Here is a 72,089-nt window from a genome sequence, read left to right as displayed (position 1 = left end):
TTCGGGACTTGTCCGTTTCCTGCGGCGACCAACTGATTCGCGACCTTTCGACGTCAAGGATGCCCACGGGAGACGAGGAACAGACTCCCCTGATTCCGGCAATTACTCTGGAGGGGTCCCAGTCCGTATCTCCTCGGCCTGATCAAGTAAAGCCAAAGGCGACCACTGCCACTCCAAGGGCAGAAGGTCAAGAGGCACTCGACACTGCCCCCAGTACCTCATCCAGATCCACTCGGTCGGTAGCCAAGATGGCTCAATCCGCACTCGATATCGCCCTCCGCAAGTTAATTTCCACAACGGACCGTGTGAGCCATTTCGAGGCTGACATCAACACTCCGAGCGCCCCTGAAACCGATCGATTTTCCCCCGCCATGTGCAAGGTTCATCGGGATCAGATTCGGGCCCTGTGGGATAAGGTGGAGCAGAGCTATGAAAACTGCTCCGACCTACTTTCCGTGTCCGCTGACAGCGCTGCCACCTCAGATGTGCTTGAATCCAAGTACAGTTATTGCTATTCCGTTTATTCGAGGTGTGTGGTCCTGTTACAAGAAATAATCGAAAAGGCCGCCGCCCAGTCCACTCCGGCTTCCGCCCCTATGCCCACACCCCCGTCCATGGGTTGTCGATTGCCACCAGTGGACACAGAAATTTTCGCTGGCGATTATCTGCGGTGGCCCACCTTCAGAGACCTTTTCACCGCGATATATATTCACAACTCGCGCCTCACACCGGTGGAAAAGTTGTTCCACTTGTTATCCAAAACAAGTGGCGATGCGCACGCCATCGTATCCAAAGCCCCTCTGACAAATGATGGCTTCATCTCCGCGTGGCAAAGCCTCACCGACCGCTTCGAGAATCGGCGGTTACTTGTCAACAGCCAGTTGAAAATCCTTTTCAACATTCAGGCTGTCCCCCAAGAGTCCGGAGCAGCTCTAAAAGAACTGCAAAGCACCGTCCAAAGTTGTCTGACAGCCTTAGAGATGTCCTCCATTCAAATCGAGGCGTGGGATTGTCTCTTAGTGTATATGGTTTCCTTAAAGCTTCCCAAAATCACACTTTCGATGTGGGAGCAATCCATACACAACAAGGCTGAAATTCCGACCTGGAACGAGTTAGATTCGTTCCTGACCGAGCGGCATCGCACTCTGGAAGCGATCGACGACATCAGGCCTAGCAATTCAGGGCAAGTTCCGCCAAGACCGACGGCTGCGAGCGCCCCAGTGCGCAGGCTGAATTCCTACGAGGCCAGAGTGGCTCCGGCCCCAAGAGGGTGCGATCTCTGTTCGAGGGAGAGCCATCCGATTAGCGTGTGCCCACGGTTCCTCGAGATGGACGTAAATAGTCGCTCCGACTATATCAGAAGAAAGCAGTTTTGCCTGAATTGCTTTGCAAGAGGGCACCAGCAACGGGATTGCACTAGTGCCCATAGCTGCTTTACGTGCCGCAGTCGTCACCACACCCTTCTGCACCGCGATAATCCCTCCGCGACCGCACCAAGTCCGACGGCGCCACCCAGGCCTCGATCGGCGCCTACTCCACAGGGCACGAGCGCCGCTCAAGATCACACTGATGTGCAAGTGTGCTTCGCTTCCGGCTCAAGAGCCGTTCTACTGGGCACAGCCCTCATTAACATTTGCCATTTAGGCCGCGATTTCCAAGCGCGAGCCTTAATCGACTCTGGTTCCGAGGCAACCTTCATCACGGAGAGGTTGTTCCGTCAAATTAGCCCACCATTTACGCCAGTTCAGACCAGAGTGTCTGGGCTCAACGAGACAGTTGCCGCCCAATCCACCAAGCTCTGCACTCTCGCCATCCGAGCGCCTTCCAGACCCGGGCTGCAGCTGGAAACTGCAGCTTATGTTCTTCCGCAGTTAGCCGGGAAGCTCCCCTCGTATCCGATTCCACGAGACCTACTGAAGGAACTTCCTGACGTCCCGCTGGCTGATCCAACGTTCTCCGAGAGCTCCGAAATCGACGTCCTGATTGGAGCTGACATTCTTCCGTCCGTGCTTCTAGGCGGCTCCAAGAATAACATTTTCGGCTCTCTCCTGGCGCAAGAGACGATTTTCGGATGGGTGCTCTCAGGCCCAGTGTCTTCAGAGGCCACGAGCGGCGTGTCTGTGTTCTCGACACGAATTTCCGTCCAGTCAAACCGCTCGGTGGACAAATTCCGTCCCATTCGCAGTGCCGCTGTCTTGGAAAGCAGGCGTACCCAAAGCGCGCAGTCCTACCGTTGCCGAATCTGCAACGGGTTCCACCCTCTCAGGAGATGCCAACAGTTCCTGAAGCTCAGCGCTCATAAGAGGCTCCGTGCGGTTCTCGACAACCGCTATTGTTCAAACTGCTTGGCCCACGAACATTCTGAGGGAACCTGCCGCAGTGGTGACCAATGCAAGACGTGCAATCAGCACCACCACACACTCCTGCATAAGCATGACCATCCAGGGCATGCACCCCGTTCGCAGCAGCGGGCACCTTCATATTTCAAATTCGCACACCAACGACCATAGCGAAGGTCGTCCCTTTCCCGATGGAAGCGCCCGTCTGCCCGCAATAACCAGTCGCCTGTCACTCCGATGTTATATGTAACTGTGGTGTTGTAGCTCTATTCCGTGTTCCAAATCGCAAGGGTTCTATTACTAATTCCGATTTTTATCTCCGTCCTATTCCGCCAGTAATAGCCAACCGCATGTCTCCACATCCACGCAGCGCCATAGCGCTGGAGCGCAGATGTACTCGAGGTTCCAGTTCCTACCGATGCCGAGTCTGCAACAAGATCCATCCGCTCAAGATCCGTCGCCGATTTCTCCGACCAGCGAGGTGATTGCTGCACCTATCCGAACAGCCAATGGATCCGCGCCAGTCGCGTCAGGAGGCGCGACGGTCCCGGAGCGCCGGTGCCCGGCCTCGGAAGTCTACTGCTGCTCCTCGGACCTTGTCTCCACGGCAATCTTCAGCCGCTCCTCGGCCCTCGTCCGGCACTCCGCGGCGTACTGCAGCCGCTCCTCCATACCATCGTCCTGTACGGGTTTATTGCAACCCGAGTGATTGCAAGGGGAGGGAGAATGTTTACGCCAGGAGGCCCCTGTTCCCCCTCTGCCCACCGAGCGTCTGAGCGTCCAAAAGCTCAAGCGCTCCCAGCGTAGCAACGCTCGCCCGCTCTCGCCCTCTTGCTCTCCCGCGCTCGCTCTCCCGCAGCGCTAAGCGCTTTCGCACTCTCGAGCGCGGGCCTCGGGCTTCGTTGCCGAACACTCGGATCGGCCGCTGCCGCTCTCGCTTAGCGGAGTAAGCGGGCCGTTTGCTTAAGCTTAGAGTTAGTTCCATGTATGCAGCGAAATAAAGCTGATCTTGAATTTACCCACGACGCCCCCGCTACTTTTCATTTCGTCTCCGGAATATTTTTCGCTTGCGCCGTGGGAGTTCTTTTCATCATCATCCAGCCCATTTTCCCGAAGGAAGGAAGCGCCGCCCCCAACAGCCCCAGTTGGTCTCGCAGTGCAGTGAATCTAGCTGTTGGTAGTGGCTTCGTTAAAATATCAGCCAATTGGAAATCTGTGGAAATATACTTGACGCAGATTAGTTTGTTTTCAATTTGTTCCCTGGTAAAATGATATTTAATATCTATGTGCTTAGTTCTCTTGTGGCAAGTAGGGTTGTTGGCTATACTAATACAACCTTGGTTGTCTTCAAAAATATCTATTGGGCCATTTAATTTTAATTTAATTTCACTTATTAATGACTTTAGCCATAATGCTTCTCTAACACCCTCAAATAAGGCCATATATTCGGCTTCAGTAGATGAAGCAGCAACTGATTTTTGTTTCATAGTATTCCAGGAAATTGAACAATCTCCAAACATTTTAAATATATATCCTGTAGTACTTCTCCTATCAGTCTCATTTCCCGCCCAATCAGAATCGACATATCCTATAAGAATATTATCCACTTTAGGATTCCTTTTAAACGATAACTTTAAGTCAACAGTTCCTTTCAAATATCTTAGAACTCGTTTAAGACATTGCCATAATTCTTTGTTATTATTATTAGTATACCGACTTAAGATACTTATCGATGTACTCAAGTCCGGCCGTGTACACAACATTATGTACATTAAACAGCCAATTAAATTCCTACATGGTGCTTCACATGATTCTTCAGCTTGAAAATCTTCATAATTTAGTTTGCTTGGAAGAGGGGTACTAACTGGATTACAATCTTGCATATTGAATTTCCTTAAAACGTTTTTAATATATGCAGATTGACTGAGACAAATTTGATCATCTTTTCGATCAATTTTTATACCCAGGAAATGTCGTATTTCACATAAGTCAGTCATTTGAAATGTACTTGAAAGATAAGTTTTAAATTTAGACATACTTTCGGAATTACTGGTGGCAATTACCACATCGTCAACATATAATAGTAAATATATATTTTTAGTTATATCTCCCTTATCTAAAATATATATACATCGGTCTACATCTAGATTCTGAAATCCAAAATTTTTAAGTGCATTTTCAAAAACCTCAAACCAGCATCTTGCAGTTTGCTTAAGGCCATAAATAGCTTTATTTAGTTTGCATACTTTATTTCCATCATACTGGTTTAAACCTTTTGGAACCTTCATATAAATTTCATCCTTTAAAGTTCCGTTTAAAAATGCTGTTTTCACATCCATATGATGGATCAGTAAATTATATTGATTAGAAAATTCTAAAAGAAATCTGAAACTAGAAATTCGTGCAACAGGTGCAAAGGTCTCATCATAATCCATCATATATTCTTGGGTGAAGCCCCTCGCTACCAGTCTTGCCTTATGTTTTAGTAAGTTACCATTTTCGTCTTGCTTTAAACTAAAAACCCACTTGCAATCTACTATGTTTTTATCCATAGGCCTTTGCACTAAGCACCATGTTTTATTTACAAAATGCGAATTTAGTTCATCTTGAATAGCTTCCTCCCACAAGGCTCTGTCATCTCGAAATTTAATTTCCTCATAAGTATTGGGAATATCACTTAAACATATTTGGGTATTCATAAGACATTTTTCTAAAAATCTATATGATAATTTTGGTTTATCTTTATTTCTCTCACTGCGTCTGACTTGTTGATTTTCATTTTCTTGTATATTATCACCAGCTTCAACTACTGGATCGGTATTCTCGAGACAAGTGGAATTTTCATTTAAGTTTTCACCAGACTTAGAATCTATTGATTCATTCATTTCCTGTGATGGAAAATCTAACTCTTCATTCTCTTCAATTGGAGAATCATGACTTCTGCTAACTTCATTATGTTTTACCACAGAGTCATTTTCATTTAAAGTCATAGAGTTTTGTCCTTTTTCGTCCACCACTACATCTCTAGCTATCATAAATTTCCTCGATTCCTCATTCCACAATTTATAGCCATTTGGCTCATACCCGACAAGTATAGTCTTAATAGATTTCTCATCAAATTTTCGCTTACGCACTTTATTTAGTGCGTATACAGTCGATCCAAATACTTTCAAATACTTTAATATTGGCTTCTTTTTATGCCACATCTCATGTGGTGTTTTTCTTATATTTTCCAACGCTCTACTTGGGGACCTCTTAACTAAATAAGTTGCTGTTAAAACAGCTTCACCCCAAAAACTTTTATTAAGTTTAGTACAGTTAATCATAGAGCGAGCTTTTTCGGTGATTGTTCTAATCATCCGCTCTGCCACACCATTTAATTGTGGGGTATGAGGAACCGTTAAATGATAGCTGATACCTTTTTCTACACAAAACTCACGCATTTCATTAGAGAGGTATTCCCTGCCATTATCAATATATAGATTTACCATTTTTAAGTTGAAATGAGCCTCACTTTTTGCCACAAAGTCTTTGAATACAAAAAACACATCTGATTTATAAGTTATTAAATACGTCACGCAGTAATGTGTGAACTGATCAATAAATACTACATAGTAGTTTTTATTATCAATAGTTGAGGGCGTAATCGGACCACAAACGTCAGAATGAACTACGAACAATGGGCGATCAATATTTTCTTTGTTTTTAAATTTCTCAAATTTTAGCCTAGATTGCTTTCCGTTAATACACGCCTCACATATTTCATTTTTATTTAGCTGTACGTTTTTAATAAGTTCAACATCTTCAAACAAGCTATTTCGTTAAACTTCTAAGAATTTTCCTACACTAATATGACCTAACCTTTCATGCCACAAGCGATATTCTGCATCATTTAAACTTTTGGATGTATATACTTTTCTATTTAAATAAAATTTCACAATCGGTATATTATACTTACAATACCCTTCAAATGCCAAGTTACCGTCTTTGATTACTTTTATACCATCCGGATTAAACTCGACGGACATTCCAGCATCTAGCATCTTTTTCACGGATAGTAAATTGTGCGGGATTACCTTGCAATACAGCACATTTTGTAATGTAATGTTTTTCCCGGAACTGTTAAGACTAACTAGTCCTATCGCAGTAGCATACACATATTCTCCACGCTTTGCAATCTCAATCGCTACACTCGGATTTATATTCTCATACTCAGAAAATAAAGTTATGTCGTTTACTATGTGATCTGACGCCCCTGAATCTAATATAAAATCTACGCCGTCTGTCTGTTCACTGGAATTAGCTAATTTCATCTGTTGCCGCCATAATTTAAGTTTAATTTAATTTTTAATTTCCCTTGTATAACTATCGGTAGACTTTATCGATGCACCGATATAAATGTAAAAAATGTCATGTACGATCTCTAGAAGGGACGCGACTTTAGTTTTGGACAAGATTGAGGGAAAAAGACAAAGTTTTTAAGCTTACGCACTGCTGACGCCGCTATATATATTAACATCGATTCGGAAGCAAACAATAAATAAATATGTTTAACGCTATCCGCCTGTGTTGTTATTGTGGCCTGCTCTAAAACCAAAACTTTTCCTCGTCAAACTCTCTTTGCCAATTACATTCTTAAAAACTTTTGTGTAAATCTTGAAAACTCTTGTGCAGACGTGGCTGCTCTTTTAACCGTACATTTACGAAGCGACGATTTCCAATTAGCCATAACATTGTGAAATTGTGATCGCATCCCTACATTTAACGTTAGGTGAGCAACTCGTAATCTACAACCAGAGCAAGTCAAAGCACCCGGAATTACACATACAATTGCAATCAGAACATGCAATTTGCCGTTGCCACGTGCAAATTCACATAACCTCAAATTATGAACGAAGCGTGCAGAATTTGCAAGAAAAAGTCGTCTGGATCTCAGGAAAACTGGGTTCAGTGCGACGCGTGCAACAGCTGGTACCATTTTCACTGCGCCGGCGTTGACGACGACATCGAGGATAAAGATTGGATCTGCGCTTCGTGCCTTACCAAGGGTAGCTCAATAAACCCACAACTTCACCGCGCCACCACCCGGCGAAAACAAAATCGCGCAGCAGGAGGACGCTCTCATCGACATGGAGGAGCACATCGAAGTCCCAAGTATTCTCGACGCTAATTTAAGCGCCAACAGAAACCAAATAATGCTCGACATGTTGGAAGAAAAAAGAGCTTCCGAACAAAGATTTATCGAGGAGAAATATAAAATCCTACTTCAGATGGACGTGCTCCCCGGATCGCCACATGGGTCGCTCCAGATGACGCCTGCGTCCCCGTCAAGCTCCCAAATCGCCGCAAGACAAGCTACCAAAGGATCTCCCTCCGTTTAGCGGAGACCCTGAGGAGTGGCCAATGTTCATCAGTACTTATGAGCATAGTACTTCAGCTGCGGGATTCTCCAACGTGGAAAATATGCTTCGCCTGCAAAAGTGCCTGAAGGGCAGGGCACGCGAAATGGTCAAAGATAAGCTTTTGCTCCCTGGTCTAGTTCCGGAAGTAATGGACACGCTGAAAATGTTCTTCGGCAGACCGGAGCACATCCTTGAGAGGATGATCGATCGGGTGAGAAAGCTCCCGCCACCCAAGGAAAAATTGGAAGCCATAATAGAGTACGCGCTCGCAGTACGCAATATTTGCGCCACAATAGAAGCGTGCAAACTGGAAGCGCACCTAAACAACCCAATGCTTGTAAAAGAGTTGGTGGACAAACTTCCAAATAATCACAAGCTAAGCTGGGCGATGCAACCGCGCAACGAAACAGTTCCCTGCATTAAGGCTTTTAGTGACTGGCTCTATCAAATAGCTCAAGCTGCGTCGACAGTCGTTACACCGTTTTCTTACAGGGCAAGTTCTGTAAACACTCACAATAGCAGCGCAGATAGGAATCCTAACGCCATAAATTCCAGCCATGCAGCTGCAGTTCAGCAGCAGCCGAATCCAAAATGTATAGCATGCGAATCTACGAACCATTGGGTAACGCAGTGCGACCAATTCAAATCCAGCACCGTTGAGCAGAGATGGCAAGTTGCAAAAGCTGGAAAGGCTTGCTTCCGTTGCTTGAAGGTCCACCGAAACAGTTGTCGTCCGAAGGATTGCGGAGTGAACGGCTGTACAAGGAAGCATCATCCACTACTCCACTCGGAGAATGTTCACAACGCAGCCAACAGCACGATGAATCAACAACACGTAAGCACGCACCAAAGCGACGTAGAAGGTAGCCAGTTTTTCCGAATCGTGCCCGTAACTCTGCATTCCGCCGACAAAAAATTCGACACCTTCGCCTTTTTGGACGAAGGATCCTCTGTTACCTTAATAGAAGCAACAATTTTCGACAAGATGGGTATAAAAGGCTCACCGTCACCGATATGCTTACAATGGACTGGGGAAACCACACGATTCGAAGATACTTCCGTGCGCGCATCAATTCAGATTTCCGCGGAAAATTCAGAAAAACGATTCTGGCTCAACAATGTTCAGACCGTAAAAAACATCGCGCTGCCAAAACAAACTGTTGATATAGACCAACTGCGCAGTAAGTATAGCTACCTGAAGAACCTGCCACTAAAGTCTTATTCTGCGCAGCCAACTTTGTTAATCGGAACAAACAATTGGAAAATTGCCGTTCCTCGCAGGATATGCAAAGGCAAGTGGAACGATCCAATAGCTTCAAAATGCATGTTAGGATGGACCATCCAGGGATCATCAAACTCCGAACGCCACGTTTCCATGCACCACTGCGACTGCAATTGGCAAGAGCTTCACGATCAAGTCAAGGAGCACTTCGACCTTGAAGTAATTTCCCCTAAAAAGCTACTGTCTAGCGAGGACAAACGAGCAGTCGAAATACTGGAGCAGACGTGCCAGAACAAATCTGGAAAATATGAAGTCGGGCTCATATGGCGGAACGATCTTGAAAGGCTCCCCGAAAGTCGAGCTACTGCTCTAAAGCGTCTGCAATGCATGAGGAAAAGGATTCTGGGCGAGCCAGATCTGTACACACAAATCGACGACCAAATCAAAAATCTTCTTTTAAAAGGATACGCCAGGCAACTAACTGACGAGGAGGCTGGAAAAGAGGAAGATCGCACTTGGTACTTACCCATATTCATAGCCTTAAACCCGAATAAGCCAGGGAAAATTAGGCTGGTTTGGGACGCGGCGGCAAAGACGAATGGAATATGCCTCAACGACCTTCTGCTGAGCGGACCGGACTGTTTGAACCCTCTTATCGACGTCTTACTAGCCTTTAGAGTCGGAAAAGTCGCTGTAAGCGGCGATATTGCCGAAATGTTCCACAGAATCAACATTCGCCAAGAGGACATGCATGCTCAGCGCTTTCTCTGGCACGACGCTAGCCAGAATAAAATAAACACTTACGTAATGAGAGCCATGACCTTCGGAATTAGCTGCGCACCATTTATAGCTCACTACGTGCGCAACAAAAACGCCGAACTCCACCAACATCAATTCCCATTAGCCGTGGACGCGATTCAGCGTGCGCACTACGTCGACGACTTTATCGACAGTATGAGCGACGAGGAAAAAGCCATCGAAATATCTAACCAAGTCAAAGAGGTTCACGCCAGAGGCGGATTTGAAATTCGCAACTGGGCATCAAATTCCAGAGAAGTCCTCTCTCATCTTAAAAACGACGGAGACACCGAAAATCAGAAGCCAGTGCAGTTTAGCGCTACAGAAAAGGTTTTGGGTATGTACTGGGACCCACGTAACGACATTTTTAAGTTTGTTTGCAGATTCTCAAGACTTAAGCGAGACGTCTTTATTGATACTGCGGTCCCAACTAAGAGAGAAGTTCTCCAGGTCCTGATGTCTATCTTCGACCCCCTGGGTCTGCTATCGTGTCATACCATTGGGCTAAAAATTCTTCTGCAGAAGATCTGGCGCGCAAATATTAACTGCGATGAAGAGCTGCCAGAGTCATTGCTGGAGGACTGGAAACAGTGGAAGCTGTTACTGTCCCAAGTTGCAGCAGTCAGTATTCCAAGATGCTACTCCATGGGGATACCAGAAGCAAGCCGCATCGACCTGCATACGTTTGTGGACGCTAGCGAGCATGCTTATTCCGCTGCCTGCTATCTGCGGGTGCAGCAAAAGGACAAGGTGGACGTAATGCTGGTGGTCGCTAAAAGCAAAGTGGCGCCACTAAAACCACTGTCCATTCCACGCATGGAGCTCCAAGCAGCAGTGATGGGATCACGCCTGGCGAAAAAGGTCGTCAATGTCCGTAATCTTCAAGTCGACAGTACTACCTTCTGGTCGGACTCACGCACCGTTCTTCAATGGCTGGTTATAGATCCTCGCCACTTTCAACAGTTCGTCATGCACAGAATCGGCGAAATCCTGGAAACCACTCGAGCGGATCAATGGCGATGGATCCCGTCGAAACTCAACGTTGCGGACGGGGCCACAAAAGTCATCAACAACCCTCAGACGAACACTTGGCTTTACGAACCCGAATTCTTAAAAAACGAACCTAATTCTTGGCCAACGATTCCCTCCAAGCCAGCGGAGGTCGATACAACTGAGTTACGTAAACACATCTTTACAACTCGTAAAGCGGCCAAAGTCCAACTCGACATCGAATATTTTTCAGATTGGTGCGGCCTTTACAGAGCCGTTGCAGTCATGTTTCTGTATATCCATCGACTGCGAGCTAAATGCAACAGGACCGACATGCCAGGCGTTGTAACTACAGTTCACGTCGAAGAAGCACAGAATCTGCTATACAAAGAAGCGCAGGGACTCGAGTTCGCAGATGAGCTCAATTCATTGAAAGGTCAGAAACCAATCAGCGTAAAGAGCAGATTGACCGGATTAAACGCATATCTCGACGACAAGGAAATACTTCGCACAAAAGGAAGAGTGAACGCCATCGAAAACTCTGCGGACGCCATAATTTTGCCACCGGAGAGTCGAATAACATTTCTGCTAGTTCGATTTTATCACGAGAAATATCATCACCTCGCCCACGAAACCGTCATAAACGACATAAAATCGAAATTTTATATTTTGCGGCTCAGAGTACTCCACAAATCTGTTAGAAAGGCCTGCCAAATATGCACAAATCGTAGCGCCATGCCACAGCTTCCACAAATGGCTGCAGTTCCAAAAGCCAGGTTGGGAAGTTTTGAAAAACCGTTCACCTTCACTGGAGTTGATTATTTTGGGCCAATTCTTGTCAACGTTGGAAGGCGCAAAGAGAAGAGATGGGTTGCGCTATTCACTTGCCTGACCTTGCGTGCAGTTCACTTGGAGATCGCCCACAGTCTCGATACAAGCTCCTGTGTGATGTGCCTGACAAATCTTATGGCACTTCGCGGTACCCCGAGAGAAATTTATTCCGATAATGGCACCAATTTCAAGGCTACTGAAAAAGCAGTGCGAGAGGAGTTAATCAAAATCGACTTCGACAAAATAGCCGTAAAGTTCGACGGCATTAAATGGCGATTTAACCCTCCAGGTGCCCCCCACATGGGCGGAGCATGGGAAAGATTGGTTCGCACTACCAAGACAGTACTAAAACACATCTGTCCAAACTATTCATTCAACGACGAAAGCCTGAGAAGTGCTCTAATGGAGGCACAGTTCATCATTAACTCACGTCCGTTAACCTTCGTCAGCCTGGACTCTGAAGACGATTCCGCGCTCACTCCAAACCACCTGTTAATGGGATCGTCGAATGGCTACAAACCGATCAACCTGGAGCATTTGAATTTGAGACGTCAATGGAACGAGGTAAAACGTTTTGGAGATCGTTTCTGGCAACGTTGGGTGAAGGAGTTTACACCGATGCTCACTAGAAGAACCAAGTGGTTTGAGAAGTGCCCGCCGATATCAGTTGGAAGCATAGTCATCATCGTCGACGAGAACTTGCCCAGAAATCTTTGGCTTAAGGGACGCGTAACCAACACTATTCCGGCCAAGGATGGCCAAGTTCGTCGAGCCACTATTAAAACGCAGCATGGAATTCTCGATCGACCAGCTACCAAGATTGCGGTTCTAGATGTCGGCGAAGGAGATGGTAACTGACCGCCCTGGGATCAATTACGAAGGGGGGAATGTTGCCGCCATAATTTAAGTTTAATTTAATTTTTAATTTCCCTTGTATAACTATCGGTAGACTTTATCGATGCACCGATATAAATGTAAAAAATGTCATGTACGATCTCTAGAAGGGACGCGACTTTAGTTTTGGACAAGATCGAGGGAAAAAGACAAAGTTTTTAAGCTTACGCACTGCTGACGCCGCTATATATATTCGCATCGATTCGGAAGCAAACAATAAATAAATATGTTTAACGCTATCCGCCTGTGTTGTTATTGTGGCCTGCTCTAAAACCAAAACTTTTCCTCGTCAAACTCTCTTTGCCAATTACATCATCATAAAAGCAAAAGCACAGTCCGGCTGCGCTGCTGCCATCTGAGTCTGTCTCTCTCTAACAGCTAGGTTCGTCATGAATGCAAACGAGCGTTCTGGCTGCGTTGCTGTTGCCATCTGGGCCTGTCTCTCTCTAACATTACTCTGAGCATGAATATTCTGGTTGCCTCCTGCCTGCCTTTTTAAGAAGAAACAGTCTTTCTTCATGTGGCCTAATTTGCCACAATGAAAACACTTCAGCTTAGGCTTTATCTTATTCGGAAATTGTTTCTTCACAAATTTTAATTTTTTGTTTTTGTTTGTGCTATCCCTAGGCTCTCGATTGCCTATAGCCTGCAACACTTTTGCACTTGTGTCCTTGCCAACTCCTTTTAGTTTAATTTCATGATCAAGAAGCCGAGTCTTTACGAATGCTAATGTTAAACTGTGCTCAGAGAGAGTTTCTATCGCTGTTATTACTCCATCATAGTTAGTTGGAAGTGTTAGCAGCAAATGAGACACTTTGTCCATTTCATCTATTTTCGCTCCCGCTGCAACTAACTCAGTAACCAAATCATCAAATAAACGAAAATGGTTGACTAGCGGAGAGTCACCCTTCAATTTTAAAGCCAGTAGTTGTTTGCGTAATGAAAGTTGAGATGCCAGGCTTTTGCGCTCGTAAATATTATCCAAATTCTCAAAAATCTCCTTAGCCGAGTTCCCATTATTGGAAAAACTAAAAAAGAGTCACTCAAATATTCTATTATAAGACTCTTTGCATTTCTCTCTGCTCGCTTCACTTCCTCACTTTCATCATCACTTGGTTTCTCGTCAATTACTTTCAGCAACTCGTTTTCCTCTAATAAAGCCCTAACTCTAAACTTCCATATAGAATACTTTTCCCCGTTAAAAGGTATTATGTTTCTCTTTCCTTTTTCCATCTTCCGAGAAAAATTGCGCTTCTTAGAATTTGTGTTGCTATCCTGCTCTAACACTCGCACTGAAAATGAAAAATGTACGCCAATTTGGTGCGCCGTTATATTTATATGTTATATTTATATGTACGTTGTTCACTTTTTTTTTTATTTCACTTTTATTATTTGTTTTCCATCTTCCGAGAAAAATTGCGCTTCTTAGAATTTGTGTTGCTATCCTGCTCTAACACTCGCACTGAAAATGAAAAATGTACGCCAATTTGGTGCGCCGTTATATTTATATGTTATATTTATATGTACGTTGTTCACTTTTTTTTTTTATTTCACTTTTATTATTTGTTAACAATTATTCTTTAACAATTAAAGCATTTTACTATAGCACTTAGCTGCAAATTGTGACTGGGCCCATAACCTATGAGATTTATATAAACAGAGTTTATACAAACTCCAAGAAGCCGCCAGCCAGATTTGCCAAATAGTAAAAACACTTTAATTATAGATTTAGTTAATTAAACTTCTTTATTTTTCACAACCGCACGCTCTCGTTATCTTTAAGCAATTAATTCGGGTACGCATGAGCATACGAAAGGAAACCAAAAAGATCTTAGATAAGTGTGACCTTCTTTTTGGGATTTTAATCACTGTGACTTTTGGTATTTTCAACCGGGTCAAAATCCTAAAGTGCATGGATGACCCGACGAGAAGTTGCTGACGCAAGCGGTCTGCCAGTTGGAGGCGCTGTGGGAGGGAGCCAAGCTAGAGGTGGTGGACCAGGAGCTAATCCCATCCACTCCAAAAGCGAAGGTACTCTTCCCCATCGCAATCCAAGCGGATCGGGCGCTGAAGCTGCTGCAGCGTCAGAACCCGGACATCCCAACCGCGGACTGGAAGGTTCTGCACGTTGCGGCCCCATCACCCAAAGAGGGGGGGCAAAGTGCAGTCCTCCACATAAACAAGGAGGCAGAGGACATCCTTTATCCCAGATACGGGAAGATGGCGTGGGGCATGGGTAGCGTATACCTGCGCCTCAAAAAGCGCCACCCCGGGGATAAGGTTGCTCACACCCTGAAGGCAGATGTGGTGGAGAAGGACCTAGGTCTGGAAACCATCGTGGATGCCGACCGGGAAATGACGCTGGATGAGTCCGACGAAGGAGAGGACGGTGACCTGACCGTAGTAGTCAACCCGTCGTATGGAGGTGAGGCCAGTACCCATGACACTCAGGGTGCTGCAACTCAACCTCCATAAGAGCAAGGTCGCGTCGGCGGAACTCCTCATAGCCATGGAGCAAGGATCCGCCGACATAGCTTTCATTCAGGAGCCATGGATCGCCTCAGGCAATGCCATCGCCGGACTGAAGTCCGCAAATTACAATTCGCTCCATCCACCAACGGTTAGCAGGAATAGAACCGCCGTACTTGTACGGAAGGGTCTACACGCTAACCTTATGTCTCACTACAGCTCTGATGACCTGACTGTGGTGATGCTAGACGGGAAAAAGCGCCTTTTGGTAGCTTCCTGCTACATGGCACACGACAGGACGGCCCTACCAGAAGAACTCATGAGCTTGGTAGAAGCCAGCCCGAAGGACCAGAAACTGCTCATGGGTGCAGACACCAACGCGCACCACTGCGTATGGGGTAGCCCCGACATAAACGACAGAGGTGAGTCCCTCTTAGACTTTATACTCTCAACCAACCTGAGTACAGCAAACGTGGGGGAGGAACACACTTTTGTAGGTCCCACCTCCTCAAACGTGCTAGATCTTACTCTTGTAAGGGGACAAGGTAGTTTGGTATCAGAATGGAGAGTCCTTGAGAGACCATCCTTTTCAGATCATAAGTACATACGGTTCCAATACGCATTCGAACAATCTCCAAAACAATCAGTCTTCAGGAACCTTCGGAATACTAACTGGGGAAAGTTCAAGGAGACTATCGCGACACGGCTCGCAATCTCTCCGGGCATAGAAGAATCCGCGGATGACATAGAAATGTCCCTAGAGACCCTCTCCAAAGAACTGCTGGATGCGTCCCACGCATCATGCCCTATATCGGACACGAGAAAGAGGATCAGGCCACCCTGTTGGAATAAGGACCTTTCACTCCGACGCAATAAACTCAACGAATTCTTCAAAATCGCCAAGCAGGCGAAAGATGATATTATGAATGAGGAATACAAAGTCCTTCTGAGGGACTACAAGAAAGAAATACGCAAGGCGCAGAGAAACTCATGGAGAAACTTCTGCTCCAATATAGAGACTGCCCCGGAAACGGCTAGACTCCGGAAGCTGCTATCGAAGCAGCCAACCATACAGAGTCAGCTCAAACGCGACGACGGACAGTGGACTGAGGGCAGCGAAGAGGCCCTAACAGCACTAATGCATGCGCATTTCCCAGGATGCACTGAGGTACCCGATGCAAATAAGCACAAGGACCTAGCAACTGGAGAAGAGCATCTCCCAAAAGATCTAATATCCTCTAGTTAAATCAACTGTTCAACTATTCCCAGCCATGCTGCAGGCGACCAAGTAAGTGATCACCCCATGGCTCTACGCAATATATACAGCTTGTTTAAGCACGGGCTATATCCCTATCCAGTGGAGGACCTCTCGGATGGTCTTCCTGCCCAAAGCAGGAAAGTGCTGCTACGTGAGCCCCAAGGATTACAGACCGATAAGCCTCACCTCATTCCTACTGAAAACGCTGGAAAAGCTGCTGGACCTATACATCAGGAACGATGTCGACCAACCAGCACGCCTACACGAAGGGGAAATCAGTGGAGACGGCACTACATTCGTTGGTAGCCACCATTGAAAGAGCCCTAAACAATAAGGAGTATGCACTTGGAGTGTTCGTGGACATATCCGGGGCATTCAACAACGTTAGCACGGACGCAATAATGGATCGCCTAGAAGCGACCAACTCGTCCCCCGCTATTAACTTGTGGATAAAAAATTTTCTAAGTTGCCGGCGGGTACAATCAGATTTGGGCACCGCTTCCATGGTGAGAGGAGCGCACAGAGGCACGCCGCAAGGTTGGGTTCTGTCGCCCCTCCTATGGAATCTGGTGGTAGACGACCTAATCAAGAGATTTGAGAGGAAAGCACCAAAGATAACAGCTTATGCGGATGACATAAGCATAATTATCACGGGAGTCTGTCCATCGACCCTCAGCTCGATCATGGAAACAACGCTCAGGGAGATATGTGAGTGGGCGGAGAAGGTAGGACTCAATATCAATGCGGATAAGACGGACCTTATTCGCTTCACCAAGAGATACAAGGTGCCGCAATGGATCCCCCCGAAAATTAACAAAACCAGGCTGACCCCGAAAACACAAGTCAAATACCTCGGAATTGTACTTGACAGCAAGCTGACGTGGAAGGCCAATGTAGTAGAGAGGGTAAAAAAGGCCACCATAGCGCTATATGCATCCAAGAAGATGCTTAGCAGCACATGGGGCCTCTCACCCGCTCTAATGCATTGGGTCTACATATCGGTGGTGCGTCCGAATCTGCTGTATAGAGTCTTAGTGTGGTTGCAAGCCATGGAGAAGAAAACGTATAATAAGCTTATGGAGAGAACCCAGCGGCAGGCACTGCTCTGCATATCAGGGGCGCTAAGGTCAACCCCACCAAAGCACTCGAAACCATAATCGGTATATATCCCCTAGATATCCAAGCGCAACTGACAGCAGGAAAGGCGGCACAACGTCTGGTTGCATCAGGAAACTGGTCGCTACAAGGTTTCGGGCACAGTTCAATTGGTCGAGACATGAGCAGTACATCTGACTACATGATACACAGAACGTGCCCGGATGTAAACACAACAATATTCATGGGACCAAATGACTGGAAGTCAGGCCAGGACCATGCTCAATACCTCAATATATACACCGACGGCTCCAAGAAGGAAGGAGGAGTTGGATCGGGCATATACTGTTCAGACCCTGAAATTAGGCTGTCGTATAAGCTACCAAGCTACTGCAGTATATTCCAGGCGGAAGTATTCGCCATCAGGAAAGCAGCAGAGCTTGCGCAGAGCATAAATTGTCCACATGAGGCGGTCAATTTGTTTGTAAACAGTCAAGCAACGATAAGAGCCATGCAATTATCAGCGGTCAGTTCCAAAAATGTACTGGCAAGCAAGGAGTCACTAGATAGCCGGAGCACGACTAAGTCAGTGAAGATCTACTGGGTTCCCAGCCACCAAGGCATAGACGGTAACGAGACCGCGGACGAACTTGCAAAGGAAGGCATCGGACTGGCGAGTGAAAGAACAGAAAACGTCCCTATCTCCCTAAGAACGCTCCAAAGCGAGCTAGAAAGACGGGCTGACGCAAGCGCAAAAAGCAGGTGGAGGAGTAATTCCGCAACCTGCAGAATATCAAAAATCATGTGTAAAGATCACAACGAGAAACTCACTCACTACGTGCTGCATCTTCTGCGGAAGGACTGCAGAATGTTAGTGGGTATTCTAACAGGCCACTGCCTGTCTGCTGCACATGCAGTCAAGCTGGGTATTACCGACAACGCCAAATGCCGGAAATGTGATGAGTCCGAGGCAACCGAAACCTTGGAGCATCTCATTTGCCGGCCCGTAGGAGGGCAAGAATGAGATACCTAGGGTCTCCAGTTGTGGCATCCCTAGATGATGCCTTCAGGAGGAAGTCAGGCGAACGCCTTGCCTTTGCGAAAAACACCTTGATATTCAAGGATCTCGAAACCCGCATAAATAGTCTCTAGGTCCATCCATGAGTTTCCCCGGATAGCTATGAGCCATATTGGCCTATGTGTGGCCTCTCGAGGGTCGTCCGGACTAACCTAACCTAACCTAAACGTAAACCCATTACTCATCCTTCCTCGCTCTCTTTTGAAAATACAACAGCAGATAATGATCAGGCGATAGCCGATCTATTTGCTCAGTTTTTCCAAACCACTTACTCCAATTTAATAGACTTAAACGTAAGCTCTCATCTTTTAGATCTTCATCGTGTTAAGCCAGTTTTTTTTTACCAGGCCCCGACGGAATCCCTGACTGTGCCGAAGCCCTGTGTAATCCCCTTCTCAAATTGTTTACCTTATCCTTAGAAGCCTCCCACAACCCAGGAATCATTCGTTATTCCTCTCCACAAAAAAGGTAACAAGCTGGAGGCCAACAATTACAGAGGAATCTAAGTTGTCGGCCATCCCAAAACTGTTCGAAAATGTCATTACTCCTCATTTGCAGCACCTGTGTAGGTCAATTATTTCTCCATGTCAACATGGTTTTATTAATATCAATTACAATAAATCTTTTGGAGCTCCCTTCCCTTATTATAAAGGGCTACCGAAATAACTTTCAGACAGATGTAATACTGATTTCCGTAAAGCATATGACTCTGTTAACCATTTTCTTCGTGTTCGGAAGCTCGATTTATTGGAATTTCCGATTGATCTTCTTAATTGGATATCATGTTATCTAAATGGAAGGATGCAAAAGGTCCTCTTTAAAAATAAACTATCTAATGTTCTTAGGGTTACATCTGACGTCCCGCAAGGCAGTCATTTAGGTCCCCTTTTGTTTACATTATTTATGATCAATCTTCTCAAAGTACTGACTAACTCCAGAGTACTTATGAACGCTGACGACGTCAAACTTTGTGTGCAATATAAGGACGCTGCTTGCTGGTTAGACTTACAGACAGATCTTAACAACTTTCAAACATGGTGCCGCGTTAAATTATTAAACTTAAATTGCTCTAAATGCAAGCTAATGACATTCTCCCGTGTCGCTCCTAAACCTGCCACTTATGCTCTGAAGTGCTGCTCTTTGGAAAGAATTAATATAGTTGACGATTTGGATGTCCGTCTGAGCCCTAACCTTGACTTAATCATATTTCGAGCATGGTATGTTAAAAAATCCTTATATATTACACTTGTTCGTCCTATCTTAAAATAAGGATCTTGCGTTTAGAGCCCTCAGTAAGGCGTCAACAGTAAACGCATAGAATCGGTTCAAAAGAACTTCTTACTTTTCGCTTTACGCGGTTTAAATTGGGATGCAAAATAGGGGCTACCGACGTATACTAGTAGACTCCTACTAATTAACTTACCCTCTTTATCTAATCGTAGAACCACGCTAGCTATTACATTCATTTATAACCTAATCCGCGGTGACGTGGAAAGTGCTGACTTGCTAAATTTTCACGTACCAATAAGAAACACTAGATCATTTTTACCATTAATTTTACCCCAATGTAGAACATCCTTTGAACTTAGAGTCCTCTGTTGAAATTATGATTGTACACCATAACATCTAATGTTGATAGCCTCCCAAAACTAAAAACTTTAATCTTAACCCACTTAGAACGCATGCAAGCAACCAATCCGGCAGCACGCCAGTAGTAGTTTTCTCGCATCCTTTTGTATTTATTTCCTTCGCGCCTACTAACTGCTAACAGAACAAGCATGTGCTTGGTGTCGCAAGTTCCACTTGATATGTACTGTACATTGTGCTTCAACGTCTTGCAAATGTGGCTTCTGAGGTCGTCCTGATGGAATTGCCAGCTGGTGTCGTCCTGCTGTGCGTGGCTGCTGCTGCTGGGACTGGTTGCTGGTTGTTGGCTGGTCTCAGCACTTGCATCATTTCCAGGAATCCTGTCCGTATCTCATTCCTCAAGCTCTGGCTAATCCCGCCTGGGTCTTGCGGTACGTCTCCGAAGCCTGTGTCAGGGCGAGGGTCACGGCGTACTAGACTGTGGGATCCACGGAAGGGTCCGGGAAGCGGACCGCCTTCGTATCGGAATCCGCCTCTATCAGGTCTGCTGCGGCCCCGATTGCGTTGAACTCCAGCAATCTCGGCGGGATCGGCTCATCCGGCTGTTGCTCTGCCCGTCGCACAGTAGCGCCTCCCGAACAATTAGCGTTGCAAAAATCGAAAAAGTCATGTTCGCAAAAACGATTTTAACCATACTTATTCGACAGAAAATTTCCCAAGGATTCAGAATCTGCAATAAAATCTATTTTAAGATTTTTTTTGTAGAAGATATGAGTATTCAAAGTTGAACTTTCTTTTGTTTTTTTGCATCATACCAAAAAAAGTAGGTAAAATGGTCGACTTTCAGGTAATATGACACAAAAACCATAAAACCAATGGTCATGGTTTTTACTTTGAATTATAGATACATTCATAAACTATTAATTAACCCAAAAAAAACGGCATTTTGGATTGGGCTTGTACAGGTAAATCGCTACCTGCCAGGTGTCAATTTTTTTCACCTATTTCTGCCTAAAGTAGTCTATAACTTCTGAAGCCGATGAAAGCCACCGACTACACTATGTCTACAAGTTACGTGAATCTTTCCTGGACCAGAATTAACTTTCATCGGCTGCGTCGAGCTGCGTCTGCGAAAATGCAACGACATAAACCAAAGCTACTCATGGTGAAATATACCAAAATACCGACACAATTTCATACATTCCAAGAAATATACTAACTGTAGCGCGTGGCGGTTACACTTTGAAATAAAAAAAATTTTTTTTTTCAGTTTTCAAATTATTTTTATTTGAGCAAATACATAAAAATAAACATAAAAAATTAAATAAAAAATATTTTTTAAAAATTGTTTTCATTGAAAAAAAATTATTTTTTCACTTTGATCCCCTTTAAAAAGGCATATTTTTGGGGGTGGTACTTTATGCAATACATATATACATTTTACAAGAATTACCTGTCCAATGCCGTTTAAATTATTCGATTACCTTATTTTGTTCAAAAGATATGATTTTTGCAACGCTAAATGAGAAAAGGCGCTACTGTGCGTCGTAACGGTGGCGTCCTCAGCAACCCCGTTGAAATTCGAGGCGGTGCGTACCCAACAGCACCTTCCGCATCCATGGACCACATTTCCTCTTCCTCTTTACCCAAGCTGGTACTTGTGTCATTATATTTCCCCAATTCAATCACCTAACAGATTTATTTATGACACTACAAACAAATGTATAACAAACACCTAACTAAGGATTTACACCTCTAGGGATGTCGTATTATTTAAAAATATCGTATATATTTTTTATTGAAACAAAAAATCTAAATGATATTTGATATATTAGAAAAAAAAAATCTATAAATCAGACATTTTTGATATTTTTGTTTTATTATTATTATTTTTTTTTTAATTGCAAGCTGCATAAGCATTAACCACTAAACATTAACCCACATGCGATCTTAAATTATATTTTTAGATTTTTAGTTTATATTTATTTATTTTTAGTTTATATTCAAATCAAGCCAGAAAAAAAATGTAGGTTTCAATTGTGCTTAAATCTACAAGTTATCAGATTAGTTATAACAAAAACATTTATGCGCCAGTAGGGCACGAATTTCTGAGAGGCAGTGTAAGCTGCCAGCGCTTCCGCTCGCTGTCTCCTCTTTTCTGCCCGTCCTCCTCTCTCTTGATACTCTCCAGGATGCAAATTCACTACTCCGCGGTTCCTGTAGTCCATGTAGACATAAGTTAGTATAAAACTAGAAGTGAAACAATAAACCTGAATTTGTGAAGCTACCCCCCTACTTCTTGCGATTCAGCAGACAGCCTTCTACCAAAGAGTATCGAATTATATAGTTCTATACTCTTTGCTTCTACTCAACAGTTCCAGCGGCCACCGCCATCTCCCGAAGAGGACGACATACATTTGGGATTAACTCCGCGTTTGTTTTTTTAAATGCGATAGCAGGTTGGAGCTATTGCCACTAGTTTTTATGTTTCTATCACAAATGTTGCACTTGGCAGATCCATTTTCACTTACCGGAAAATAAATTTTAACGTCGCTCATCTTTTACATATGTTATTATTCTTGTCCCGATAAAAAGTGAAACCGCTTAAAATTATCAATAAAATGTGAAAAAATCGATGATACGTGATAATTATTCAAAAAAATATCATGATAAAAATATTTATTTTTTCGAAAAATAAACGATATGTATATTGATATTTTAATATATTTTCGACATCCCTAGTACATAACCAAGTCAGCCTGGCCAAAGGCTAGCGAAGGAAATAACCAAGCTACTGGTAGCAAAAATCCAGTTGGACCAACGCACAGTAGCGCCTTTTCTCATTTTACGTTGCAAAAATCATAACTTTTGAACAAAATAAGATAACTAAATAATTTAAACGCCATTTGATAGGTAATTGTTGTAAAATTTACATATGTATTGGAAAATCTGCCACGCCCACTCATTCGCCTTTTTAAAGGGTATCAAAGTAAAGAAATATTTTTTTCTCAATGAAGACAATTTTTAAAAAATATTTTTTATTCAATTTTTTATCTTTATTTTTATGTAATTGCTCAGATAAAAATAATTTGAAAACTGAAAAAAAAAATTTTTTTTTATTTCAACGTGTAACCGCCACGCGCTACAGTTAGTATATTTTTTGGTTAGTATGAAGCTGAGTCGGTATTTTGGTATATTTAACCCTGAGTAGTTTTGGTTTATGCTGTTGCATTTCCGGGGACGCAGCTCGACGCAGCAGATGTAAGTTGATTTTGGTCCAGAATAGATCCACAAAGGTCGTAGTTATAGTGTGTATAGTGGCTCAGCCCATCCAAAAAAGATATAGACTACTTTAGCCAGAAAAAAGTGAAAAAAATGGACACCTGGCAGGTAGCGATTTACCTGTGCAAACCCTAACCCAATTCCCCTTTTTTTTGGATTGGGTTACAGTTTATGAATGTGTCAATTATTTAATTGTCTGTGCCGGCTGGCGGCTCCTCCTTGGCAGGGGTAGAGCCGGTAGGTGATATATCCGTAGGGGGGTGGCAGTAGGGTACTGCCCGCTGATTGATTGTTGGCGGCCACTGAGATGGCGGCCACTGCGGGGTCGGGTGGTAGCTTCGACTCCTTTGCTTCTTCCGAAGAATATGGTGGGAGATACTTATCTCCGATGTCACGGCCCTTAAGGCACGATAACCAAATTCAATAATAAAATAATGTAACGGCTAAGGCCGGAGTTTTATGAACGAGCTGGAGCTCTTTATTTCAAATCCAAATTAAAACTAAAACTTAAGATTGAACAAAAGCTCATGCATAGCCGGATGCCCGTGGCAGACCGCTGACCTTGCACATTTTGCAGAAGTCATACGATCGCTGTCAGCCAATGAAAAGGAGCCACGGCTCGGAATGGTACAATGTGCTGGCTCAGCTCTAGGGCCAATAAGTCGGACCCAATTTAGGGTGGACCATGCATGAGGGAAAAATGTAATAATAATATTCATAATAATAAAAAGTGATTAATACTAGAGAATGATAAACATGATAAATGATTAATATTAATATGGTAAGTAAGAACTGGCCTGCTCAGCCTAAGCTGGGAGTTGGTTGTTAACTACTCCCCCCCTAAATTGGACGCCGTCCTCGGTGACAGCCAGTTCGTCGATGGACTTTTGTAGCTGGGCTGCCTCTCGTCTGCGCCTGCAGTGTTGTTGGAGCAGGACCAAGCCGCATAGCGTGAGGCTGACGGCAACTCCTGCGGCGAACCAAATCCTCGGGGAACCTCCATCTGACACGTCATCCCGTAGCTCCTGCATTAAACGCAGGTTATGCTCGTTCATCCGCTGTAGCAATGGCAGACTCAGTATGTGATCGTGTCCCGTGATGTTAATTAAGGGGGAGGCTGCTATACCCGGACTCATGTTCACTGAGTGGTTGAGGTTCAAATATACGGAGTCGTTGATCACCGCCTTTCTCTCAAAGGTAATGAGGTGGGTCCCTATTATGGTCGTTGTGGGACCGTCATCGATGGTAATCCTCGTCAGTTTCTCATTAATGATAATTACTCCGTCGTCCACAATTGTAAGGGGTTCCAGATTGCTGGGCCGCGTCCGGCATGTAGCCGCCCCGCCTGCATGTAACTGCCTGGCGCAGGTGTCTTGGGACGTTTTTTTGCAAAATGTGGCCAAATTGGTAGAAGTGCAATCGGAGACTGCTAGGATTCCGTCATCACATTCAGCCACGATGTTGTTTTCTATTTGTAGCATAGTATGGTAGTGTGCAACGGGGAAGAGCAGGACCTTTTTACAAATACGCTTAACTCTAGGATACTGGACTATAACGTGGACAAGAACATTATTTTGAAGAATTTTAATCTTAGATACATCCATAAGGCTAACTATGGGGACCTCTGTTAGCTGTTCGTCGAAAATAGCCTTTAGGTCATTGTGATTAAAAATGGTAGGATTGATGATATTATTTTTAGCAAGAGTGATGGTGATCATGCAATTCTGGATTTCTGATATTAACATTCTATTTCTGGCAAGGAGTGTTTCATACAAATGGCCTGAGTCGACAAGCCCGTCCCTCTTCTCCCTGAGTATTTTGTTTACTGTGTCTGTGAGTAGGTTGATGTGCTTCTGTGTCTCTGTGTTAATTATAACCTGTCTGTTATTAGCCTCGATAAGCGACGCTTGATTGGTGTTGATTCTACTTAAATCTTCCGCGTCGGGTGTACCCGCTACGACCTTAAGGACTGAGCCCAAAAAATCGAGGCTCCTGGCCATTCTATGGTGTATCTTTAGTTCCTCCAATAGGTTTTGCGCATGCTCAATGTCCACTTCCAGCAGCTTCCTCATATGGGACTGTGGGTACAGCTCTAGCATATTGATGGTGGAGTCGATAATGGTGGCAAACTCGGACAGATTTGTCGAGTGCCTGACCAAGCCGTACTGTTCCCATATTAAGACATTGCCATCTAGCACCGGGATGTATTTAGCGTGTGAGAAATCAGTGATTCTCGCGCTCGCGGTGGACAGCAGTATGATGGATATAATGTGGGAATTTAGCAAAGATTGGGTTTTAATATAAGGGCGAATGTGGCGAGTGGAGTGCCTACCTAATGTTGTCCTTATGGACCACCCTCCCCTTAATGAGAACAGATGTTCCCAGATCTGCTTCTACACGCTCTTCTGAGTAAAGCGGTGTCAATTTATTCCCTAGTCTTTTGTTGTTGCGAAGGTGTACTCTTTCGCCGACTTCGAAGACTCTGTTTTGCCTAGAAGGATTAACTCTGTCTAGGTTGAATTGCTGTGCTTTGTCAATTTTGGCTTTAATTGCCAGCTTCATCTCCTCGCTGCCTGCGTGGATGACCTCTATCGGCCTAGACTCTGTGACCGAATGTAGCGACTTGTTGTATTCTATAGTAGACCTCAATATTAGTTCCACAGTGTCCTCAATTTTTTTATCAATTTTGAGGCATCTGGCAATTTCCGCCAGGGTACTGTGAAATCTCTCAACTTGGCCATTGGAGCTACTGTGTAGCGGTGGCGCATTGACAACGTCGATGCTGTATTGGTTTTTCAGCAATGACGTGATTGTCTCCGAGTTAAAGGAGGCCTCATTGTCGCAGTATATGGTTTTGGTGTTAGAGTAAAAATTTACTAACTGAAGAATAGGTGCTCGTACATCTATTATTGCCCTGGAAATCAGGGGCTGTACAATAGCGAATTTAGAAAATTTATCGATGCAAGTTAAGAAAATTTTTTTATCGGTCGAAAAAATGTCGATATGCAACATTTCCCCAACGTATGATGGAATGGGCGTAGTTCCCAATTCCTGTTTCTTGGGATGGCGGTCGTATTTGGCTTTATTGCAGACCTTGCAATTTGCGAACACTTCGCTAGCTAATTTTGACATGTTCGGGAAGTAATAATTCCGGAGAATTTGTTTTGCGTTCTCCTGGGCCGCCCTATGGGCGCGATTGTGCTCGGTGTTAGTGATTTCCAACTGTTCATTAGCGTTGGTTATGTCACTGACAAAGGTTTTACAATGCCAGAACTTTGTCGCAGGAAATTCCTGCCTCAAGGCATGTTGGATGCGAGCCAGGGTAGGGAAATCGCAGTGAATCGCGTTCACAACGTTGGCGTTGATGATCTCTTTAACGGATTCAACAAGCAAGTCCTTGTTATTAAATTTGATGATATGACGAGTTCTATTTCCGAAGACTATGAAATCTCGCCGAAGCGGTTGGTCCGCTTCTTCCAAAATAATTTGGTTTCTAAAGCAGTTAAGAGGTCTATCTGTGGTCTCTATGGTGTACGAGAGCGAAAGCTCACTATGCACTGTAGCCGCGTCAGACTGGGCTTCAGCCTCTAAGCTATTCAGGGGTTGCCTCGATAATGCGTCAGCTACCAGGTTTTGTTTTCCGGGTGTGTAAAATACTTTCCCGTTGTTTTCATCAATGAACGCTTTCCATCGCTTGATTTTAGCGTTGGTATTTTTGTCGGATACCGCATACGTGAGAGGCTGGTGGTCTGTGAAGATCCGTACCTCATTGTTACCGTACAGGTAATTTTGGAGTTTGGCTATTGCCCATACTATCGCCAATAATTCTCTTTCGTTTGTGGCGTAGTTCAGCTCGCAGTCTTTCAGTGTGCGTGAAATCATGGTAATAGGTCTTTTATTTTGGGACAGTACCGCGCCTATTCCACTCGCTGAGGCGTCAGTGGTTAGGTCAAACGGTGATTTGAAATCAGGGTATGTCAATATGACATCTTCGGATGCCAAAATGTTACGAAGGTGGTCGAATGCATTTCGCTGGGTTTCATTAAACCTGACAGCTACTTTTTTCGACATATTCTTGCTGACCGTCCCGTTTTCCCCCTTGAGGATGGCGGTCAGGGGTCTAGCAATAGATGCAAAGTTTTTTACAAAGCTTCTGTAATAGCTCGCCAGGCCCAGGAAGGACCTGAGGCTAAACAGATTTTTTGGTTCCGGGAACTCTTTTATTGCCCTAACCTTTTCTGGGTCTGTTTTTGTCCCTCCTCTGGTAACAATGAACCCTAGGAATTCAACGCTCTCTTTAAAGAACTTTGTTTTTTCTCGTGCCACCCTCATGTTGGCATCGAGTAGGCGCTTAAGCACCGTGTCAATATGCTTGACATGTTCCGTTTCATTTTCGGAAAAGATGATAACATCGTCAACGTAGACGTAGCATATTTTGCCGATTTCTTCCCGCAGCACATCGTCGATGGCTCTTTGGAAAATACTCCCTGCGTTTTTTAGGCCCAAGGGTAGTCGGCAGAATTCGTACTTCCCACCATTAACTGAGAACGAGGTTTTCTCTCTGTCCTTTTCAGCCAGGTATATTTGGTGATACCCTGACTTCAGGTCTAGGGTAGTAAAAAATTTGGCTTTTCCCAAGTTCGCTAGAATCATGGGTATGCTCGGCATGGGGTAGCGATCGGCAACTGTTCGCTCGTTCAGCTTCCTAAAATCGATTACTAATCGCTTCTTTTTGCTGCCATTATCGTCAATCCCTTTTTTATCAACTACCCAGGCAGGGCTGTTGTATGGGGATCTGGACGGCCTGATTATGCCGTTTTGCAGCAGTTCTTTGATTTCGTTGTTTACAAAGTCTGCTGCCCCCATGGGGTAGGGGTATAACTTGGAGTAGACAGGTTCGTCACTCGTAGTTCGAATAGTAGCGATGACCGATGTGTTGAAGGTGAGCGCCTCGTTAGAGGTTGAAAACACCTTAATTCTTTTCAGAATAGTTTTTTTGAATTCGGCTTTAGCCGAACTTGGCACCACTATGTCATCGATTTTTGTGAAATTGACATTCTGACAGTCAAAAAATTTGAGCTTTTCGGTGACATTTGCGTATTTTATCACGCTGTTGCCTAGGTCCAATGCTACTCCTGCTCGCGTTAGCGAATCGAAGCCTATTATAGCATCGAACGTGCCCAATGTATCCAAAAGGAAAAATGGGACGTCTAGTCCAAAAATGCGCATTATGCACTTGTATTTGACGTCACTGGAGCCGTGAATAGAGCTCACAGTGAAGGGGGTTTCGACCGGCATTACGTTTCTTAGCTCCTTTACGGGCTTCACGTAATTTTTTGCCGCCCCGGTGTCGATGAGAATTTTTACTGATTTGCCAGCCAACTGTCGCTCGACGAACTGCAGTCGGGAACGCTCCCTAAAAAATGGAGGAGGTCGTTAAGCTCGGCGGAGTCGCTATCTTCCTCGATGGTGGCAACCTCGGTCTCAGCTGTGGTGGCATAATCCGTCGCCTCCTGTTGGGGTAGGGCTATATTGTTGACGCGTTGGCGTCTTTGGCCTGATTGACGCTGGGACGAGTTCTGCCTTTTGTAGTTGTTGTTACTTTGAGGCTTTCCCCAGCTTGTTTCTTGTCTAAATCTAGCCGTTGTAGTAGCCAGCCAGCTAGTCGGTTCCCCCTTGTCTTTCTGTGTCAGCCAGACTAGGTTCGTCGGTTGCCCGTCAGGGCTCCCTGGCCTGTGTTCACCGGGTTAAGGGTAACCTAGTGTATAAGGAGATTCGGTTTCGTGCACTTCTAGCATTGCTCTTTGCTAAGCTCGTCGGATTGTCGTGGGTTTTCCTCATCTTCCCTATATACACACTGCACTACGCGAAAGAAAAGTTTTAAGTGCACTAACTGTAATCTACAGTTCAAAACAACAAAGGATATATTCGGATTCTGGAATGCGCGGACGGACCAGTAAGCTAATCAAGAGAACACCAGGAGTAGGGGTGGCTAGCTGTTATTCGCCATCCCTTTCTGTACCCTCCCTGCCATGATAACTCGAGAGATTATGTTTGCGGTTATCCCTTAATCAAAGTTTATTATTATATTATAATTCTAATTCACATTGCGGCAGCATCAAGATTGATCCACGAAAACTAATTCAAATTACTCCAACATATTGGAAAAAGAATCAATCAATCAAAACAAAGTATCGCATAAATTCAATCATATTGGCCTAATGCCCAAAACAATAACAAAGCGTTATCCAATCGCATCTTCTTATCGTCTACAAAATCTTATTCGCTCCAAAAATTCTTATCGCTGCTTACGGTGTATTTACTCCTAATCATAATGCTACGAAAATTTACTTTAATTGTATTGTAAAAAAAAATATGTAAATATCAATCGACTAATTATATAGCGTTTCGTTATTTAAATGCACACACAAAAATGTAATATATTTTTAAAGTCAGAAATCAATATGTTTTTTTTTTTTTTTTTTTATAAGGAGAGATCTCACTTACTCACAAATCCGGTTGAAGCAGGTTCGGTGGGCCCATCGAAGACGCTGTGCTAGATTTAATCAAGAAATGTTGTTAACTTCTGACAAATATTATTTTTGTGTTGCTCAAACGGCCCTAAATTTACATTATTTGAATACAAACAGTATTATTATCAAAAAAAATTAGATCTACAATTTCAGCACATTGGCTCTGAATCCCTAAACAAAGAAAATTATCTGCAGCACACGTCAACGTTGATTGGCTGCAGCTCTGCACATGGCGATGCCTCCTTGCGGCATTCTCCTCCAGATCTCCTGTTCGATTCACCGCATACGAAGGGTTTGGCGTCTTCGCATGCCAGACGAGAGGTCTGTTCTCCTTATTTCATCCCGCTCTGGGATATGGTGCCGCACGTGGCACGTGCGCGTAAAGTGCAGGCTAGCGTCGCCTCACATTCGACTCCTCCTTCTAGTTACGGCAGCAAAACCAACGGTCAACCGATCGTCGTTGCTTCTGCAGGAGCTCGTAGCTCCTTCTCCTCCTCCTCGCGTTCCTTAGGGTAGCCTAACCCGCATGGGTACTCCGACACCACGCCTGGGATGGATTGGCTGATTGGGAACGGCAGGTCGGATTAAGGTTAAATCCGAACCTTCATGTGGCACACGGTGTCGCGGCCGAAGTGTCGCTCAAAATTTGAGGTTAAGGCCGATGGGGGGGTTGGGCGTGCTCGCTCGCAGGTCGATTCCAACCTCAAACGTGGCAGTCAGCGCGTGGCACGTCCAAAAGAGTACGGCGGTTGTCGCACTGATCTCGGCCAGCGGCCTCCAAAACGGTCTACCAGCCGGTGACCAACGCCCGAGAACAGGCGTAATGCCGCCGCTCTGGCGCTGAAGTTGCCGGCCGACGTATCTTCCGTCTCTTTCCTACACAAAAATATGCACTTAAACACTGCCTTTCATTTGCACTTTTCACGGAAATATTTACCCCTTGTGCTGGGTTCGTTTCTCCGAAACTCCTTCTGCACTGGTGAACTCCTTTTCCTTGGCCAGAAAACACTTTAAAATTTTCGGCCACGCGGTTGAAAATTTTCCACTATTATTACAACGATCAGCAGCGGTTTGCATGCGAACGTTATTAGTGCCAAAAATGAAATGAGCGAGAACTCTGACTCGAGAAGTTAGCTGTACGCAATTGCAGCGTTGCCAAACTTCACCTAACGGAGTGCTTCCAGTCGCTCTTCGCCTTTTCTGTCTTCACACGCATTCGGTGCACACGAGAAAGGGTTAGCGCTATGCCGGTAGGCTGTATGCGAGAGCAGGCCAGATAAACTTCTATCGACGCTCTCCGCTATACTCTACGTTTTGCTTGTGGGCATAGGCGAATTCAAATGTGATTTGCATTTTCGCAATGTTCACAAATTAATTTCCGTATTTCTCATATATTTTATTTTCGGTTTGCGACTGGCCACCACACCACAGTTAACTTTGCAAGAGGTTTAACTCGCAGAAGGGTTAACTGACAAAAACAAAGGTCAGTTGCAAATTCCTTATCTGTGTCATGTTCTGATATCTTTCAGGTGATATACGCCCAAGGACTTGTTCGATTCGTTAGCTAGTTCGTAATACGTCGGGCTGATTTTCTTCGTTATTGATGCTTTGACGAAAACGGGTGCTAGCTTGCTACTGAACTTCTTGCCAGCATTGCTTTGAGCAAAACTGCGAGCGAATACGGTGTCTCCCACTTTCAAATGCACGACTCGACTACGCAAATTGTATACCCTAGCATTTGCTGCATGTGATTCCGAAATCTTCTTTCTAGCTTGCTGTCTCGCTACCTGTAACATGTCGGCTGTTTTTATAGCATATCGTCAGATAATGAATTCAGATTTCGAAGCAACTCATAATCCTGTCCATTGGCTATCATGTTCTGTCCAAAACAAAGAAAATACGGGGAAAACCCTGTACTCCTATGAATACTTGATCTTAGTGATGCACTTATCGCATCGATATTTAAGTCCCAATTCGTGTGGTCCGATCCGATATAAGCTCTGATCGCGGCTAGGATCGACCTATTTACACGCTCGCTTGCATTCGCTTGCGGCGAATAAATTGCTGTACATATCTGTTTAATTCCGAACTTGGTTAGAAATGATCTGAAATACTGACATCTGTATAAACACGATTATCAGACTTCATAAAGATTGCGGAAATTAGTTTCTGGCGACTGCCTCGAACTGCTTTCCAAAAACTTCGCAGACGCTTGGTTGAACGTCTTGTTTTGCAAACGCAGGAGCAAGAACTGACTTCTCCGAAGATTCGCTGTCTTGCGGCTGCGTAATTCGCTACCCTGACATGAAATGGCTGGTAATGATTGACATTAATCGGTTTAGGTTCGTCCGGTTTGTTATTTGACTCGTCTGGGCTTATTATTACTAATGGTTCTGTCTGTGTACCACTATCAGAATTTACTGTCTCGGATGCGACGTGTGGCAAGATTTGACCGGCGCATCCATCGGATAGTTTTCCGAAGGGTTGCATTTTTGACACCTGGGCTTGAACGTATTCTTTGCTCCGCACCCGTAGCAAAAGACGGTGCGAACTTCAAGACAATCATCAAAACGATGTCCAAGTTTGTCGCAATTCCAACACTTAAGTTGCTTTCGCTGTATAGCCGCAACTTCAGCTGTTTCACTATCATCAAACTCTTCTTCTATTTGAGACACAAAAGATCGTTGCTGAAAACCACCTCTGACTGATTGAGCTTTCATTTGCCTACAAAATTGTTCGTGCGTACGGACTTCCTCCCTGAGATGAGCTAACGTGTCTATACGCAAATGCATAAGTTCATATCGTAGTGAAGGTTTCGCTTGTCGAATAAGAAGCCTCACTAACGATTCTTCTGAGATCGGCGTGCTCAAGCGAGACACAAGTTTCTCTACTTGGAATTGGTAGTCTTCAAAAGGTTCTTTTTCAGCTTGACGCCTACTGTTTATGAACTCCCAAATGTCCATGTCCGAGTCACTCTCCTTGAACTTATTCCGAAATTCTCTGCAAAATAGAATCCAGTTAAACTGAGGAAACGAACGGTGGAGTTTCCAGTACCATTCGCTCGCTTTGCCAGCGAAAAATAAATGGAGATGGTCACATAGAAGCTGACGATTCCCATTTAAATTTTGCTGTGCTAATGCCTGTATGCGATAAAGGAACTCTTCTGTCTGTAACCCGTCCTTTAATCCATCAAACTTGATGTGCCAACTCTGAATGATGCTCGGCACCTTTTCTGGCTGAACTGTAGAACCCGATCTATCGACGCGCTGAGTGTTTAGATGAATATCATGGTAAACCGTTTCTGCTGAATGAGCTTCCCTTGGTTGATCTCGTCTATCGTTCATTCTCCTATTCGGAGTTTGAGCAGAACCACCAAGCTGTAGGTTCGCTACTTGCGCTCGTATAAACTCTGAAAGTTCTTGCCTAATGACTTGTTGCTGTGCCTGCATGGCTGTCTGTACTACTCTCTCTATGTCCTCTAAATTGTCTGCCCTAGAAATATCTCTTACAGAATCTGTGTCAAGACTTTGCTCGAGGTGGTTCGCTGGATTATTGCGACCTGACCTCAGCGTCATTCCTGTTCGTTGTCCGCCGCCTCGGCGTTGACCTGTATTCCTGCCTCTTCTTCCGCCTGCTCTACCTCTGTTCGTATGCTCAATCGACACGCTGCAAGCCGGTAAATCGTTGTTGACAGTATTAGTACCTCCTAATCTACGATCCGCAGCTGACAATTCCGCTAAAAGATTGTTGTTCGACAAGGACAATTGTTGTGCTGTGCATTCTCGATTGCACATTGGACATCCATTGGAATCAATCATATGATCCCTGATACACTGATGGTGGAATGTATGACCGCAAGGAGTAGTTGCTGTTAAATCGCTTGCGCTCAATGGTTGCGTACAAATTGTACAAGATGTAATTTCGCCGCCTGCTGCGGCAGATAAATCGACGTTGCTGTGACGTACTGACATATCGCAAAAAAATACTTTGGTTATATACAAATAAATTCAATAGTTTCGTGATTGATCTTATAATGACTGCATGCTCGCTATGTGAATTAAACTCCTTATGTTTCTTGATAGCTTACAAAAAGTTAAATTTCAAAGCAAAATTAATAAAAAAAAAATATAGTTTGAGTGCTTGCTTCTCGAGTTACTTTATCTGAACCGGTCAAAGATCGAAGTACCTCCAATACTTTGCAATTCCATTGAACAGACTCCCGTAGTCTAAAAGCAAGTTTAAAGAACATTCATGGAAATGGGATATCAAGTGAACTGTTGGTTCTGGTCGACTATTCCGTAGATCACTCGAAATACAATCGCAATTCCTAGAGACCTAATTCAAATTCATCCAAATCCGCAAATAAGTTCTACTTATTGTTACTTTCAATCCTTCCAAGATTACATGAATACTTCAAACTGAGTGGTCGACCTAATCCGTAGATTACTCGAATCAAGATCGCGATTCCGGCCTCGAATTCTTAGAGATCATTACATAAACTGAAAAGACCTGAAACTAAACTTCAGCAGACACTAATACAATTATTGGTAACTACTAGAGCAAAATCGTGGAGCTGAGTTTCATTCTAGTTTCCTGCACTTAGAAATCTGGCAATCTCTAGTCGGTTTCGGTGTCTAGAAGTATCACTGTTGCTTGCCCCAAATTGGTTGTGGCATTTTCTTCTTATGTAGTCAACATACAGCGATAGGTATACGGCTATCCGCCCCACGTTTGGGCGCCATTTTCTTTCTATGTAGTAGCCAGCCAGCTAGTCGGTTCCCCCTTGTCTTTCTATGTCAGCCAGACTAGGTTCGTCGGTTGCCCGTCAGGGCTCCCTGGCCTGTGTTCACCGGGTTAAGGGTAACCTAGTGTATAAGGAGATTCGGTTTCGTGCACTTCTAGCATTGCTCTGTGCTAAGCTCGTCGGATTGTCGTGGGTTTTCCTCATCTTCCCTATATACACACTGCACTACGCGAAAGAAAAGTTTTAAGTGCACTAACTGTAATCTACAGTTCAAAACAACAAAGGATATATTCGGATTCTGGAATGCGCGGACGGACCAGTAAGCTAATCAAGAGAACACCAGGAGTAGGGGTGGCTAGCTGTTATTCGCCATCCCTTTCTGTACCCTCCCTGCCATGATAACTCGAGAGATTATGTTTGCGGTTATCCCTTAATCAAAGTTTATTATTATATTATAATTCTAATTCACATTGCGGCAGCATCAAGATTGATCCACGAAAACTAATTCAAATTACTCCAACATATTGGAAAAAGAATCAATCAATCAAAACAAAGTATCGCATAAATTCAATCATATTGGCCTAATGCCCAAAACAATAACAAAGCGTTATCCAATCGCATCTTCTTATCGTCTACAAAATCTTATTCGCTCCAAAAATTCTTATCGCTGCTTACGGTGTATTTACTCCTAATCATAATGCTACGAAAATTTACTTTAATTGTATTGTAAAAAAAAATATGTAAATATCAATCGACTAATTATATAGCGTTTCGTTATTTAAATGCACACACAAAAATGTAATATATTTTTAAAGTCAGAAATCAATATGTTTTTTTTTTTTTTTTTTTATAAGGAGAGATCTCACTTACTCACAAATCCGGTTGAAGCAGGTTCGGTGGGCCCATCGAAGACGCTGTGCTAGATTTAATCAAGAAATGTTGTTAACTTCTGACAAATATTATTTTTGTGTTGCTCAAACGGCCCTAAATTTACATTATTTGAATACAAACAGTATTATTATCAAAAAAAATTAGATCTACAATTTCAGCACATTGGCTCTGAATCCCTAAACAAAGAAAATTATCTGCAGCACACGTCAACGTTGATTGGCTGCAGCTCTGCACATGGCGATGCCTCCTTGCGGCATTCTCCTCCAGATCTCCTGTTCGATTCACCGCATACGAAGGGTTTGGCGTCTTCGCATGCCAGACGAGAGGTCTGTTCTCCTTATTTCATCCCGCTCTGGGATATGGTGCCGCACGTGGCACGTGCGCGTAAAGTGCAGGCTAGCGTCGCCTCACATTCGACTCCTCCTTCTAGTTACGGCAGCAAAACCAACGGTCAACCGATCGTCGTTGCTTCTGCAGGAGCTCGTAGCTCCTTCTCCTCCTCCTCGCGTTCCTTAGGGTAGCCTAACCCGCATGGGTACTCCGACACCACGCCTGGGATGGATTGGCTGATTGGGAACGGCAGGTCGGATTAAGGTTAAATCCGAACCTTCATGTGGCACACGGTGTCGCGGCCGAAGTGTCGCTCAAAATTTGAGGTTAAGGCCGATGGGGGGGTTGGGCGTGCTCGCTCGCAGGTCGATTCCAACCTCAAACGTGGCAGTCAGCGCGTGGCACGTCCAAAAGAGTACGGCGGTTGTCGCACTGATCTCGGCCAGCGGCCTCCAAAACGGTCTACCAGCCGGTGACCAACGCCCGAGAACAGGCGTAATGCCGCCGCTCTGGCGCTGAAGTTGCCGGCCGACGTATCTTCCGTCTCTTTCCTACACAAAAATATGCACTTAAACACTGCCTTTCATTTGCACTTTTCACGGAAATATTTACCCCTTGTGCTGGGTTCGTTTCTCCGAAACTCCTTCTGCACTGGTGAACTCCTTTTCCTTGGCCAGAAAACACTTTAAAATTTTCGGCCACGCGGTTGAAAATTTTCCACTATTATTACAACGATCAGCAGCGGTTTGCATGCGAACGTTATTAGTGCCAAAAATGAAATGAGCGAGAACTCTGACTCGAGAAGTTAGCTGTACGCAATTGCAGCGTTGCCAAACTTCACCTAACGGAGTGCTTCCAGTCGCTCTTCGCCTTTTCTGTCTTCACACGCATTCGGTGCACACGAGAAAGGGTTAGCGCTATGCCGGTAGGCTGTATGCGAGAGCAGGCCAGATAAACTTCTATCGACGCTCTCCGCTATACTCTACGTTTTGCTTGTGGGCATAGGCGAATTCAAATGTGATTTGCATTTTCGCAATGTTCACAAATTAATTTCCGTATTTCTCATATATTTTATTTTCGGTTTGCGACTGGCCACCACACCGTTGAGGGGTCTACCTCCATGGGTTGAACTTTATCCTGGTCTAGTGGCTCAGTATCCCTGTGCTTTGGCCAGGGATTGTTCTCATGAGATTTATTCTGGTTTTGTTTAGGGACTAAGTGGGGATTCTTATCCTCGCCTCTCCATTGCTTTCCCTGACTCTTACCATTACGCCTGTTGCCCTCATTGAAATGGGACTTGTCTTCTATAGCCTTCGCGTAGGATGCCGCGAACGCACTTCTCTCAATGCTGTTCTCGGCCTCTCGCGCTAACGCTAGTGCAGACGGAAGGTCTTTGGGTTGTGCTGGCAGCACAAGTGACTTGAGTGGTCTTTTAAGCCCTGCAATGAACGCATGAAGGGCGTCATCCCTAACCTCCTTATTTAGGATAGTTGCTGTGTCCGAGTTATGTGACATTACTATTTTGTTAGTGACAAGCGTGAGTTTCCTCTCGACCTCGTCATAGTATGCCATAAGGTCGGAGTCTCCTTGTCGAACCATTTCTAAATTTTGCCGTAGCACTCTCAAGGACGTTTTGTCCGCATATGTGCAATCTAGTCTGGCTATGATTGCATCGAAGTTTAGCACTGTATTGTGAGACGTGAGTAATGACCGAGCGGGTCCGCAAATTTTGTTTTTAATTATGACCACGGCCTCGTAGTGTGCCTCGCTGCCGTCGTATTTCTTAAATACCTCATAGGCATCTGATGCAGCCTGCCTCCACGAAACATACTCGTCGTGGCTTCCACTGAACGTCGGCAGAGACTTTACTATGTCCAATTTGACATCGCATCTTACTGTAGGGTCTGGTACTACTCTTTGGTAGACCTCCACCTGCGGCGCTTGCACTGACAGCGCGCTAACCTGTGTTCTAACCGCATCTAATTCTGTGGCGAAATCGGTTCTTAACCGCTGCTCCTGTTCGCTAAGAGCGGCGCTGACCGCATTTGCGACAATCGCTTGGACCAGTTCTGCGTTCATTTCTGGTTGATCTGTGTCCCTAACTTCGGGGCGGAATCCTACTTCTTCGCTACTTTCGCTATCGTCGCTATCAATTTCCTGTTTTACTTCTCTATACTCCCAACTCATTGGCAGTTACAGGGCGCGAGGTAGATACGAGGATTTGACGATTGGGCTCAAGACAAAAGGTTTCAACGGGCCACTTTGGTGATGTAAAGTCGAAAAAATTTAGCGAAAAATAATAGGTCGTCACCTAAAACACAAAGATGTTGGATTAATTTGTCCCAAGAACAAAATTAAAATATAGAACGGTGACAACAAGTATAGGTCAATTCGACTGGGTATATTATTAACACAGACACACTGGATAACTTTGGTACGAAATTCAATATAAGCACAGTGGGTAAATTTATAGCAAACACAAGGAGAAAAACGACTGGGGCCTCGGAATGCGCATAGAAACCAACCTTAACAAAGAAATAAAATATTCCTCTGCATAATTAAATCATACAAGTGTTGATTGCCTTGGCACCAGTGTGCGTTATTTGAGACGTATGTTTATTTTTTATTTTAATGCACTTAAAGAAATCTAGATCGAGCAAAATTAAATCAACACACAGAATATGGAAGTATATTGTAATTTAATATTTGGATAATTTATTCACATAAAAACTGTCAGTACGAGTGTACGTCACTTGAGTGGTATGTTTATTTTTTTATTTTGCTACGCACTCACAAAACTATGAATCAGAAATCGAGTCACTTTTTATCATTTAGTGTATTAGTGTCCTGGAAGGTCCAGAGCCAAAGGGTATATTTATGTATATGTATATTCGTATGGAATATGTGTGTTGTGTACAAGTAGACCTTGGCTATTGTCGGCGCTCAGCTACTTACATAATTCACAACTTCAGGGGTGGGATTCGAATATTATTAATAATATTAATCCGTTGGGCGCCAATTATTTAATTGTCCGTGCCGGCTGGCGGCTCCTCCTTGGCAGGGGTAGAGCCGGTAGGTGATATATCCGTAGGGGGGTGGCAGTAGGGTACTGCCCGCTGATTGATTGTTGGCGGCCACTGAGATGGCGGCCACTGCGGGGTCGGGTGGTAGCTTCGACTCCTTTGCTTCTTCCGAAGAATATGGTGGGAGATACTTATCTCCGATGTCACGGCCCTTAAGGCACGATAACCAAATTCAATAATAAAATAATGTAACGGCTAAGGCCGGAGTTTTATGAACGAGCTGGAGCTCTTTATTTCAAATCCAAATTAAAACTAAAACTTAAGATTGAACAAAAGCTCATGCATAGCCGGATGCCCGTGGCAGACCGCTGACCTTGCACATTTTGCAGAAGTCATACGATCGCTGTCAGCCAATGAAAAGGAGCCACGGCTCGGAATGGTACAATGTGCTGGCTCAGCTCTAGGGCCAATAAGTCGGACCCAATTTAGGGTGGACCATGCATGAGGGAAAAATGCAATAATAATATTGATAATAATAAAAAGTGATTAATACTAGAGAATGATAAACATGATAAATGATTAATATTAATATGGTAAGTAAGAACTGGCCTGCTCAGCCTAAGCTGGGAGTTGGTTGTTAACTTGTCTATTATTTAAAGTAAAAATCATGACGATAGGTAATATAGTTTTTGTGTAATATTACCTGAAAGTCAACAAATTGTTCCTTTTTTTTCTTTTGATGCAAAAATGGAAACAAAGTTCAACTTTGAATGCTCATATCTTCTAAAAAAAAAAATCCGATAATTGATTTTACAGCAGATTCTGAATCCATGGGAAATTTCCTGTCGAATAAGTATGGTTAAAATCGTTTTTGCGACAACGACTTTTTCGATTTTTGCAACGGCTTTTGTTCGAGAGGCGCTACTGTGCAACGATGGGTCACATTTCCACTCTTAGTTTTACGGTCGATCATGGAAGGTACGCTATTGGGCATGGACTTCCTCTGTGGCTTGTCCGCAACTCTCCAATGCGGTCGCACTTTTCTTCAACTTGAACCTCTTCTCATAGCCGACACCAAGTATGATTCAGTTCTAGCCTCTTATTTGACAAATGAGTTTCTCCAAAACCGACTGACAGTGTCGAAGCCACAGTACCAGAACCACAAATCAACGACCCATATAACGGCATGCAAGCGGTCCTGCTACGCAACGACTACATAGAGCCTTTTCGGAGCCCACATAGTGCCCCTATTGTACTCGTGGGCAAGAAATCTGGAGAAATGAGACTATTCGTTGGTTTTCGGCAACTAAATGCCCATTTTATGCCAGATGCGTACCCGCTGCCAAATATACCTCACATCTTTGCGCCATGCCAAATACATATCGACTCTCGATCTGAAGTGCGGATGTTGGCAGATTCCCATGGCCAAGACCAGTCGCGAGTGCAGTGAGGAGTCAATCGACTCCCCACAAATCGACGGCACCAACAACAGCCAAACACAATAAATCGACGCCACCAACAGCAGCCAAAACACAATCAATAGCCCGACCCAAAACAAAACAAACACACGCGAGAAAACTATGTAAATATGAAAGCGATTAGTATTTAAGTTTAGCCGGTACATCTAAGTAAACTTAAGTCTATGATATTTTTCCTTGTTTGCCATTTCCGCGGTCTCACATCACCACCAACTCCACCGACACACACACACACACCAGCGCAGCGGCAAGAAATTCACCACGAAAAGTGGTTACGTGACCAAGCGCGAGCGAGAGAGCGATCGGAGAACATCCCGCGAAAATTGGCACGCGCCAAAAACAGAGCAACAAAAACTTGTAAAAGCGCATGTCAAATTTACTTTTGCGGAAGTGGTTGAACGGAACAGAACTGAGTGTTGTTTTTTTGAGAAGGCGTTTGCCACTCAAAGACCCCAAAAACCAGTGAACAACACCCGAGACGAACATCCAGATTTCTACAAGAAGGACATGCGAGAAGACGCGCCGCAGCCACCGAGCGGAATCCAGACCACCAAGCCGTCAAGTTGACGCAGACCAGCCACGGAGATCACGCCATCAAATCCCCAGCCGTCGATTGACGCCGGACGCCAGGAAATCCCAGGAGACAAAGGAGCAATTGTGCCGGCCCAAGACCAGCGGCAGAGCACCCAACGAAATTCACGTGTGCGTGTGCGTGAGAGTAAGACGGGTGAGTGTGACAAGTGAAACCGCAACGAGTGCCCAGCGAGTTTAACCCGGTCGAAATGGACAAGTGCAAGTAGAAAATCTCGGCGGGCCTCGATGCGGTATCACCTCAGAGTAGGCTAGAAATTTTTATGGTGTAAGGCATAACCTCGCTTAACCCGCTAACTTGGTGTAAGAAAACCCTAGATATTAACATCCACACAGAGAGAAACGCCTGGAACGCAAATAAAAACAATGCTAATTAAATGAATAAATATTTCTAAAAATATTTAAAAGAATAATGATTTTAATTCCACCCATATATCTAGGAATATTTTCTGCCACGTTTCAAATCGCCCTCATTGAAAAATCCGATACTGAGAGAAATAAATCGCCCCCCCCCCCCCCAAATAAATGTCAAAATAAATACTTCTAGATTATTTCAACACACACATAAAATCCAAAAGCTGGCCCGCGTATAAAATATATGTATTTTGAAATTCGATACTTGTTCAGGGCCAGGCTCAGCCGGTCGCATACTTCAGAACGACAGCGAGTGCTGACGGAGGCACTTCCGATACACGGTTGTGACCCTTTCGGCGAGTGCCGGCTGTGATCTTACCTGGCGAATGCCTAGGTTTTAGCCCAAAGATTCTACCTTAGAAAAGTGTCCCCATAATCGATCCCCCTCTCGGTCTCCTCGTGGCGAAGGCCGTAAGCCAGACCCAATACGCGTTACCGCTGACCCCTTTCGCTCTTTCGCCAATACTGAAATAAAACCGTTTCTTACGCAATACCCCGGTGGCTGACACTCTCCATCTCACGTCAGCCCACCGTTCGTCAAAGACCTTTGACCCAATCTATATAAAATTTCTATAAAGAGATCCTGGCGTGACTGAGACCTATCCCAGCCGTCGAACTACCTTTCCGAGCACTGCATTTACAGTCCCAGGGAGGGGACTGTACCACTGTCACATTCCAGCAGGCGCGCGAATGCGTCATAGGACCCAACATGGATGATATTATTATCATCGGTCGAACTTTGAAGGAGCATGTGCAGCATCTGCAGGAAGTATTCCTACGGCTACGAAAGGCGAATCTTCGCCTCAACGCAATGAAATGTACTTTCTTTTAGCGCAGCCTGGTAATCCACACTGATCCCGACGAGACTTCGGCAGTACGGCAAGTGAGTCCGTCCACCACATGCAAGGAATTAAGAAGATGTCTTAGTACGGAGGTTTTGTACCCAACTTTGCCAGCGTAGTACAACCCATGTCTCTGTTGCTGAAGAAACGAAAAAAAGAAAGGAAGCTAACTTCGGCACGCCGAAGTTTGTATACCCTTGCAGATTGGTTTTGATATTTATATTATAAATTCTAATGCTGAAGACAGACACGAAACAGAGTTTCAGTACATTTTACCTATACTTATAATGTTTACAGTTTGACAGTTACAGTTTTACATTCCCAGTTTTACATTTTCTCTACATTTACTAATCGCGTCTATGGCAGCTATATGATATAGTTGTCTGATTTTCATAATATTTATACCAAAATTCTGAAATAATAACCGAAGCTCATATCTTCGACTAGATGAAAATACGTTGAAAAACAACGATTTTATAATTTTATTCCTATTAATTTCCCGATCGTTCCTAAGGCAGCATGAACATGGCTAGATCGACTCGGCTGTTGATGCTGATCAAGAATATATATACTTTATAGGGTCGGAAAGGTCTCCTTCACTGCGTTGCAAACTTCTGACTGAAATTATAATATCCTGCAAGGGTATAAAAAGTATATCCCGGGAGCGACCCGGAACTATGCACGTGCACCGACGCAGCTCGACGCAGCCGATGAAAGTTAATTTTGGTCCAGGAAAGATCCACGTAACTTGTAGACATAGTGTAGTCGGTGGCTTTCATCTTCTGAAACCGATGAAGACTAGACTACTTTAGGTAGTAAAAGGTGAAAAAAATGGACACCTGACAGGTAGCGATTTACCTGTACAAGCCCAAACCAAAGTGCAGTTTTTTTTGGGTTAATTAACAGTTTATGAATGTATCTATCATTTAAAGTAAAAACCATGACCATTGGTTTTATGGTTTTTGTGTTATATTACCTGAAAGTCGACCAATGTACCCATTTTTTTCTGTATGATGCAAAAATCGAAAGAAAGTTCAACTTTGAATGCTCATCTTCCATAAAAAAAATCTTAAAATAGATTTTATTGCAGATTCTGAATCCTTGGGAAATTCTGTCGAATAAGTATGGTTTAAATCGTTTTTGCGAACATGACTCTTTCGATTTTTGCAACGCTAATTGTTCGAGAGGCGCTACTGTGCGACGCTCCGATTTTTGGTAATTTTGTCGTTTCCGCTTATCTTTGCATTCGGCTATTGCAGAAACATATTCACAGACGCATTGCTTCCGAAATACAGCACCGGTCAATTAAATAGGTCCAGACAAATAAAATAATTTTTAAATTACTTTTAAATTAAAATTACAACTAACGAATTTGGTTTGAAATCCAAGTGCTCTTTCATATCCGCATAAGTCTGACCGTATATTATTCGCTGCTATCCAGATTTATTAAATTAAATCGCATATTTCCGTTTTAAAATCCATATGAATAAATAAAATTATTATATTATTTCGAAAGTAATTATTACGAGTCCGATTGGTTCCTAAATTTCCAATCCAGCTTCGACACATAAATATTTTTTAGAAATATATTTACAATAAATTTACGTTTAATATATAAGAATAACTTCTACGATGTATAAGAAATTTACTTTGATCTGTGACCGTCTGAGTCACTTCGAGTCCAGAGTCTGCAATCCAGCAGCACCCACTCCATCCAAGTATTCTTGCCAAATCCATCTCGAGCAAGTCCGAGCGCTATGGGATAAGGTCGAGACAGAAGCTTGTTCATAGCTAATTTCAGTTGGCTTCGAGGGCGCTGCAGACACCTTGCCTACTCTTAAGGCAAAATACGACTACTCCTATTTCGTTTACCAACGGTGTGCCGCCCAGCTCATGGAACAGATCGATAAGATCTCTGCTAAGGCAGCTCAAGTCCACTGCCCTGCGCCCCAAAATTCCTTTCCGTCCTTCCGCTGCCTCCGTGCGAAACGGAAGTTTTCTCGGGCGATTATCTTCGCTGGCCGACTTTCCGAGACCTTTTCACAGCGGTCTATATCGACAATCCTACGCTGACCTCTGTAGAAAAGTTGTTCTATTTAAATGCCAAGACTAGTGGTGTAGCTCATTCAATAATTTCCAATTCGCCACTCACCAGTGACGATTTCCGCTCAGCATGAAAAAACCTAACTGAGCGTTTCGAAAAAACGCGCTTGGTAAACGACAAAACTGAAAAAATTATTGAACATGGAGTCCATTGAACGCGAATCCTCGGCAGGCTTGAAGGAGCTGCAAAATACAATTCAAAATTGCCTCACATTCCTAGCTCTGTCCGGCCTTTCTACGGATAAGTAGGACTGCCTCCTGGTTTATTTGTGCTCCCCGAAGCTTCCAAAGCTGACGCTCTCGTTATGGGAGCAATCTATACCAAATAAAACAGATATTCCGACGTGGCCAAAACTCGATTCTTTCCTTACTGAGCGCCATAGAACTCTGGAAACCATAGATTCTCCCCGGCCTCCTACGACATGCCTCCGTTTGTCTAACCCGACAATGTCCAACCAGTCGCCCCAAGTACTACAATCCTGTAGTACGCGGATTGTTCACTTATCCAAAGGATGCGATTTGTGTTCCGCAGAGAACCATCCAGTGCGCATCCAGATCGTACTTCATACATTGGAAAAAAACAGTTCTGCTTAAATTGCGTTGCCAGCGGCCGTTCACTCAGTAATTGAACAAGCGCCCATAGCTGTCTTACTTGTCACGGTCGGCATCACACATTGTTGCATCCAAGCAACTCTTGTTCCAGTGTTCCGATTCCTCGTGATGACACACCACATATATCTTCACCTATCCAACGGATTTCCTCGTTCTCCACACGTGTGACCACTTCTGCCGATTCCTCCAATTACTGGGTTCCATACGACGATAGCAAGAGCAGACGTTCCCGAGGTATTTTATCCTACCAATGCCGAGTCTGCCAAGGGAACCGTCCTCTTCAGAAATGCCACCGGTTTCTTCGCCTTAGCGCTGAGAAACGGCTCCAGGCAGTCATCGAAAAGAAATAATACGTCAACTGCCTGGCCCAGGTAACAACCGATGTCAGTCGTGTGGACAGGATCACCACACTCTTCTCCATATCCACGAGTGCTATCCGTTATCTTACGCTTTCCAGAGCTAATCCTTTCTGGTACTCTTGCTGCGTATCCTCGCAAGGGGGGACAATGTTCATGCCAGTAACGAAAACCAACAAATTATATTTCATTAGCTGCAAGCAGCTAAAAACACCTCCTCAGTTACCTGACTTAAATCCGATTGAACACGAGTGGGATATTCTGGAGAAAAAGATTCGGAAGTACGCCATTTCGTCCAAGGAGTCCTTGAAAACAGCGTTGATGGCAGAGTGGGATCAAATAGGCGCTAACGAGACCAGCAACTTGGTAAAAAGCATGGGTCGACGTTTACAAGCTGTCATCAATCAAATATTAAAAATATTGGATCAAGAAATATGTTTTTTTTTTTAAATATTCTTTGATGTGTACGAATAATTTCTGTGCGTAAAATTGTGAATTTTTTCGTTTGCTTAAGAAAATATCTATTGTTTATTTTTCAACTCCTTATTTTTTTGTTAAAATGTATTCTAAGAATGTTAATCTTGCTGCCCACGCAAATCTGCCCAAAGTTCGCGGAGAAGAAGCGGGGCTTCGCTAATGAGAACAACAGGCCACAACCTGGCCCAGAATGATTCCCTATTTCCAACCTAATATCCCTACTGGAGCTCCAAGCGAAATAAAAGGGGAGTGGGTTTGATTTTTTATGGTCTTCTATCCAGCTTCTTCACCCCGATTCCGTCTAATTACTGCCTTGAGTTCCACAAATCCCGGACCCAAGGACTACGACACCGCAGAGGACAAATTACGGCGATACGTGAGTAACAAAATTACAAAAGTAAACTAAAACACTAACAACTATTAACAAGATTATCTATTATATTTTATATTTGCCGGAGACGGCGCTATTTAGAGTGCGGGTTCAAATTACCGGCGGCTGGTTCCAATGGACAGCACAGGCGACGGAAACTAAGCCAGGGTTGGTGGTGGAAAATACCGGCAGGATATGGCCACTATAGGCGGCTGGAAAAACCCAGGATTGGCGGCAGAAAAATATTAGATACTAGGTTAGGGCCGGCCGGTTGACCGGAACGGACTCACCGCGGTCCTCCAGATGGCTTGGTGGCTTATAGATACGCCTGATGGCGGCTTGCTGGCGCTCAGGCGGCCTGGTGTTAGAGCCTGATGGCGCGCAGGTGTCCTGGTGATGGAGGGGCTCTCCCAGTCCAAATTCCCGTCAGCGGCTCGGAGTCACGGCAGTACAAAAAACCCTTTCTCTAAGGTTTAAATTCCCGGTTCCCTCAGTTACCTCAGACTTTAAAAAGGGTCGGGAACGTGTTGCTGACTTGGAGCTCTCCGGAAACCATCGACGTCAACAGATGACCAACACGTCAATGAAGTGAAGGAATTAGTGTTCAAAAATGGTCGGTTGACTGTCTTACTAATATGATCGGAATATAAGGAGGATCTGTGAAAGCCATTTTGAATGACCATTTGGGCCTACAAAAAGTCGAAATCTCTTTTTGTACCAAAAAACACTCGATCTTCGTGACCATTTCGCCTAGAATTTGACGCATATGGTTCCGCAACCACCGTTTTCTCCTGATTTGGCTCCGTGTGACTTCTGGCTATTCCCAAAACTCAAGAGACCACTCCGGGAAACGCGTTTCAAGTCGATTGAGGAGATAAAAGCGGAATCGGCGAGGGCGCTCATTGCTATACCGGAGAGGGACTATTTGGCCTGTTTCGAGGATTTGAAAAAACATCGGCATGAGTGTATTTAATCGGGCGAAGATTACTTTGAAGGGGATGAAATTGATTCAGGAGAATATATAATAGCCGTATGACACTGGCGCATTAATTAGAGACTTCATTAAAGTTTTGACAGCGCTATAGCGTTTTACACAAGTGCGAGCAAGACGACTATATGGCGCTCTAATGCATTAGAATAATGCATTAGCTACTTCATTGCCGCGATAATCGATAGATCTACATAAAATACCTATACTAGATACTCGATAATAAAATACGGGTTTAATGAAGAAAATTGTAATTGAAAAATGTATTAGCCAGCTCATTGACAGTATGGTCTCACAATGAGAATTTAATTACCGATCAGGCCCGTTCCGACATTTAGAGCAGGCAGAATATTTAGAATCCTAAATTCAAAGTTTCATTCACATAGCTTTAAAACTGATGGACTAGTTTGCGTACAAACGGACGGACAGACTGACATGGCTAGATCGTCTCGGCTGTTGATGCTGATCATGAATAAAACTCATTGTGTCGGAACTGTCTCCTTCACTGCGTTGCAAACTTCTGACTGAAATTATAATACCCCGCAAGGGTATAAAAAAATGAAAATGAAGAAAACTAAAAGATAATAAGAAATAGGGAATAAGGAAAAATAAACATAAGAAATAGAACCAAAGGCGAGGGAAACGGAAAAATAAATGAACACAAAGATTGAAATAAACGGACATCCATTCCAATTGAAATCTATTACGCGCACGCCATCATCGCGAAAAGGGTTACACTGGACCAAACAGGCGATGTCCTACTAAACGGCCTAATAAGTTGCCAGAGGTGGGCACCAGAGAACTGCAGCATGCCACCGGAACTACAAGTGCACCGGCTAAACACCGGGTGTCTAAGACACCCGGGTGTTTATGGCACCCTATTTGCTGCAATAAGAAACACCCAGGTGTATTTGGCACCCGATGGTTTTTTGTTACTGCCGAAAGGGTGCGAGCGAGTGATTCAAAAAATGCTTCGGGTGATCACACACACAAGCATGGATCGGGCGCAGGTCATTTTTTGTATCCATACATTTGTTATGGGTGTCTGAAAAGGCAAGCTAAAAAAGGAAGGGTGAAAATGGGTGATCGGTTTCACTCTTCCTTTTTTAGGTTGTCTTTTCAGACACCCATAACACCCATAAAAAATGTATACATACAAAAAATGACCTGCGCCCGCCCGATTGTCGTGAGCGTGTATTTTTTTTTTTTTTACAATTACGTTTTTTTTTAATTTTTAATGGCCTTACTGATATAATAATAATAACGTATATATAAAACGTACATTAAATATTTAAGAATATATTAAAAGGAACTTCATTTTTGCTTGGCAAATTTTTAAGATTCTGTAACCTTTTTTCAAGTCTGTTTTTTAAGTCTAAATTTTTTTTTTAATGTATACTTATTATATATTATATTTTGTTGCTTTTTTGGGTCGTGGTTTTTTATTTTTTTAAATTAAAAGTTATAAATTAAAAAAGTTATGAAAAGAGAAATAAAAATTTAAATATAAAATAATAATAATAAAAATTACATAAGAAAGGATAATTATTTCGTTCTTTTACAATTTTTATAAAAAGAATGCAGAAAATTAGTCTGTCTACAGACATCCAAACTAGAATGAATCCGATCGCTAACAAGTGTTCAAAACAAATAAGGCGATCATGTCACAAATACCGGGGTGTCGTACCAAACACCCGGGTGTTTTCAAGACATCCAGGTGCGTTTGTTTCTTGCAATTCTTTTTGCATAGTTGTTTTCTTCATGTGTGTCGTCCCGACACCCAGGTCATAAATGTTTTTTTTTCTTGCCACTCTTTTTGCATAGTTGTTTTTCTCGAGCCCTTTTTGAGTGCGAGTGTGATCGGCACCCGCTGACGAAAAGTACCGCAATGATCGTGCTCAACTCACAGAGTACCCAGCAGACAAAAACTCCGTAAAAAATATTAAAAACTGAAGTTTTGCGGACCGCAGGCGGACAAAACGTCCGATTTTAGGCTCAAGATCGGTAGCAAAGTAAATTACCTGTCCTGGGTTTTGTGGCACCAAAACCTCTCATTTTCGGAACACGAACTAATAGCGTTTGCGGACGCTGTGGCGAGACCGGAAACAGTACCGATAGCAACCCCTTTACGATACCCGAAAAAGGATCGTTTGCTGACCTGTGGCAATACCGCAGGAAGTACTGTTTGCGGACCTTTTGACGATGCGTTTCAGATACGTTTTTAATATCTATTTCCAACTAAATTTTTTTTAGAATTTCGGGTTTTTTAAATGTAAATAAAACATACATTTATTTATGTTTATCATTATTTATTAGTTATCATTATTTAACTTAAAAAATAAACATTTTACTTAAGATTTGTTAATTTCCTTAAAACTAATAATACTTAATACTAATACAAACCGTCCTGTGCATTCTGCTTTTGTGTCTGCTTGCATCCTCCAACGCAAATTTGTTTATAAAAGCGGCTGTAAAAATATAAATTATTATAAGTATATACGTATTAAAAAATATACGAAAAATATACATACCTTTGACGGATGACGTAATAAGCATCTCTCGAATGGACATTTTGGACTCTGTCCCAAACCAGGACCATTGGCGCGCCACTTCGTCGGAAATTAAGTCTCGCCAGCATAAATAAATATAAATCTAGTCAATATTAGTTCATTAGTAAGAGATTGTACATATTAATCAATTTAAATTTAACACTTACCGATGAAAACACGTGCGTCTTTTAAAAAACTGTTCACTCACGTCCGCACAACTCGCCGGTCAAAAGGAAAAGAGTCGCAACGGGAAAAATTCCACAAACCAAAAGAGTTAAAAGATGATGCAATAATATTTGCCTCTCGCTCATTTGCAGCGAAATAACAAAAAACAGGCAAGCGACAAAAAAAGGAAGGTGAAGAACCGTTCATCGAGTTCTAGAAATTTCGTTGACGACAAGATTTTTAACGCGTGCAGTGCGTTTTAGTGTCCGTTAGCGGGACATTTGCACGGGTCCCAGTGTTAGCCCGTTTCAGTATCTGTTTTCGGACCAGGTTTCGACAATTAGGCAAACCTATTGCGGTAAGTCCGCTTTTTGGCCGCCCACTGTACGTTTCAGTGTCCGTTAGCAATACGTTTTCGGTACATTCACGGGGAACGCCACAGTTTTGCTTTTCGTCCGTTTGCGCGTCCGTTTTTGAGCATTCCCCGAACCTAATGCGGAAACTCCGATTCTTTGTTCGCATTTAATATTTTTAGCGGACATTTCTCGGATCCATCCACAAAAAAACATTGGTGTGTTGAAAGAAACGCGCAAACGGACGAAAAGCAAACCGTGTGGTGTTGCTCGTGAATATGCCGAAAACGTATTGCTAACGGGCACTGAAACGTACAGTGGGCGGCCAAATAGCGGACTTACCGCAATAGGTTTGCCTAATTGTCGAAACCTGAGCCGAAAACGGATACTGAAACGGGCGAACACTGGGACCCGTGCAAATGCCGCAAATGTCCCGCTAACGGACACTAAAACGCACTGCACGCGTTAAAAATCTTGTCGTCAACGAAATTTCTAGAACTCGATGAACGGTTCTTCTCCTTACTTCTTTTGTCGCTTGCCTGTTTTTTGCTATTTCGCTGCAAATGAGCGAGAAGCAAATATTATTGCATTATCTTTTAACTCTTTTGGTTTGTGGAATTTTTCCCGTTGCGACTCTTTTCCTTTTGACCGGCGAGTTGTGCGGACGTGAGTGAACAGTTTTTTACAAGACGCACGTGTTTTCAACGGTATGTGTTAAATTTAAATTGATTAATATGTACAATCTCTTACTAATGAACTAATATTGACTAGATTTATATTTATTTATGCTGGCGAGACTTAATTTCCGACGAAGTGGCGCGCCAATGGTCCTGGTTTGGGACAGAGTCCAAAATGTCCATTCGAGAGATGCTTATTACGTCATCCGTCAAAGGTATGTATATTTTTCGTATATTTTTTAATACTTATATACTTATAATAATTTATATTTTTACAGCCGCTTTTATAAACAAATTTGCGTTGGAGGACGCAGATTTCGATAGAGCGACACAAAAGCAGAATGCACAGGACGGTTTGTATTAGTATTAAGTATAATTAGTTTTAAGGAAATGAACAAATCTTAAGTAAAATGTTTATTTTTTAAGTTAAATAATGATAAATAATAAATAATGATAAACATAAATAAATGTATGTTTTATTTACATTTAAAAAACCAGAAATTCTAAAAAAATTTAGTTGGAAATAGATATTAAAAACGTATCTGAAACGCATCGTCAAAAGGTCCGCAAACAGTACTTCCTGCGGTATTGCCACAGGTCAGCAAACGATCCTTTTTCGGGTATCGTAAAGGGGTTGCTATCGGTACTGTTTCCGGTCTCGCCACAGCGTCCGCAAACGCTATTAGTTCGTGTTCCGAAAATGAGAGGTTTTGGTGCCACGAAACCCAGGACAGGTAATTTACTTTGCTACCGATCTTGAGCCTAAAATCGGACGTTTTGTCCGCCTGCGGTCCGCAAAACTTCAGTTTTTAATATTTTTTACGGAGTTTTTGTCTGCTGGGTTACTTTGATGGTCGGTGGTGAGTGGCACCGGCACCCGAATTTAGTTGGGTGTGAGTAGAGTGCAGAAAAATGCCACCCTTGCAGTTCTCTGGTGGGCACATTATTCTTATTTATATTCCCAAGTCACGCTCCATTGTTCGGTTCACCCATCCGCTCTCCTGGATAACTTTCGGGTCTCTCTGGATGGCATTCAGTCGGACCATAACATTTTTTTTTGGATGACTTTCGAGTCCAACAATCGCGATCCCGTGGATAACTGTTATTACAGCACCCGCCCACCTCACGGCCGAAACTAGTGGCTCTCTAAACGTGTAGGGCACGTTTGAGTACCGGGAATCTATATGTGTGTAATATATAGATGTGTGTTAAAAATCAAACGATAAGCTGGCTATATTTTATTTAAATGAAAAGTATAACTTTACATCTTCAACATTCAAAATACTAAAATTTGTTTTACTAATTAGATATTCAATAATTTACAAAATCTGTTAGCCGCGTACAACTTATTCTATTGCTTAAAAAACAAGATTAATTTCCTAACGATTCTCTTCAAATTGACCTGCAATCAGCGTTTCATATTCAAAGTGTCAATCCGAATCATTTACTGCTTTTTTACGTTTCTTTGCTGCTTGTGCCATTTTATGTTTGGACCAATCCTCCTAAAAAAGCATGATATTAAACATTGTACATCATATTTAGGATTAACACTAACCTCACTCGAGTTTTCATCTGATGAGTAAATTGTTTTAACTAATTCATAGTTTTTTTTATTTGACGTGCTGTGATTGTTACTTTCTTTTTTACTAACTGGTTGCTTACGTCCACGACCACTTCCTCCTCGCCTACCAACTGCTGTGGTTTCGTCTTCCGCTGCCAGAGCGAAAAGATCGCTATATTGTTTCTGTAAGCACAATTAATAATAACCAATATATATATGTTTTAAATTAAATTAGCTACCTTTGTGCTCTCATTACTGTGCGCGTATGCCGCCTGCAGTGCACGCTGCATCATATCATGAACATAAAGTCCAGTTCCGGTACCGTGTCTGCAACTTCGTCTATAATGTTCTAGATGGTTTAAAACCTATATATGAAAGAGACGACATTAACTAAAAAACTTTTCCATTTCATATTGTATAAGGATAGTAAACGCACTTGATCAGCAGAAGGTGAACTAGTTACAATAGAACCACCTTTCGATGGTCGTTTTCTTTTGTTGGGAGATGAACTGGGATATTTGGATGTAAGAAGTGATGCTATAATTTCAGACAGCTTTTCTTCATACCGCTGATACCAAAACCTAAATTAGTAATATATAAAATATAAATTTAGATAGATATAGATGAATGGGATTAATTAACCTTAAAGCAGACGTTACAAAGGGGTCTCCCCTAGACTTTGTTTCTCTGCTAAGAATTAACCGAATTATTTCATTTGTTGGCTCTTCGTTTTTTAACAACAACAGAAAATGGCTTAATGCTTCAGGGTGATTTCCAGCTTCCAATTCAGGCAATAGATCCTGAAATAACAATGTAATACATAAGTAAGTAGTTATCAGAAAGAATACTCATGTACTTATCAATACAATTAAATATAAAACGGCCAATAAAAAAAAAAAAAAAAACTTCCTAACGATTGCTAATTTTCTTGGTACTTTACCTTCCATCTAAGCTAGAACCCGTTGGAAATTCTAAGCGTCGATGCGAAGCAAACCTCGAAAATCGGCAATAGTTCTTTTTGTTGTTTTTGAACCTGTTGTTTGGCATGCAGTCTAACAGACTTAAAAAGCATCGAACTATAACTGATAAAATTTTGTAAAGTTCTTCAGACTCGAGGGCTCCAGTCCGCTTCGATTTTATAAAAATCAAAAGCGCGACTTTGGCCAAATACAAAAAAAAAACAAATTTTTAAATAATATAATAAATAAAATAAAAAGGACCACGGAATTAAATTCTGCTTTTCTCAGCTAAAATGATTTTTATTTGTTCTTATTTTTACCCTAATAAAACAAAATCCCGTTGGTGACCGGAAAAAAAATTAAGTATGAGAGTTTTATTGATTTGGAGTCAAACGGGCTTAGGACTCGATTTTACCTCATACCACAGGATTGTAGTTGTGTTGACTTATGCTTTGTAAATATATATATCCGTAACCATTTATTTACTTTTGCTTTGTTTTGTCATATATGCTGCTCGTTACATATATCTCATATATCAGAGTATCGCACAATTTTCTTAAACAAAAACAATTGTCTGGGTCATAGAACACTGAAAGCTTAATAAAATAACCTTAACACATTTTTTTAAACTTTATCCAAAATAACAATAAAGGAGCTTGTGTATTTTGTGCATTCTAAGGTCCTGTATTTATAATGCCTTATATTTAAAATTAAACATTTAAGAAGCCACTAGTATAAACTACTATATTCTATTAGTTCATACCTGAATACTTTTAAGGGGTACATCGTGAGCTTGAACGAGTTGCCATAGGCAAAACTGTTCGTAAGTCTCAAAATCCAGACTTTCTCTAATACAATCAATTAGACCTTCTTGTTTAAATATTGTAAGCTTTCCTTGTGCCACTGAGTATATTATGTCGCGCACATTTTTAGCATCTATGCAGCGCAGGGTAATCCGCAGAAGTTCAGTGTTATTCGTAGCTATAGATTTGAACTCTCTGTAAATATCAGGTAGAAGCCACAAGTAGATGGCTGTGTTTTCCTGTTCAAGGAGATCAAGGTCTCGCACCAGGCAATCACTTATCTTGTTATCTGTCGCATCGCATATTTGTCGGTAAATATTCGTTTTAAACTGATATGCTTGTTGGGAATTTTTCCGCGTTTGTAGTTTACAATGAATTTTCATAAAGTAGAGAAGTAAAAACCGCGTTTCTGGCACGCGATGGCATATTTCCGACAATAATGTTTGAAACGGCTTTTTTATTTTCTCTTCATTTTCATATAAAAATCGGAACAGGCCATATAGGGGGTAGCTTATACTCTTCGCCAAACACTTTTCATCAGTCTTGCTCTCGGAGAAAATATTCTGATGCGGTGGCAAAGTCTCGCGCAGAATTAAAACTGTATTTGAGATCACATAATTTAACTGATTCTCTTCAAAAGCTGAAGCTGGCAAAGGTCGGAGATCTTTCAAGAATGCCTCCCATGTAAATGAGTTTCGCTTTGTAACAAATGTGTCAAATGATTCAGCTATGGCTTCACTCAGTTCAACTTTTGGTTTTTCTTTTAATCTAACCTGGGAAATAGGTATTATTAAAGATAGTTTTTAAATTTAAAGATAATTACTTGAATTCTTACTTTTGAAAGTGGCAAGTCATCATCATCATCGGTATTTTCTTCATTCCTAAATATTTTTCCAACATTTTCCACTTCCTCGTCGCTAAATGCATTTTCCAGCTCCATTATCGACTGTGTTGTTGGTTTGATATCTTCATCCACCAATGTACTGGCTGCTACACTATTATGACTAAAGCCAATAATAGGCAGATCAACGTGTTCTGTTATTAAATACAAAAAGGAGAGATATATATACTATTTCCATTATTATTATATCACAAATAGAGCTTTCCAATAACAGTTGACCATAATTGGTTGTTCCAATAACTTTATTAACGAAATCTAAGCAATTAAGGAACGAATAATTTTTTTATTTTATAATATTCAATTACCGCGCGAAATAACTAAATATTAAGTGTAATTTCCGGTTTAAGTTTTTTTTCGGGAACCTTATAGACAGTCTGGGAATATCGAAAATACTTCTTTTGATCTGTTATAAAGCATTTTTATATTTTGAGTGTCATAAAGATATTAGTTTTCTAAAGTGCATACGGGTACCTGTGAACTATGTAAGCTCTATGCGATCAGTAATTATAACACTAAGAAAAAACAGCCAACTGTTATTTTTCAGCTCTGGGGAAAACTTAATCACCAAGTACTGTTCGCTGCTGATCAGTATCCTTTTTAAAAGTATTAGTAGCTTGAATTGAATGCGGTAAAGGGTACACGACGGTTGGGCCCACATTTGTTGTTGGTGACGATACAAATTCCCTAAAGTTTTCCCTTATTAAATTTCGAAGTTCTCTGTCAAGTTTCGGTGATTCAAAAAGTGGCTGTATATTTGGAATAACCTGAAATATACATTATTTAATATTAACATTACATATTACGTTTAAAGAATTTCGTACCTGCTTGTCGAGAATTAGTTTCAACGAGTTGTAAACTCCCATTCGAATTTTATCGTCGTGCTTCACATAAAAATTCTTTGTTATTCGACACAGGAAATCTAACAACGTACTACTAACAAATGGATGATTTCTAATTGAATGGTACATAACTAGAATTCCAGGCTCTATGTTCATAATATTATCTTTAGCAGGATCGAAAAATAGCCAATCATAAAACAATGATAACTTGGCATTTGCCGAAGCAATTGGATTTGTGCATGAAGAGATGAGCCAACCAATGATCGCCCATCGAGGAATAATATCCGAACATAGCATATCATTAGTCGGATGGATTACATTAATGATAAATCGGATTAAATCAGAGCGTAAGCTGTGCGACTCTGGTGTTGCAAAGTATTTGTCCTGAAACCAGTCCTGGTATCTTTTCTGTGTGCCAAACTTTACAGATGATGCTAGAAAGCTGATTTTTCGTTCCATCTCGGGCAAAAGACGACATTGTAGAAATCTTCGACTGGTCCGGATTTGTAGTAAGTGCCAAATTCCGTTGAATGTTGGATGTAAGCTCTTCGGATTATAAAGAATATCACGCCATAGTTGTTCAAATTCCGGTATGCGAGCTACATTTTGTAAAAGCCTGTTGTTTTGAGACAAATTAAATGTAAATATTTATTATTATTATATATATTTTATAAAATTTTAAAAAAACAAGAAAGGAAGCTAATTGGTTTTGATGTTTATATAATAGATTTAAATGCTGAAAACACACACAAAACAGAGTTTCATTACATTTCACCTATACTTATTATGTTCACAGTTTGACAGTTACAGTTTTACATTCCCAGCTTTACATTTTCTCTACATCTACCGATCGCTTCTATGGAAGCTATATGATATAGTTGTCCGATTTTTATGAAATTTATACCCAAATTCTAAAATAATAAAAAAAAAACTTACACTACTGGCCGAAATAATAAGTACATGCGTATGTGGTTTGTTTCAAGTCCTATAAAATTTGTTTGATAAACTTAAGAAAAAAACCCACTTTATTTTTAGTTTCCGTACTTATTCCAGATAATAAAAATAACTGCCTAAAGGATTTTACATTTCAAATTTAGAGACAGGGGTCAATTTTATCCAAAAAGCATGAAAATGGGCTGGCCGAAATAATAAGTACACCCATTCTTCTAAGTCTAGAACTCGGAACGTATTAAATATTTTTCACTTCTTTCTACTTATAAGTAAACTTAGATTAGTATCCAATAAAACCACACTCGTTTTAGGTAACTTTCGCTATTATTTTTGGCATTCTAGTAGGAAGTCTGTGGCAAGTCAGTACTAGAAGCTGAGACCAGGTTTCTTTAGCAAATCTTCACAAATCTTCAACATTTTAAAATGTTTTGATTACAATTCGACGTTTTAAGTTTCCCCATAAATTTTTAATTAGGTATGAGTTCGGAAACTGACTTTTCCAACCCATGACGGTTACTTTTTTGTCCCTAAACCAGGCCATGATGACTTTTAAGGTTTACTTTGGATCGTTATCTCGTTGAAAAATCTATCGGAAGGGCATGTTTCCCTAAGCATATGGTTAGAAGATGCCAGTTAAAAAAGTTTTATTTTCGATTTCGGTCGTAATACCATTTATGAGATGTATTTGCACAACGCCATGCCAGGAAAAACAGCCCCTGACCTTTATGCATCTGTCTCCGGGCTTAACTTTTATTTTCGCGTTTCAAAGCTGAATTTTTTTACTTTCGTTTGACGTACAAACCGTCTAGAATCGTTTTCAAAAAGAAATATTTTTGTTTCATTGCCCCAAAGTATTTTGTTTCCACCTCCGGTTCAGACCATACCAAAAAAATGTTGCAAAGCTTTTGCTTCATCTGAAAAAATTTTCCTTGAAGTAATAGAACCTTTTGGGTGTACGTCCTTGTAATCCTGTCTCATGCAGTCTACGACAAACTGTTCGAGCTCAAATTTAAATGTCAATTTCGCCGGAAATGGCCTTGGATGACCAAACAGGTCCTTTTTGGCAAGAGAGAGGTAACTGTTATGAGATGGTCAAGTCAGTCTCCTGTCATAAACCTAAACTAAACATTGTGGGGAAACTTAAAACGTCGAATTGTAACCAAAACATTTTAAAATGTTGAAGATTTGTGAAGATTTGCTAAAGAAACCTGGTCTCAGCTTCTAGTACTGACTTGCCACAGACTTCCTACTAGAATGCCAAAAATAATAGCGAAAGTTACCTAAAACGAGTGTGGTTTTATTGGATACTAATCTAAGTTTACTTATAAGTAGAAAGAAGTGAAAAATATTTAATACGTTCCGAGTTCTAGACTTAGAAGAATGGGTGTACTTATTATTTCGGCCAGCCCATTTTCATGCTTTTTGGATAATATTGACCCTTGTCTCTAAATTTGAAATGTAAAATCCTTTAGGCAGTTATTTTTATTATCTGGAATAAGTACGGAAACTAAAAATAAAGTGGGTTTTTTTCTTAAGTTTATCAAACAAATTTTATAGGTCTTGAAACAAACCACATACGCATGTACTTATTATTTCGGCCAGTAGTGTATATCGCAGAGTAGATGAAAATACGTTGAAAAACAACGAAGTTATAATTTTTTTCCTATTAATTTCCCGATCGTTCCTATGGCAGCTATATCATATAGTCGTCCGATTTTCATAAAATAAAAACCGAAAATTTGAAAACATACAAATTGGCCATATCTCAAAAATGGTGCAAAAATTTTGAAAAACAGCCAAGGTATAATTTTGTTTCTAAAAATGTATCATACATTTGTATAGCAGCTATATAATATAGTCGTCCGATCCGGCCCGTTCCGACATATATAGCAGTGAGTATATAGAAGACTATATGCAAAGTTTTATTTAGATAGCTTTAAAACTAAAGGACTAGTTTACGTAGAAACGGACATACAGACGGACATGGCTAGATCGACTCGGCTGTTGATGCTGATCAAGAATATATATACTTTAAAGGTTTGGAAATGTCTCCTTCACTGCGTTGCAAACTTCTGACTATTTACTTCCAACTCCACCAGACCTCTGACCATAATTTGTATGTATACATTTGGATACTCTTTTTTTTTATAACCGGTACCCATTACAAGGCTTCATGGGTATTATAGCTACTTGCCAATTGATCATGTATCTAGGGGGAGTATTCCCGATCCCAAAAATAATGGCCTGCTCCATTAATCGTAAAATTTTGTCGTTTTCGTTTTGGGCGAAATCGTTCGTTTTCGTTTTTAGCTGCTCCGGTTTTCGGCAAATTTCGGCTTTCGTTTTGCGATCGTGATATTTCGTTTCTTACGCTCAAACAAAACGCCTTTTATATGTTCAATTGCGTGTTTTGAATCCAGGAGGAGGCAGAAATCGCTGCAATTAAGTAAATATAGGCATCTAAGATGCAACATCATTGGTCGGAGGGCCAATGTCAATCAAGGCGCAGCAAAGTTCAGCCTACTTATATTTAAATAATTAATTAAACTTAAAACAGCTGTTTTCCACAAGAGTGGTCTGCCACATTTTTTACAGTTTTAATTCCGGTGGTCTCAATTAATTATTTGGTCAATTTTAACCATTTAAGTAATCAAATTAAATAGCATTATTTATAAACAACAATTTTGGCGCTCCTTTAAAGTCATTAATTTAGTGTTTTATATTTTATAAGTATTTTTAACTGGCTGTTTCGTTCCACCAACAATATGACAGCCTTGGCAATAAATTTTTGCGATTGACTTATCGACCTATCGCCAAAACGAGCAAACCTGTTGAACACGGCAAAAATTTTGTTGTCAAATCTGAGGTGGGGTCAGAAATAAATTTTTTATAAAATAACTACCTGCCAGAATGATCTTATGGTGGTGTGTAAGTAAACTATTTTTTTCCTTTTGTAAAAAAGACCTGATTTCATATAAAAAAAAAATCCTTTTACTTTTCATTCCAGCCAGAAAAATGTGCCCGTTTTTCTAATCAAAAAAAATCTTTCGTTTTCGGAAACCGGAGCACCGATTTCTCGTTTTCAAAAACGAAAACGAAAAAATCTTTCCGTTTTCGATTACCGGAGCAGGCCTGAATATTTTACATACTAATATCTTTATATATAAAAATCTCCTGTCACTATGTTTGGTCGCTATAGACTCCTAACCGCTTAACAGATTTCGTTCAAATTTGCAGGCAATATGCCGTTTGGTTCAACTTGAGAGATAGGATAGCTTAGATATTTTTCATTATGGCAGTTTCGGCAGGACAAGGAGGAATCTTCTTTTTTTATGCACTCCTCCGAAACGGCTTTACCGATTCTCATGAAATTTAGTGTGCTTATTTAACCAAATCTTTATACTGTGCTTGGGCTATTTTGTTGATGAATTTGCACAAAATTGGTCGAGTGGTTCTTTACGTATTACATATTTTTAAAGAAATTATTTCAATAAATCGCATTTCGTCAGATTGTCTTTTCTATTATTGTCATTTGTCATTCATAATTATTGTTTTGCGTTTATAAGTGGTGAGTCTCTAAATTCTCATTTTCAATACATTAAGAAGGTAAGATATTATTTTCAGTAAAATGCCACCGAAAAGATCGAATCTCAACAACGTAAGCAGCAGACTGGCACGACGCAGACGTTTCGAAAGAGCTCATCAGTTGCCAGAACAAGTCAATACAAGAAATAGAGCTCAAAGAATTAGACCAGCAGAAGGTCGTGCACAAGAATCCCAGGAACAGCCTAGCGAACGTCTGCAGCAGAATATTACGAGAATCAGGGCGGCTCGAGATAGAAACATAGATATAGTAGGAGCACAAGAACGACAAAGGCAGCGGAGCAGTCGCTCATTAGTTCGTGCATCATTCGTTCGTCTTGCTTTTGAATATGCACCCGATATTAACTACTCTGCGCATTCAAAAATTGCTATCGGTGGAAAGGACAAAGAATGTCAATATTGTCAGGCGTTTAAATTTCGGAATGAAACTGCCGGTATGTGCTGCGCAGCAGGAAAAGTCGTGCTCTCTACCTGCTCCGCCAGAACCTTTATTATCCCTTCTTGCTGGAAATTCAAATGACTCAACATTATTTTTGCGTAAAATACGCAAATTTAATTCTTGCTTCCAAATGACGTCATTTGGGGCCCCTAAAATTTGTGATCTTGCATCCGATGGACGTAATTCTGAAACTACATTCAAAATACATGGCCAGGTGTACCACAAAATTTGATCATTGATGCCAATGCCTGATGATAATCCGAAATTTCTTCAAATTTATTTAATGGGCAATTGTGAAGAGCGCGTGACGACTCGATGCCAGTATAATTTTATTGAACAAGCAGAGGAAGCGGTTTAGGAGTCTATAGCGAACAAACATAGTGACAGGATATTTTTATATACACTTGCTCTCATATCTCTGCGTACAGGACAATAAAAAATCATAACATTGACTTTAATGTCAAATAACTCTGCAAATATTTTGCACTGCGAATTAAAAATTGGTTCAATCTATTAGTTATTCAACTGACGTCGCCTCTTTATTTTTGCAGAATTATGAGCCTAGCGGTTTTCTTATAATGATCATTTTACCCAAACCCTTTTAAAAATAGCAGTCTCAAAAGTTTGCGTACAGCAAAGAAGTTCGTCATTTATTTACAGATTAGTAACTTGTCGGGTAGCCCTTAGTCTTCAAAACTTCTTTCAGACGTTTAGGCATCGATTCCACTAGTTTTCTTGTATCCTCTGCTGTAATTTTCTGCCATTCCTTTAAGATTACAGTCTTTAGCATAGGTTTGGATGTAAAGATGCGCTTCCGTATACGACGCTCCAAAAGATCCCGCAAATGTTTGATTGTATTCAAGTCTGGTGATTGTGGAGGAGTTTGCAACTGTTTTTTTGTATTATACAGAAGCCAAAGCTTGACATTGCACAGTGGTTCCGTCAGAGGCCAAAAATCAAAAAAACCGATTTGAAAATATTACAATTAAATTTACACAGTTTGTCTCTAAAATGTCCAATCTACCAAGTTGCAAACCGCTTTTCGCTGGAAACCCAACGGTACATTCTAAAAATAGAATCAAAAGCATGAACACGTGTTCATTTCAACAGCGCATCGGAGCTGTGGTGAAATATTTCGAAGCAAAAGCGCACTTTAAATCTGTCTGGTAACTGTTTAAGTTGATAAATTAATATTATTTAAAATGGATTTTGAAGCTCAAGGTATTTATTTTACTTTATGAAATTAATTTATACTAACTTGATGTGAAATTAACAAAATGTAACTTGATATGTGAAACTTATTTGTTTGTACCTGCTTTGTGTGTCTCAAATTTGTTTACCTAAAGTTTTAGTTGTGATCCCACACGATTCCAACAAAGGATTTTATTTTTTTTAATTTATTAGAGTTTTAAGATGTTAAATTCGTTAAAGTTAGGTGCGGAAAGTTGCGGATGTAGTTGTAATCGTTAATATGCTAACACGACTTCTTATTTTTTTAAGGTCAAATTTTGCCCGTGCCAATAATCCGGGTTGTGATAAAAAATCGGGAAAAATTGTTAAAAATAAAAACGTCATCTGAGTACCTCGGGGCACGTATCCTTTAGTGAATGCAATACATTTTTTTGATATCGGATGTTTTTGTGGACAGTTACGATAGGATGTACACCGAAAACAAACTTTTTTTGTGGGGACTTAGGAGATTCGCTATTACTCGTAAGCATGTAAATATTTTTTAAAACAAAAATTAAAAAAAAATTGTTTAAATGTTGTGTTATTATATGGTATTTAATTCAATACGCTAATTTTAGCCGTTTCGTCACAACATTTTTTTTGAAAAGTAGTGAGTTTTGCACCCAATTAACCTTACCCCCCCTTAAGCTGTGTACGTTTGTTGCTGGACAAATTTAATACACAATATATTAGTGAATATTTTTTTTTTACTTTTGGGCACTTATATTTCTCCAAAGTTCTCATTAAGAGATCAAAAATTAAAAAATTAAAGTTAGGTCTTGAAAAAAAAAATTTTATAAAAATTTTGTATGGGAGCTATAAGATATAGAGATCTGATTTTAACCAAAGTTGGTAGGAATATATAAACCTGTACCAAACATATAATCTGTAAAATTGGTTAAGATATTTTGAAAAACAAAAAAGTTTTTCATACTAAATGTTGATTTTTAACGGATTGTTCCTATGGCAGCTATATGATATAGTCGAGCAATATGGCCAATTTTTTGTGGATATACTTAAAACATTTTTCTAGATTTTTGGTGAAAGTTTCATTGCGATAGCACATCTAGAAGTAATTATGGCCGCAGCTCCATACAAGCCGAACCACTGTGCATTGTGGGCAGTGTGTTTCGGGTCATTATCTTGTTGAAAAATAAGGTCCCCTTCCAGACCTAACCTTCTATCACTTTCAACCAAATAAGCCTTCAGTATGTCAATATAGGCCCTATGGTCCATAGTAGAGTCTATAAAGGAAAGATTTTCAACGCCGTTGGCCGCCATACATCCCCATATCATAACTCCGCCTCCTCCATGTTTTACGGTAGGCATTAAAGTTTGCTTTTCCAAGGCAGTACCACTCTTCCGCCACACAAATTTTTTCCCCTAATGCCGAAAATGCAGAACTTGCTTTTGTCCGAAAAAAATGACTTTATTCCAAAACTCGGATGGCTTCGTTATGTGGTCATTTGCAAAATCCAATCGCTTTTTCTTATTAGTTTTGGAAATAATTGGTTTCCTTCTGACCACGCGGCTTTTGTATCCACCTTTTTTTATTGCCCGTCGTATGGTATTATCTGATACGGTTTTGGAAAACCATTTCTCACCTTCCAGTTTAAGCTCGTGCGCTGTTAATCTTGGATTGTTCTGGACTAGTTGGAGAATTTTAGATGTTTCTCTTTTCATTAACTTGCTTGGAAGGCCAGATCTGGGCGCTGATAAGATAGATCCCGACTTTGCGTAATTGGTAATAACTCTTTGAAAAGATGAGTGCGATCTGCCAATGGTTTTTCCAATCTTCCTGTAGCTTTTGCCTTTAAGATGCAGTTTAAGTATGATTTTTCTTTCGTAAGCGCATATCTGCTTTCCCTTAGACACCATAGTGACAAATGCATATATTACTCATTAAAAATTGATTAATCAAAGAATCAAAGCGAACAAAAATAGAATTGCATTGGACATTAAATTACGATCTTTTTTGCTGTTCGCAAACTTTTGAGACTGCTATTTTTAAAGGGGTTTGGGTAAAATGGTCATAATTCTGCAAAAATAAAGAGGCGACGTCAATTGAATAACTAATAGATTGAACCAATTTTTGATTCGCAGTGCAAAATATTTGCAGAGTTATTTGACATTAAAGTCAATGTTATGATTTTTTATTGTCCTGTACGCAGAGATATGAGAGCAAGTGTATAAACATTACTGTTCAAGGTTTAATATTTTATTTACTGACAACTCTGTAATATCATTGTTTTCCTATTGTTTCCTACAAATAATATACATGACAAAACAGTGTTTGCCGGGTCAACTATAATTAGTTCGGGCCCAGCAAAGCGGGTCGGGTCTGCTAGTAATATTTATAAATGTTATAATTGTTATACAAAAAAAAATTATTTAAATTAATTTTGCAGAGAAAGAACCTTGCCACCGAAAACATATTATTTTTCTTAACTATACAATGTTTTTTTCAAACCAGCAAAATGAAATTCTTATTGGGAGACCATTTTGACTTCGACCTCCTATGAACTGGCTAATATATGTACTTTTCACTTTTTTCACTTTTTTCACTTTACACTTTTCTACATCAGAGTAGAATTTTACTTTTGGGCCTAATTTGGTATCTAATATATATTATGCAGAACTATCGATTCTTGCGGATAATGCATTGTCAATGAATTAAAACTTTCATAAGAAGTGTAAATCCTTATGGAGCTGTTAAATGTTATAATACTATTACAGATATTTTCCTCTACATTTACCGATCATTCCTATAATAGTAGCCATACATATTTATCAAATTTTTATAAAATTAAAAGCGAAATTATATATTAATACAAAATCAAGAAGACGAAATTATGTTAAAAAACAAGAAAGGAAGCTAACTTCGGCACGCCGAAGTTTGTATACCCTCGCAGATTGGTTTTGATGTTTATATTATAGATTATAATACTGAACAAAACAGAGTCTCATTACATTTTACCTACATTTACCGATCGTTTATATGGCAGCTGTATGATATAGTTGTCCGATTTTCATAAAATTTTTACCAAAATTCTGAAATAATAAAAGAAGCTCATATCTAAGATAAGAATATGTTGAAAAACAACGAAGATATAATTTTTTTCCTATTCATTTTCCGATCGTTCCTATGGCAGCTATAAGATATACTCGTCCGATTTTTATAAAATTTTTACCTAAATTCTGGAATTATATAAAATGGCCATATACCAAAAATGATGCAAAAATTTTGAAAAACAGCAAACTTATAATTTTTTTCTAAAAATTTACCGAACATTTGTATGGCAGCTATATGATATAGTCGTCCGATCCGGCCCGTTCCGACATATATAGCAGTGAGAGTATATAGAAGACTATATGCAAAGTTTCATTCAGATAGCTTTAAAACTGCGGGACTAGTTTGCGTAGAAACGGACAGACGGACATGGCTAGATCGACTCGGCTGTTGATGCTGATCAAGAATATATATACTTTATAGGGTCGGAAAAGTCTCCTTCACTGCGTTGCAAACTTCTGACTGAAATTATAATACGTTGTATATTTATACATAGCATAAATAAAATGCTGAAAACAAAAAAATTCCGTTAGATTTGCTCTATTTTTATGTTTTATTGATATTTTTTCACATATGCAGCTCGTTTTGGCCGATCACTGAAATAGCAGTTTTTAATTTTCTTTCGCAAAAAGTGCCGAAATTTTTTTTTAATTTTGTAAAAATTGAGTTTAATTACGGTCGTTATTACAGAGTATACTAAAATACACTCTTACAAAGCAAAAAAAAAATATTTTAGTGGGCGCAGGACCTCACTGCTCCATGAGAGAATGGTATCAGATAACTTAGCCTAGAAAGAAGAGCAAAACATGTAAAGAGTCTCTAAATCTTTCAAATTGTTCTTTTAAAATAGTTTATAAGTCATAAAATATGAACTTAACCCAAAAAAACCGAGGTACGATTCGCAAAACCACAATTGTACAGGCTCGACGTGTACTTCGCTTCAGCAAAGCTCGTCCTTTTGCATCCTCTAGGGATATATGAGCGGGAATTGGCATGGGAATCAGTCATGGGACCATTCGCCGGGGACTTATTGAATAAATTTTAGATTCGCGAAGTCCATGGAAAATGTCACTGCTTGGTTAAAGGCATATCAAGGCCAGATTGGAGTTCGCCAATAGCCACTTGAACTGCCACTATTCAAATGGCGTAATATCCTTTGGACAAATGACTCCAAACTGGTTTTATTTGGTGGAATAGGACAAGACAATATGTCCGTCGACCTCCAAATACATAGTACCCCCCAAACCACACGCTGAAGACAGCAAAACACGGTGGCCTAAAAATCATGGTATGGGCATACTTTTCATACAAACTTTGGATATAGTTAAAAGTAGAATCAAAGATGATAAAAAAAGTTATAAACAATATTTTACAAAATGGCGGATTTATGGAACATATTCCGTAGCGCCTCGAGCATTGTTTTGCCGTGCTATGGACACGATAGAGCCCGTAAATCCTGTCCGAAATCCATAAACTAATTTTTTTTTGTATTCATTATACCTTTATCTTTTATTTGAACCTAAAAAACCCAAAAGAAATCAAGACAAAAAAATAAAATTTTGATTTGAAGTAAAAAATGTCATTTTCAGGTGATAAGTTTTGACTTCCCATCCTCTTAAAAAACAGTAATACTCCGTTTTATAACAACCATTTAGGTTCAAATAGAAGATAATTTCATGCTGATCATAATAATTTTTGATTCACTCCGATATGTTACGTAGTTTTTTGTGAATCGTGTCCATAGCATAGATAGAAATGCAAAAATTAAAAGCTAAGAAAAAGACGTTTAAAGTTTTTAATGCGCCCACGTTAACACTTGTGAACCTTGCGTGCATACTTGATTTGAGGCACTTAAAGTTGGAATTCGATAATGAAACTTTCACAGTATGTTCTTTAAGTAATAAACTATTTTTTAATCCAAAAAAAAAATTTGCCTAAAAAAAAAATAGATGCAATGGCATGGCCTGCACAATCCCCGGATATAAATCCGATCGAAAACTTATGGGGGACATCAAGGGCTACGTATTAAGGGGGTTTCCTGAATTAGGAGGCAAAAAAAATCGATTTTTTTTTTATTGCTTAAATCGATAGATAAACTATCTAAGAATATACCACAAAAATTTCAGAAGCCAATTCGAAGTATTTTCGAAGATACAGAGATGAAAGCAAAGGAGCGCCGGGTAGGTTTGCAGGCGCTTGGCGAACTTTGAGGCCCGTTTTCTCACTTTTAATTTTTACGATTCTTTCGAATTGGCGGGAAAGATAACAAAAAAACTTATTGACCGATTGAAACGAATAAAGGCTTATTCTCTTTAGAATTGAATTCCTTCTATTTGAACTAAAACGGTTGTTGAAAACCGCTTTTTATATTTTTTACAGCATGTTAAAGTCAATATTTCATTTTTCGGGATAAAATATTGACTTTAACATGCTGTAAAAAATATAAAAAGCGGTTTTCAACAACCGTTTTAGTTCAAATAGAAGAGAATTCAATTCTAAAGAGAATAAGCCTTTATTCGTTTCAATCGGTCAATAAGTTTTTTTGTTATCTTTCCCGCCAATTCGAAAGAATCGTAAAAATTAAAAGTGAGAAAACGGGCCTCAAAGTTCGCCAAGCGCCTGCAAACCTACCCGGCGCTCCTTTGCTTTCATCTCTGTATCTTCGAAAATACTTCGAATTGGCTTCTGAAATTTTTGTGGTATATTCTTAGATAGTTTATCTATCGATTTAAGCAATAAAAAAAAAATCGATTTTTTTTGCCTCCTAATTCAGGAAACCCCCTTAAAGAAGTTTCCGACTTCTGAGCCGCAGCTTTGGCAATTTGTGCAGGAGAAATGAGGCCATATTCCCCTCAAGCGTTGCTAAGACTTGGTGGACTCCTTGCCACCCAGGTATGAGGCTATGATAGCTTCTAAAGGCTATTTAACAAAATATTAGATCATAGTCAATTAGAATTTAAGAAGGAATAGGTTTCTTATACGATATTTTTAAATTTATGAAGAATTTTAGTTTTTCACTGCTATTTTAATGAACGGCATAAAATAGACCTTTTTTGTTGTTATTAGCTATATCTTCTAAAAGGTTTATGTTACCTAAATTAAATGATTGTGGTATTGTTAATAATTAAATACACTAAGCCTTTATGAAAAAAATTTATGAAAATAGTGTTTGTAACAGTATTTTCCAATCTTAAACGTGCATGTCGTGGGCACTGCTATTTCAGTGAACACAGCTTTAAATTGAAGAACCTATGCAGAGTTGAACAAAGGTCGGTTGGTGTTCAATGCATGAGAATCACGAAGTTTAAAGCGCTCTCCTGAAAAATGCCATTTTGAAAATCGGTGTACACGATAACTCAAAATCTTCTGAACCAATCGGTTTGAAATTTGGAACATAACTTCTTTAGGTAATTCTACAGGTATTCACGTCGAGCTTTTTTTAATTTTTAATTTTCTTATATTTTTTATTTAACAAATTAACTTCATTTTTTAGTCAAAAATCGGGGTTTTGACTTCAAATTTTGATAAAAAATAGGGAAAAATTTTTAAAAATAAAAACTCTTCGTGAATACCTCGGGACACTTATCCTTTAACGAATGAGGTATAATTTTTCTAGATCGGATGATTCTGTGGACAGTTAGGATGTACACCGCAAACCAACTTTTTTTAGAGGCCACTCTGGTGATTCCCTATAACTCCTCTACCTCTAAATATTTTTCAATACGAAATTTATCAAAAACTGTTCAAATATTGTGTTATTATTTGGTATCTAATTCGTTAAGCTAACTTAAGCCGTTTCGCCACAACATTTTTTTGAAAAGTGTGCATTTTTGCACCGAATTAACCTTACCCCCCCTTAAGATAGTTGCAAAATTCAAGTGATTCACACGGGACAAAAAACGAAGGTGGTTTTTAAGGTCGACCCATTCAATATAAATTTCTGCGGGTCCAGCGGGAATATTTAAATTAATTTAAACTATTATGCTGTGCATAGCTATGAATATGTTAATGATTTTATGTATTTGATAAGCATAAAATAACAAGATATCATAAATAATTTCAGAAAATGTCAGTGTGGCTAGTAAAGCAATATGAGAATGTTATATAAATTAGCTTAAATAGTAATAAATATTTACCGAACGAAATCCCTTCCTAAAGGTATAATGTCATGAAAACGTTCCCGTATTAACGATATTGTAAACTTCACTTCTTTTTGCCGAAGAGGTATTAAAGCAGGATTGGCGTGGTCCTCTATAAGGCGAACGTAGCTGTAAACGGTTGACTGCACTAAGAATGGGTTGCCTTCCAACCATGCTCTATAGTCAATAAATATATCCAAAAGGCTCTCGACGAGAAAAACGTTTCTAATAGAGGCATCCCCCCCGCCAGCTTGACGGAGACAGTTCCAGATAACGTTTTCTACACTCAGTACCTGGTGCTTTACAAATTCCCGTAGCACCCATATCAATTGTCTGCGTGCGATGTCAGTTAGTTTTACATACTTTTCGGCGACAAGCACAGTGAGGTTTGCCACTATCACATTCATTCCGTCTCTAGACACAAGAGTTATGTCGCGGTATGTTTTGGGGGCCGAATCGGGATCAGTTAGCATTACGTAGAGGAAGCCAATTGAAATCTCTTCGTGGTGTTTGTCTTTGCACACCAACTGTGACAAAATATCGTGCATTTCATTATCACTGAGTCCAGAAATTTGTTGCTGCAGGTTAACAAACGACCGCTCAAATTTCTGAATAAAATCAAAAGAGAAATATAGGAAAACCTTAGATATATGTACATTTGCTATTGTTAAGCTCTTTCTGAGAATCTTACCTCTTCAATTTCATCTTTACAGTCGACTGCCGTACAGACAAACAATTTTGAGACATGAGTAGCGCTTTTTTGTTGTTGCTGCTGTGGATCCATTTGCTTCTGTATGGATTTTAGATTTAAGTCAATTTCATAGCCGGACAAGTACAAATAAAATGTACAACTCTGTTAATAATTTAAGTTGTAAGAGTAGAAGACATATAATATCTCCGAATTCTGTTTTGATTCGGTGTTCAAAGAAAAAATATGGATCCTCTATTTAGAGTTGCCAGATTTCGTAACCCATTGTTATAGTTACCACACTACGGTATAAATATTTTTATTGAAGCAAAGTACTCAGACCTTCAAAAACGTTTGTTAGGTAAAGCAAAGAAACAATATTCAGGGTATTCCCTTAACGACTTATACGGTCTTCCCACACAGCGCATTTGTGAGGAACGTTTGGGATTTTTCACAAATGTGAAACTCGTGTTCCCACACAGCATTAAAGCGCATTTAGCATCCGAGCAGCTGATCGATCAGCTGTGGCTCATGAAAACGTAAACAAAGGCTGTCGAATTGGCAGTTGCAAATTTGAAATGGAGCATTTACCAACTATTTTGGCTGTTGTAGAACAGCAAAAGGCACAGATTACGTCAGAATTTATCCGCAATAAATTTAAATGAATTAAATGACAAGGAATTTTAGTTTTTCTAATGATTTTTCTCTAACAAAGAGCAAATTCCCCGAAGAGTGTCTATAGGTGGTATAGGCATCCAAAATCTTTAAAATAAGGTAGAGGTAGGCGGTTTATATTAAATAGTAACAATTGGGGACATATTGGGGCAAGAATTTACAGAAAAAACGCCAACATCTATTTTGGGCATGCTTGTAGCTTTGGCGCCACGTTTTAAATTCCATATCTCATTTGTTTCTCGCCAAGTTTGTTTACATTTTCGTGGTGAATGGTCAAATTAAGAAGAAGAATCAGAGTTGCACCGAAAAACTATCGCCTAACTATCGCCAAACAAACCGGCGTTAGTTCAGCATTAAAATCTAATGCTGAACTAACGCCGGGCCATTTGGGAAAATTCGGAACGGCAAAACCTTATGGAGCATTTGTTCAACGGATGCTAAATGCGCTTTAACGCTGTGTGGGAAGACCCTATTATAGGGTCTTCCCCCCCTATTATAGGGTCTTCCCACCCTATTATAGGGTCTTCCCACACAACATTAAAGCGCATTTAGCATCCGTTGAACAAATGCTCCATAAGGTTTTGCCGTTCCGAATTTTCCCAAATGGCCCGGCGTTAGTTCAGCATTAGATTTTAATGCTGAACTAACGCCGGTTTGTTTGGCGATAGTTAGGCGATAGTTTTTCGGTGCAACTCTGATTCTTCTTCTTAATTTGACCATTCACCACGAAAATGTAAACAATTTGGCGAGGAACAAATGAGATATGGAATTTAAAACGTGGCGCCAAAGCTACAAGCATGCCCAAATAGTTGTTGGCGTTTTTTCTGTATATTCTTGCCCCAATATGTCCCCAATACTATTTAATATAAACCGCCTACCTCTACCTTATATTAAAGATTTTGGATGCGTATACCACCTATAGACACTCTTCGGGGAATTTGCTCTTTGTTAGAGAAAAATCATTAGAAAAACTAAAATTCCTTGTCATTTAATTCATTTAAATTTATTGCGGATAAATTCTGACGCAATCTGTGCCTTTTGCTGTTCTACAACAGCCAAAATAGTTGGTAAATGCTCCATTTCAAATTTGCAACTGCCAATTCGACAGCCTTTGTTTACGTTTTCATGAGCCACAGCTGATCGATCAGCTGTTCGGATGCTAAATGCGCTTTAATGTTGTGTGGGAACACGAGTTTCACATTTGTGAAAAATCCCAAACGTTCCTCACAAATGCGCTGTGTGGGAAGACAGTATTAATGACTGAAATGCAGCAAATATCGGCCAAATATTCAGGCCTGCTACGGCAATCGTAAAATTTTTTCGATTTCGTTTTGGGCTAAAACGAACCGTTTTCGTTTTTAGCTGCTCCGGTTTTTGGCAAATTTCTGCTATCGAAATGTTTCGTTTTCTCATCGTTTCTCACTGCTCAAGCAGCTAACTTGTGTTGTTGGTAATAAGCAAACAACGTAAAGTACTGCCTTTTATATGTA

General features: G+C 41.1%; 3 protein-coding genes and 1 long non-coding RNA gene across 4 annotated transcripts; 3 read left to right on the top strand and 1 right to left on the bottom strand.

The window, feature by feature from the left end:
- The first annotated feature begins 59 nt into the window (after nucleotides 1–59).
- LOC138928077 (uncharacterized) lies at nucleotides 60–3,048 on the top strand. The gene is made up of 2 exons (XM_070284360.1): nucleotides 60–2,398; nucleotides 2,676–3,048. Exons 1-2 carry the CDS (start codon nucleotides 60–62, stop codon nucleotides 3,046–3,048), a joined length of 2,712 nt encoding a protein of 903 aa, XP_070140461.1.
- Nucleotides 3,049–7,227: 4,179 nt separating this feature from the next.
- On the top strand, nucleotides 7,228–12,440 carry LOC121503192 (uncharacterized). Its single transcript, XM_041777409.1, has 2 exons — nucleotides 7,228–7,387; nucleotides 7,672–12,440. Exons 1-2 carry the CDS (start codon nucleotides 7,228–7,230, stop codon nucleotides 12,438–12,440), a joined length of 4,929 nt encoding a protein of 1,642 aa, XP_041633343.1.
- A 38,238-nt stretch (nucleotides 12,441–50,678) lies between these two features.
- Nucleotides 50,679–51,095, top strand: LOC138928167 (uncharacterized). Its single transcript, XR_011444655.1, has 3 exons — nucleotides 50,679–50,771; nucleotides 50,836–50,956; nucleotides 51,020–51,095. It is a non-coding gene; the product is annotated as an uncharacterized lncRNA (long non-coding RNA).
- Nucleotides 51,096–51,949: 854 nt separating this feature from the next.
- IntS3 (integrator complex subunit 3) lies at nucleotides 51,950–70,181 on the bottom strand. Its single transcript, XM_017179950.3, has 11 exons — nucleotides 69,928–70,181; nucleotides 69,234–69,844; nucleotides 55,787–56,420; nucleotides 55,531–55,729; nucleotides 54,900–55,099; nucleotides 54,025–54,837; nucleotides 52,945–53,102; nucleotides 52,739–52,883; nucleotides 52,542–52,667; nucleotides 52,297–52,485; nucleotides 51,950–52,243 (listed from the first exon to the last, which is right to left on the bottom strand). Exons 1-11 carry the CDS (start codon nucleotides 70,018–70,020, stop codon nucleotides 52,172–52,174), a joined length of 3,240 nt encoding a protein of 1,079 aa, XP_017035439.1. The 5' UTR covers nucleotides 70,021–70,181; the 3' UTR covers nucleotides 51,950–52,171.
- Nucleotides 70,182–72,089: the final 1,908 nt, after the last annotated feature.

Source organism: Drosophila kikkawai, chromosome 2R, assembly GCF_030179895.1.
Source record: "Drosophila kikkawai strain 14028-0561.14 chromosome 2R, DkikHiC1v2, whole genome shotgun sequence".
In the NCBI taxonomy this organism is placed as follows: Eukaryota; Metazoa; Arthropoda; class Insecta; order Diptera; family Drosophilidae; genus Drosophila; species Drosophila kikkawai.
This window is presented reverse-complemented; position numbering and strand designations above follow the sequence as displayed.

Excerpts from the sequence above, each read along its gene's own strand:
- LOC138928077 (XM_070284360.1), top strand. The coding sequence starts at position 60 with ATGCCCACGGGAGACGAGGAACAGACTCCCCTGATTCCGGCAATTACT. Across the intron at positions 2,399-2,675 it reads AGTGGTGACCAATGCAAGAC|TAATAGCCAACCGCATGTCT; the intron begins GTGCAATCAGCA and ends CTATTCCGCCAG.
- LOC121503192 (XM_041777409.1), top strand. The coding sequence starts at position 7,228 with ATGAACGAAGCGTGCAGAATTTGCAAGAAAAAGTCGTCTGGATCTCAG. Across the intron at positions 7,388-7,671 it reads CGCTTCGTGCCTTACCAAGG|CTCCCAAATCGCCGCAAGAC; the intron begins GTAGCTCAATAA and ends GTCCCCGTCAAG.
- IntS3 (XM_017179950.3), bottom strand. The coding sequence starts at position 70,020 with ATGGATCCACAGCAGCAACAACAAAAAAGCGCTACTCATGTCTCAAAA. Across the intron at positions 56,421-69,233 it reads TTAGGAAGGGATTTCGTTCG|GCTTTTACAAAATGTAGCTC; the intron begins GTAAATATTTAT and ends TCAAAACAACAG. Across the intron at positions 52,244-52,296 it reads CAGATGAAAACTCGAGTGAG|GAGGATTGGTCCAAACATAA; the intron begins GTTAGTGTTAAT and ends ATGCTTTTTTAG.